The 72,089-nt window shown below is 27.2% G+C and overlaps 4 protein-coding genes across 4 annotated transcripts; 3 read left to right on the top strand and 1 right to left on the bottom strand.

The window, feature by feature from the left end:
• The first annotated feature begins 14,157 nt into the window (after nt 1–14,157).
• Nucleotides 14,158–46,878, top strand: LOC142645312 (putative polypeptide N-acetylgalactosaminyltransferase 9). Its single transcript, XM_075821266.1, has 11 exons — nt 14,158–14,318; nt 43,032–43,744; nt 43,806–43,910; nt 43,978–44,099; nt 44,178–44,344; nt 44,421–45,001; nt 45,079–45,183; nt 45,250–45,378; nt 45,461–45,574; nt 45,711–45,839; nt 45,907–46,878. Exons 2-11 carry the CDS (start codon nt 43,400–43,402, stop codon nt 46,078–46,080), a joined length of 1,971 nt encoding a protein of 656 aa, XP_075677381.1. The 5' UTR covers nt 14,158–14,318; nt 43,032–43,399; the 3' UTR covers nt 46,081–46,878.
• On the top strand, nt 31,714–33,095 carry LOC113793785 (uncharacterized). Its single transcript, XM_027343857.2, has one exon. It carries the CDS (start codon nt 31,836–31,838, stop codon nt 33,093–33,095), a length of 1,260 nt encoding a protein of 419 aa, XP_027199658.2. The 5' UTR covers nt 31,714–31,835.
• A 166-nt stretch (nt 46,879–47,044) lies between the features above and the next one.
• LOC113792601 (fatty acyl-CoA hydrolase precursor, medium chain-like) lies at nt 47,045–47,511 on the top strand. The gene has a single exon (XM_075821274.1). The coding sequence runs from the start codon at nt 47,045–47,047 to the stop codon at nt 47,435–47,437; it is 393 nt and encodes a 130-aa protein (XP_075677389.1). The 3' UTR covers nt 47,438–47,511.
• Nucleotides 47,512–48,150: 639 nt separating this feature from the next.
• On the bottom strand, nt 48,151–68,940 carry LOC113792600 (uncharacterized). The gene is made up of 8 exons (XM_075821264.1): nt 67,825–68,940; nt 67,178–67,565; nt 60,286–60,972; nt 55,788–56,003; nt 53,886–55,593; nt 52,666–53,006; nt 48,680–49,464; nt 48,151–48,601 (listed from the first exon to the last, which is right to left on the bottom strand). The coding sequence occupies exons 2-8, from the start codon at nt 67,535–67,537 to the stop codon at nt 48,418–48,420; spliced, it is 4,281 nt and encodes a 1,426-aa protein (XP_075677379.1). The 5' UTR covers nt 67,538–67,565; nt 67,825–68,940; the 3' UTR covers nt 48,151–48,417.
• Between the last annotated feature and the right edge of the window lie 3,149 nt (nt 68,941–72,089).

Here is a 72,089-nt window from a genome sequence, read left to right as displayed (position 1 = left end):
AGGAAGATATTCGACAATTGTTATTGAATTGAATTAAATAAATGAATGGATTGTTTTTTTGTCGTTGTCGTTGTTGTTGGAACGACATGTTGCGCTTGTGTTTCATGACCTCCATAAGAATGAAAACAAAAAAAAATGATGACAAGTTTTGCTGAATTTATCGTGATTGGAACAAAATCCAAAACAGTAAAAAAATAACGATGATGCCGATCATGGAAACAAATGATGATGGTGAAAAAGAAAATCATCATCATCATTTTTTTTATATTAAAAAATATAAATGTTTCACATCTGTCACCATATATGTTATGCATATATATGATTTCAATTTCAAATTTTGTTGTTGTTGTTGTTTCATTTACGGCCATCACGAATTTCTTTTTTTTCACAGAAATAACAAATGCACACCATCCAATCAACAATCACAAATCATATGGAAATCCTAAACAACAAACGAAATAAATATAAAAAAAAAGGTGAAAATTCATTTCTATTATGGCCATTTTTGTTTCCAATGTTGATAGCTAATATTATAACACACAAAACTATAAATGTGATCGTGTCGAATCTTCAATAACAATGAATAGCTTTTTCTCTAGCCTTTCTATCCAGATATTTTTTTGTTCAATTCATGAATGAATTTTTCGTTTAATGTTTTTTAATTTTAAAAATATGGTTCCGTTTTGTCATCATCAATTCAATTCACCCAATAATAATCATTAGCATGGAAATAAACAAACAAACAAGCCGTTAGAACAGGATATGCCATTGCCGTTTTTTTGTTTTGTTTTGAACGAAATAATTGAATTCTAATGACAATCATAATTGACGGTTTTAAACAAACAAACAAACAAACAAACATCATCATTTCATCAAATAAATAACATTTTAATGATGATGATGATGATGATGATGATAATGAGAATGAATATAAATCATTAGTGAAAAGCTATTTAATGTTGTTGTTGCTGTGTGATTTTAGATTTTTTTCCTGCTAGAAATTCATCAAATTTATCTGGAATCCAAGTCATTGACATTTTGATTTAGTAGTTTTTTTAAAGAAAATCTAATGCAAATGTTTAATAAATTAAAATGCTAAACGGAAATTAATTACAAACTCTTTTTTTAAAAATTTAAATTAATTTTTTTTTAATGAAAGACTTTTAAACATTACCGTGATAATCATCATCATCATCATATTGATTATGATCATCATCATTGATATGGTTATTCAGATTGCAGATTGAAAATGTCGATCAAAAGGGCATAATGATCCGAAACTGTAAAGATCTGATATTAAAGATATGAAATTAACAAAAAATTATGTGATTTATCTTCCTTGACCATTTCTTACATAAACGGTAATCGTTTGATGGTTTAAAACAACATTTTGTATATAAAAAAAAAAATTATTGGAATACATTGACGATCCTTCCGATTTCATTATTTTTTTTTCTCCCGTTGTTTTTGAACAAAAAACACACAATATTTTTTCATCACTATTCATTAACCAAACATCAGAGGAAAAAAATCCCGATGTATTTTCTCACATTAATTTTTCCCATGATTGTAAAAAAAACAAAAACAAAATTTAATGATCATAGTCATTTGCTGATGAATTTTTTTTTTCGTTGCTTGATTGCATGCATGCATATGACAGTGTTTGTTCACAGAAGAAAAGAAAAAACAACAACAGAATTTGCTTTGTTAATTTTTAGGAAATACAAACAAGCAAAAAAACAACGGAAAATCTATGGAAATGAAATTTTCATTTCTTGAACATTGGTTGAATGACATTCTTCCCTATAGCAAATTGAATTGTCTTTTTTTTTCTCATATATTTTCTATGAATTATTTTTTCAGTTAAAGCTTTTTCTTTTCTGTTGGACATTTTCTTTTCAACGTTTGCATTAAGGATTTAATTCCAGATAAGAAGAAACAACAACAACAAACAAACAAACAAACAATTAATTAGATAGTTGATGTACAGTATTTTTCGTTGTTGTTGTTGATGATGATGATTGTAAGCCGATCATCGAATGATATGGATCTTTTTTGTTTTTTTTTCTGGTTTTGATTAGAATTTAATATCTCAAATCAAATAGGTTTTAGTTGTTTTTTTTAAGAATTCTGATTCTGGTTCGTTATTCGTTCTTTTTGTTTTTTCTCGAAAGAATCATAAAATCCCCCATTCTTTCAGTTTGGATTTGTTTGTTTTGCTTTGTTTTTTTTATTTCATTAATCAAAATGGAATAATGAAAGAGAAAAAAATTTATGATTTTTTTTCGAATGAATTTCATTGCCAATCAATCCATATCCATTATTATGATTGTTTTTTTTTCTGGTTGTTGTTGTTGTTATTGTCGTAATCCATTCGATCATCATTTAAAGACATTTTCAATAAAATTCAACTGAAATGTTCGGAACAACAACGGATTTTTTTTCGGTTGTTTTTTCGTTCGTGATGTCAATATTTTATCAGACCAAAATCGAAATAAAAAAAACCACTATCGCTCAAATTAAGGAAAGAAAATAGCCATTCGTAGCGGAAAATAAAATAAATGGAATTTTTTTTTTTTTTTTGTTCATTGCCAATATTTTATCAGATTGATTTTTGGTTTATTTGTTTGTTAGCTATAGTTATTAGTCATTATCATTATTATTATCATCATCATTATTACACAATTCATTTAACAAGCAATGAATTGCCAAACGAGAAAAAAAACAGAAAAAAAAACAAAATGAATTTTGTTGATTGATTTTTGGTTCTGGTTCTGTTTTTTCTTCTCTTCCTGATTCAATTTGGATCAATTCGGTGTGTTTGTGTATGTGCAGGGATATATGGAAACGATCATTTCAAATTAGTTTGTTATTACATTCATTACCGGAAAATTTTTATTATTGTTATTATTGCCCCTATTAGTAATATGATTATGATGATGATTATTTTTTTTCCTTTTTTCCACATTAATATTTATTATTCTGATTCTGATGATTGGAAAATAATGGCCATTTTTTTTTACTTTTTTTTCAATATTATTTATTTTTCTTTCACAATATTGATCCATTCATTCCTCTTTTCCTTTCATCTTTCATCAACATTGCTAATGGTAGTTGATTCATGTTAACCTTTTTATGTCGATGATGATGATGATGATAAAATAGAATGTTCGGGATTCGTTTAGAATGTATTTTAGTATTAAAATTTTGAAAACTTTTTCGAATCAAAAGCTTTCAACCAACACAAACAATATTTCGGCATAAAAACATTAATATAAAACCGATCATTTTTCATTTTAAAATTCATTTAAAATTCTTTGGAATATCAAGAAATTCAGAATTGTTTACCTCATTTCTTCATTGTTTTGTAATGGATGAATAATCTGATAATGTTAAATATAAATTTTTCTTTACCATTTCTGACATAGACATTCATTCAAATGTTTAGGAATTTTTTCAAATTCCCAATAATCTTTGTTCATCATTTCATAATTTTTTTTTACCTTTTTGATGAAACCAAAATATATCGTTAAAAAACGATCATCGCCTATCGAAACTTTCATCGTCAACCCAAAAGTTGTATTTTATTCAAGAATTATGGCATACAAAAAAAATTACAATTGAAAAAAAAACAGTTCTTCGTACGTTGTTGTTGCTTAGCTTGCTGTCAGCTCATCATTTTTTTTCACTGATGATGTTGATGCTCTTGCTACACTGTTTGATGATTTTATTATCATGGTTATTATTATTATATAATCGAATATGTGCCAAATGTTGGCATTTTTATGTTGGCACGCTTGAATCTCATCGATGATGGCCAATCATTCGCGATTCATTGGCATTTTGTCAAATGACATCTTTTCCCTTTTCAATATTTATTACTTGAAAATGCTTTGCCTAGGCTAATAATAATAATAATGATAATGATTGGTGATGATGATGATGATGGTGAAGTGATCGTGATGATCATAATTCTTTTTTTTCAATATTAAGTTTTTTTACTTTGCCATCTTCCTTTGTGCACATGTCATGAATATTAAAAAAAATGATGATGATGATAAAATGTTACAAAAAAAACAACAGTGTTACAAAAAAAAGTTGTCAAAAGGCCAAACGATGTGTGTAGCCATGAATGAATTGATAATGGAACATTCATGGAAAAAAATGAAACATTTCAATTATCAAACCAATCAATGACTCAAAATGAAGAATTTGAAATAACAAAAATATTATTATAATACTTGTCATTCAACATTTATTGTAAATAAAATGATCTGTTCAGGTTTACTTGAATCGTTTGTTTTGGCCAAAATAATCCAATCATGTGAAATTCTAACTTAACATCATCTGGTGCGCAAAAATTAATTCCCATTTTTTTTTGTTGATGATCTTTTATCATGAAAAATGATTCAACATTTATTTATTTATTTATCATCATTCGGATAATAATTCTAATTAATCACCGGAAAAATAAAAATAAAATTCACACATATTATTTGTCGAATGTTCAAACTTTCGATCGTTCCAAAGTGATCATTCATTCATTCATTCATTTTTCGTCTCTTTATTAATACGATTTGATATATCATTTGTAATGATGAATGAATGAATGAAAGAAACAACTTTTGCACAAAAACAAACACTGTTATAATTGCAAATGATCATCATGATCTTTATTCGAAACATTCAGCAGCTTTCCAGTGTTTTTTTTTTTTTTTGCTTATATTGAAAGAATTTTCATTCGATTTGCTTTTGTTTTTCATTTTTTTTTCTGCTGATTATTTCAATGTTTCTAAACATTTATTATTATTATTTTGTTTTGTTTCGGTTTCATCAGCATTTTCATCTCTTTCTCATTCAATTCTCTATTCATTTTGGTTAAAATCAATAATAAAAAAAATTTCTGTCATCATTGTTTTTATCAATCGAAATAATATATTAAGGATTTAGATGGTCAGCTTATACAGTATATTTTCAGTGTTTAAGAATCTCTCTTTATATATATTGAAATTGATATGATACGTCATCACGTCTATCGTGTGGTCATCATCATCGTGATGATCGAATAGAATCGATCATTTTTGGATCATTTTTTCTTTTTCATTCAATGAAAATGAAACAAAAACCGATGAGATAAGAATTCTAATGAACAATATTTATTTCTTTAGATTCATGAAAAGATACAGCAACAACAAACAAAAAGTTCATACTAACTACGGAAATATTTTCACATTTTCCGATCAAACAAAGTAAATTCGGTTACTTATCATTTTGCCTGTTGTTGATTTTATTTCATGCGTGTTTGTACAGTTTGGTTATTGCCATCATTCTTGTCATGCGGTCATTGTTTGTCATCATTCTCATCATCATCATCATCGTGTTGGAATTTATCATTTCTTATCACATAATTCTTATTTTGTTCTATATGATGATGAAAATTTTTTATTAGATTGAAGAAGAAGAAAATTTTTTATTAGATTGAAGAAGAAGAAAATTTATATTTGATTGAAAAAAAGAAAGAAAATGTTTCAAATTTTCCAAAAAGTTTTATTATTGGTGAAGCTATTTGATGATGATGAAGATTGTGTAAACACAAAATCAATAAACAGTTTTTTTTTGGGGTTTCTCGATTCTGATTCACTTGACGACAATCTTATTATTATTGATTTTCACATTTTTTTTTCTTTTTCTTATCATCATCATCACTGATGTGATTGTGTGGTCATGGCACTTTTGATTTTGATTTTATTTTCGCCTACTTACTTTCTCTTTCGCTCTATTTGATCAGTTACACTGGTTATTTTTGGATCACTTTTTTTTGTTGAAAAGTGGTGAATTCAATGTTGACAATGATGATGATGGTTATTGTTGTTTGACATTTATAAAATGAGAATGAAAAAAGAATAAGTTTTTATTGTATTTTTTTCAAACAATTTAATTTATTTAACGGAATTTATATTAGACAAATGTCAAAAGTTGTTTTTTTGGATCAAATCATTTTATTGAAATTTTTTCTATTAAATTAATGAAAATTTTGGTTTTAAATCGTTAATTGATAGAAATATTTTTCACGTTTTTCATATTGATTATCCGTAATCAATGCGAATAAGAATAGGAAATTTGTTGGAAGATTCTTTAAATGAAAAAAAACACACCGATGTTTTTCATGAATGAAAAATGTTTATTTATTTTTTTCAGTGAAATTTTGATTGTATAGTATCGAATCTTCAGTGATGGCAATCTATTTTTTTCCACCGAAACGATATCAATATTTATTATTATTATTATTGTTGTTGTTTATTAAGAATTGATGATGTTCACAATTGTGCTAAGTAGTAGTGTAAAATGTAGAGAATATTTTTTCAGAAATTCAAGTTTATTTTCTCGCTAAAAATCTCAATATCTTATATCGATTACGTGTGAATGTGAAAATTGAAATTTTTTTTCATTTGATCGACAGTTTGTGTTAATGTGTTGTGTATCATTTCTGTTCTGTATCATTCATTTAACACAAACACACACACACACCCATCCATCCATCCATCAACCAAACTAATGTAATGATTTTATAATTTAAAATTCAATACTATTTCGTCCCTTTCCATTTGGCTAATAATAATAATAATTGTAAATATACAATGAAGAAAAATTCTTTACAATTTTTTTTTGTTATTCTTCATTTATGAATTATTGATTAGAATAAACACCCACACACACATACGTTATGGAAAAAATTGAAAATTTTATCTTGATATTGAACAACAGTAGTCAATCAAAAAATGAAACTATTCGAATAAATTTTATTATCAAGAATCTATATTTCTGTTATTATTTTGTTGGTTGCTGCTCAAATAAAAATTCAAGTTGATTATATACATTGTGTTTATATTGGTTTTTCTCGAAATGGAAACATTTTTCAGATCATCTTCAAATGTATACACGAAAGTTTGTTTTTTCTTTTCTTTTTTTTTTTTGGTTGCGCAAATTCTAACACAGATGATGAGAATATAATATGATAATAGGCTGTTGTTGAATATTGGTGGATATTTGATGATGATGATTGAATGAAAAGTATATATCAATATTTGGTGAAGAGTTTTTTCCTTTTTTTTCCATGATATGATGATGAATGATGATGATGATGATTGAATAAATAAGAATGGAATCGATGTTGAAGAATAGATATTTGAATAAGAAAGAAAAAAAAACCAAATAAATAAAAACTAGCAATATAAACCTTTTTGAATAGTTCCACTTGATTCATTCACTTGAATTTTGAAGAATTCTCTTTTTTTTATTATTTCAATTGTTATGCATACGATTTATGAATGTTGAATATTGAAAATAATTCATTTTGATTGTTGAAATAAAATGTACGTTGAATGATTTTTTTTTGCTTTTATCCATATCTGGTTTCATAAAATGAAACAAAAAAATAACCGTTTCATGTGATTGTCGACAACTGATATTTTATTGTGAATATTTTTTTCTTATATTTGAAGATGTTCATGGGTTTTAAAAAAAAGTGTAGGTTTGTTTTTTTATCGATTTTTTTCCCTAAAAAAAATCTTTTGTCGATGATTTATAATACAAAATCGATGTTTAGAATTGATATTGAAGATGATAGAGTCAGAGAGAGAGAGAAAAAAAAATATAAACGATTTTCCAAAGAATTGTGTAATAAGTTGAAGAATATTTGTGTGATGCACATGAAATTTACAAGCGGTAAATTTTAAAAAACGATTTCGTTCCATTTGAAAGAAAAAAAAACACAACAGAAGGTTCTCAACAAAAAAAAAAATTGTACGAAAAACATTCGTTTATGTGTGTGTGTTACCAAAAAAATCGACACTTAATTTTTTTTTCGATTTTATCGATTTTCATTTCACAATAAATTCAGAAAAAAAAATTTCAAAACTTGAATTCCCTTTTCTGGTTTTTGGTTTTGTGATGATGTGAACAGTGAAAACAAAAAATATCCTCGTGGATTTTCAACAACAATATATAATTGGCACATTGTTCATTTCACTATGCTCTGTCACTACGTTATTTATTTATTTCTATTCTTGTTTCTGGAATTTTAGTTTCACTACATGACAAGAATACATTTTCACTGATTCTACATTGTCAACTATGTGTATGTAATCCTTTTTTGTTTCTCTGATTTTGACCACATTCATTGAAAAAAATTTTATGCAAATATATGTAGTCAATGACAATACACTTCAGTTGCATTGTTTTCATATGAAAATTTTCAAATTTTTTTTTCCATGAATTATTCGTCAACAACAACAAAAATTCCATTTTTTTCACTGTCATCTATATTCGCTATTCTTATTCTACATGCTCATTGACCTTTTATGATAGGAAAAAATTTCCAAGCATTCCAAATGATGATTCTACATTTCAACAGAAAATGAAATGAATCATTAAAACTTATGGAATAAATGAATGAATAATGAATTCGGCAATCTAGATGTTTTGATGATGGCAATTTTAACTATATTTTTACGAATGAAATGTTTTTTTTTTCAAATATATTCCTCAAGAGTATTGAAAAGTATTTATAATTATGTAATATGTTGACTTTTAATTTTTGTAAACATCCTTGTTAGATTATTGATGGTCATATCTTGTCCTACTTTTATCATTGTAAATGTTTGATGATGTGTGTGTGCTATAAATGATATAAACGATATGGGTTTTAATGACATATCGTTTTTTTTCAAGAAAATCTAATTTTCAAATAAAAAGATTCTTCTCATTCATAATTCATATTTGAATTTAAAGTGGAATTAAAAACTAAAACGTTCGGGAAAAAAACTGGGATAAAAAGTTATCAATGAAAACTATGAGGGAGATTTTCTATTCGCAATGAATGATAATTAGACTTAATTTTCATTCTTGGAAGCAAAAACTTGAAAATTTTTTCTTAATATTACATCTGCTCAATCGGTACTGTAGTTATGATAATGATAATTTTTTCCAAAGAATTACAATTAAATTAATTTAAGGAGAATATTATCATTTTTATAAAATCTTTGCACCAAACCAAAATAAAAACTTTACTAATTTCATTCATTATGATGATCGAAACTTTTTTTAAATTTAAATTATATTAATAGATACACATTTTTCTGGTTGAACACAGTTAGGTTTTTCCATAAAAAAAGAAAAGTTCTGTATTGCTTAATACAAATTTTCATCACGGAATTTTCGATGTTTTCAAAATCATCTGCAAATTTACCATTCTTTAATGTAAATGTTAAAAAATGTTGACACTTTTCTGTCAAATTCAGTCTTTCACATGACAATTTTTGTTTTTCTTGTTTTACTTATGTCATTGTCAATTTCAATGAATTCCATCATTGATTTTATTGTTTATTTGTTTCAATTACAATCATTTGACATGATCATCATTCATTATATTGATGACATTATATGATCTTGTTTTCTTGTTTTGTTTGCCTTTTCCTTTCCATTATCATATAAAGGTGTATATGATCATCCATAGTGAAAAAAACAAAACAAATTAAAATATATACATTGTTTTTTTTATTGCTTGTTTTCAATCAATTCTGATAATGATTGTACATTTGCATATGGTTGAATGAATGCATGAATATTGCATTATTGATTGATATGTCAATGTGTGTGTGTAATATGAGAAAATCCTCAATGTTTGATATACAATGTAACAAAAAAGAAACAACATATCGACAAAATTGTAACATGATCAATTTATATATTGTTTGTTCATCTGTTTATGCAAAGAAAAACAACAACATCTTTTTTTTGTGAATATTTTATGCATATAGATCAATTTTGATTAATATTGGTCAAAAATTAATAATAATAATGAACTAATTGAATGCATGTATAGTTTTCCATTTTTATTTTATTTTATTATCTATCTTCATCCGATCACTCAATCCATTGTTGATGTGGATATTACATTTGCATTTGCATTAAAACATTATTATTAACATCTTTTGTATTGAATTCAAATCTATCTAGTGGATATCAATAATTGATGATGATGATGATGCGTCACGGATGTAATATATGATTCTTTCGAAATCAATATAATCAATCACTATTTTTTTGCTGTTGCTCCCCTCTCGTTTATTTATTATTAGTATCTTATCCTACACATCAATAATTTGATGATACAAAATAAGCTTGTTCGTGAAAGCAAACGAAAATCATGCCAACATTATAACCATCATTAAAAGCAACCAAAGCAACAACAACAACAACAACATTTTCAATTAATGAATTTGGATTTTCGGATTTGTATTTGGTTTTTGGAAATTTTTTTTCTCTCCATCATACATGTTGATGATAATGATGATGGCATGCTGATTAGCTCATTGCTTGTATAGTTGTTTTTTTTCTCCAATTTCCAATCTCTCTCAATGTTATCAATAGAAAATATTTCAAATGATTATTATAACCTTGTTTAATACTACTTAATTATGATGAGAATTTGAACAGACGTTATTCCCGATAGAAGATTCAACATAAAAGATTAATAATGCCAAACATCTTGGAACCAAAATCAAAATATTTATTAATTATTTTTTTCTTGTTGCTGCGAACAAATTTTCTCCCTCAATTTTTTTCAGGTATTTTCTTATTACAAAAAAAAAATTCAATCAATACAGCATTAAGGTGTATTATTCATTTGCCTGGGCAACAAAAAACAAATAATAGATATTAATAATAATAATAAATAATAAATAATAATTATTAATATCCAATTGTTTATCATTTATTATTAGTTTTTTTTCCTGTTACCCAGTTATCGATAACATTTTTTCCCTTTGTTTTCTGTTTGTTTCGGTCTTAATTGGTTCATATATATGATCATCATAATGAAAGAACATGAAGAAAAAAATTTACAATACATTGCTTCTATGAGAATTTTTTTTCATCTATTCAATACTTATTTTCTAAGTTTTTGTTTTATTATTGTACCTTATCATCATCATCATCATTCATCATTATCATTTTCTTAATCAACAAGAATCATCGATAGTATTCGACAGTAGTATTTGTATTTAATCTTATTCTATTCTTGTTTTGTTTTGTTGATTTTGTTTTCTTGTTTTCCGTATCAGACCAATAACAACAGCAAAAACATTGACATGGAATTCGATTAATACCGATTCTGTTTTTTTTGTTGTTGTTGTTGGCCATTGTTGTTTCCGTAGTTGATTGCATATACACAGCATGTACTTTGACAATTTTGTATTGCTTTCTTTTTCTTCAATCTATTCTCGGATATCATTTATATTACTGTAAATATCAACAAACCGTAAACATTTATTCAACAACAACAACAACTTTCGAATAAAGATTGATGATGTTTATTTTTTTTCACCGTTTCTGATTTTTTTGGTTACAAATTTTGTTTTTTTTCTGCTCTTTCTCATCATCATCATCATTATCATCATCATAAATATCGAAAAACATTGGTCAGTTTCAATTCTGACTTTTAGGATTTATCACACATCTGAATTTTGTTGTTGTTATCAATGAAAAATTTTCACCAGAAAAAATATTTGTAAATTGCCATAGAATCTAATAACTACTAGCATCATTATCATCATTCTAACTTTGAACTTTTAATGCTTTTTTAGTTTGTCTGATGTAATCAAATGCAATCATTCAAGTTATTTTTATTTATTTTTTCATTAGAAACATTTTTAAAACATAAACAAACAAACAAACACATGTATATAGACAAGAATTGAAAATGTTACTGTCAAATAATTTACTTTCGTGTTCCGTTTTCACCACTATAGTAGGGATGACCATAGGACCAAAGAAAATTCTTTGTCCACGATGCGTGTACAGTTTCGATATTAAATAGTTTCAAGTTTTATTTTGAAAAGAATTCATTCGGATTTCTTTGAGTGTTTCTTTCTTTCTGTATTCGTTCATGTCTATTTGATACAGTTTTTACGCTCGATATCCTAGTTGATCCTATTATCAATTTTTTTTATCTTAGTATTTCGTTTTTGCTCTTTTCTCTATCTTTATCTTTAAGCCATTATCATCATCATCATCATCATCATTGCAATTGTTGTTAATGTTTATGTTGTTGTTGTCGTATTTGTTCTGTTTTTATATAGATATTCGAACATAAAAACTAAATTTTTGATGTCAGAATGTGCAAAAAGAATTGAAAGAATAGAAAAATAATCTAGTTTGTTTGAAGATCATACATATAGAATTCATACAATAAGTTCCACTTATGAATCCAGACTTTTTTTTATCATCATTTAAAACTCTCACTGTTTTTTTTCTCTCTTCACTCAATGATGATTATGATGATGGTAATCAAAATCATTATTGGCTTGCCATTATTATTATCATCATTTTCATCAACAACTACCGCAATATAAACAACAACAACAACAGGGATATATCTAGATCCGTTTATATTGTACATTACTGGTTACCATTATTGTTGTCTTCATTTTTTACTTTAACTTTGCTGTGTTAATGTCTATTTTATTTACTTTTATTTTGAAAAATATCAAAATAAAAAATGAAAATAAATTCTGTTCTTGTTGAGAAACTAAATTATTATTGAAAAATAAGTCAATATAAGATTATTATTATCAACACCAGTAAGAAAAAAAAATTTCATTAATGTCAGCTTTGTTTTTTCAGCATTGTTGGTGATAATGATGATGATTTTCATTTTTTTGAAGTACATAGGGATTCATTTATTTAATTTTTTTTCGAAAAATGATTTAATTTTCAATTTACTTTTGATTGTGAACAAAAAAAAAATTTAATTTTCAAATACCTTAGTTGGATAGATTTTTTTTCACAATTGAAAAAGCCTCTTTTTTTTGTTTCCGAATTTATTGATCCGAATTTTTAATAGGAATTTCAACTTTTATGGAAAAAAAAGCCAAAAGCCATCATGTATGTATGATATTGTCACCAAATCTATAGAATATCGTTTCTTCAATTCAGTGCCCCTAAACAGTTGGTCTCACTGCATTACATTTTTTTTCACATTCGCTTCGTTTTTTTTGCCTTCATTGATTACGATGATCAATCATTTTTTGAAAATTTCAGTCATTTGATTCACTTTGTGTAGTGAGAAACAAAAAAAAATGATATTCAATCAATTAACATTATTATTATATTGAAAGCTACTAAAAATATTCTCTTATTTATCGAACGTTCGTTTGTTCAGACAATGATATTGAAACCTGATGGAAAAAATGCAAATGTTCACATTTTGTGTTGTTTCACATTGACTTCCTTTGTCAAAAAAAAAAATTTGTTTTCCCAGTTCCACATTAAACTTTATTATTCATTTAATGTCTTAGAATCGAAAATTAAATTTTCTCTGCTTTTTTTCTTCTTCATGAACCCATGAATGATGAACCCAAAAACACAAAAATTCATTGTCTTCCTTTTTTCACACATTTCCTAACATACAAAATAGTTCAATGTTAGCTAGAGGCGGTATTTCATTTATATATGACATATACGGGTAGTAATCATTCATTTTTTTCTTGTCTGTGGGTTGACAACCGTAGTTTTCATTTCTTTTCTTTGATCATTTTTTTCAAATATTCTTTTTTGTTAACTAGACAAAACCATCAATCTATTCCAAACCGGAGGAAAAAATGATGATTGTCAAATCACAAAATGAACAATGATTATCCATTGTATCACATTGTGTTAATTGACATTGTCATTGTGTAATTATAAAGTTTTTCTTTTCATAACAATTCCTTAATCATTAATCATAAATAAAAATTTGAAAAAACAACAATTTAATTAGCTACATCTTTTAACAAAATGTATTTTTTGTTTTTGTTTCTTCCAACAGATTCTTGGCTTTTTATTTCTGTGATCAAAATTTATCCATGATTCCATTCATTGAAAAAAATATCAAAATTTGCTGATGAAATCATCAAATCTTTTCGGTCTTCACTGTATTGATCTCGTCTCAAAAAATCATCTCCGATTATCATTTTTTTCATCCATCATTATTAGCAATCATTATATAAGCATTCTTTGTTCTTCTCACTTCAAGAATTGATTAAGAACCAAAAAAAAAAATCAACCATTAAAAAAAATTTGAATTTAAAAATATAAAAGAATAATGATAAATTGAAAAAAAATTCTTACTTAGCAAAATTCGAATGTCATATGAATGATTATTATTATTATTATATCATCATTATTATCATCATCAAACATTACAGCAACAACAACAACATTACTATCATTATCACGATCATCATCATCATTATTATTATTATTATAAGACACCACAAGTAAGCGGTTTTTTTTATCTGTTTCTTTTTTTTGACTTTTATTTCGACTGATGATTGTTTTGTCAGTTGTTTTTTATTCTCTATTTCAGTGAAATTCAAACACTATTTTCTTTCATTCTGTCTTTTTTTATCGATGTTTTCGGCCCTTTTTTTAAAAAACTGTAACTCATACGAATGTCGATCAAGTAGTTGTAGTCAAATGGCAAAGAGATGACAATCCATTGCCGCCCTCGCACATACAATTCCAATTTGATCTTTTGATTTCCGTTGTTATTGTTGTTGTTGTTGCTTTATCGATTTTGATGATGGCCATAAATCATCAATTGCAAATAAATACTTAATTTTATTTTGAGATTAGATTGAGCATTCTCTTCTCTTGTAATCGGTTTTTATTTTTGCAAAACCAAATTGAATTTTTTGTATAATAATTATTTCCGTTCATTGGCTTTTTTCTTTTATCAACATGATTACGATTCGAATGAATTGAATCATTTTTTTTGAAATATAAAAAAAAAGTTCTAGTAAAATATTCTAATCGCAAAGTCTATCATTGACATTGATACAAGGTTATTTTATAATTTCCGTTTTTTTCATGATGTAGTTCATCTTAGTTTTATCATATTCAGACGATTTTCATATCGTATGGTAGAATTCATAGAACGGATTCTTTGAAAATTTCTGCATAAGCAGATTGAATCGATGAAATGAAGAAAAAAATTCTTCGTATAGATAAATAATTATATCTAGACATTGTAATTTATTAGCTTAACATATGTGAAATATTGTTTGAAATAAATGTTCATTATTAAATAGAATAAAATTTGCTTCAGGTTTTTTTCTTCTTCATATATTTGCTGCTTTGAATATAATTAACTGCATCGTTTTTTTTTCTCATTACCCATCTATCCATTCAGCCAGCCAGCCAGCCATTTATTCCATAAATTAGATTTCTACTTTCTTTTTATGTCAAGAATCTTCATTGCTTAATAGCCAACAGTAACATTAAGCTTATTGAAAGTCAAAGTTATAGCCCCTAGAGATGTGAACCAAAAAAAGAAAAACTTGTTAATTGACCAATATTTGTGATGGCCTATTCATATCAGAAAGTTTATTTGAACTACATATAAAAAGCTTCAATAAACACATTCAATTTGATTCTAGTATTCTGCTTTGTTTTGTTTTTTTTGGGAAGTTTATTTTTCCCAAATACAAAAATCATTTATTTCACTTTAAAAAAAGTTTATTGAAAAAAATATTCCGTTCTATTTTGGCCTTGTTTTTAGTTAAATTTTATCTCTATTTCATCATTGTATTTCGTATTGTTATTTTCGTAATTATTCAGCCATCCTTTTTTTCAAAAATATTTTTCAAATTTCATTTTCAATTACGTGTTAAACATTCTCAATAAGTTTGAATATTGCATGATGATATGCTATGCTAATAATTATATGTTTCATCAACATGTTTTTTTAATTGTTTTTTCCATTCACATTTTGGATTCTATTGGAATTCAGAGCAAAAAATTCTCATATTTAAACTTGGATATTTTCGTATAATGAAAGCGAAAAAAGAAGAAAAAACTTGATATGAAACAAAGAAAAACCTGTTCCCCAATTGTTCATTAACCAACTTTCAATATCTAAATTTCTATAAATATACTTTCATTTTTTTTCTTTCTACTATTTATTAATATCATGCCATTAATGATTTTGTTTGATAGTGATCACGTATTTTATCCATATTTTCTCTTTCCGAATAACTATAACAGAATTTATGATTGGTGAATCGTTTCTTCTATTTCTTTCTTTCTTGCAAAAGAAAAAACAGAACAGAATAGCTGCTGAATAATAATAATAATAAAAATGAATTTCCTTGTTTCACTGTTTTAGCTACTTTTTTTCATATCACAAACAATGTTTATTATTATTCTGCTATATGCATTCTGTCAATTTCATTTCGGTTCGTTTACTAATTATTATAATTGGAAACCGAATATTAGAATCAAAATTGGAAGAAAAAAAGAAAAGAAAATAAATTCTGTAATATCTCAAATAGGGTATAGCATTTCGTTGTTTTTTCATGATTGTTCTATATATTTTTGTTTTGTGGATTTTGGATATGTGTGTGTTTTGATTTCAAATAAATTTGGTTCATATAAATTTTATCGAAACAAAAATTCTATCTGTTTTTTTTCTTCTCTTGTCTGTCTTCTTTTTGGATCTCTTCCAGGTGTGTCCTCATTGATGATGGTAATATCATTGGAATAATGATGATTATTTTAGGTAATTTGTTTGGTTGGTAATTTGAAATATACCACAAATATAAAAATTATAAAACAAAAAAAAAATACTTATAGATTAATTTATTTTCACCAATTATGTTTTGTCTTTATACAAATCACAAAGTCATATCATTTTCTGATCGTTGGATTTCAATTCAATTGAATATAAATGTTCTAGCCAGCCAGTCACGTTTATACTTTTTGGGTAATATATGACTTTTCTTTGCCCGATTCTCACATTCGATGGATTTTCCTGCTCATTTATTTTTATTTTTTACGGATCTTTTTTTTTATATGTTAACCGCGTTCCATTATCATTGAATGTGGTTCGGTTTGTTGTTACATTGATAGGTATTAGGTCCATAATGGTGGAACAAATTTTCATGTTTTTTTTCTCTCACAGTGAATATGGTGTTTGGAATGATATTGAACTGGAAAAATGTGTGTGTGTTTGTGTGTGTAAATTGTCCATGATGTTGTTTGAATTTTTTCTTTTTTTGAAAAGTATTAGAAATCCTGATATTCTTGTTATCGTATGTCATAAAAAAAAGTGAATTTTTGAAAGTAAATTATTCTCTTCCATTAACTCTCAATTTATATTTCAACATGACCAAACGACAAAAAATACGATAGTCAAGAGAGAATTCAAATCTAAAATTCTACTCTGATTTCATTGTTCAATGTGTACAGTCATTTAGCTGAATTATATAACTAATTATAATGCATGACTTTACATACACATTAATTTTCGCAAAAACAAAATGATCACAATGTTTGGACAAAACAGGAACTATTTGTTGTTGTTGTTGTTAAATTATAAATTTCATTCAAATCAACAACCGGGAAAAAAAATATGATACATCTTCAAATATTAATTTATAATTGATTTAAATTTTAAGTTTTTTTTTCAAAAAAAACATTTCCTTATTATTGAAATGATGATTATGTAATGAGTTATTCAATAGAGATCTTTTTGTATGTGTTCCAGTTGTATTTTTCATAAACATTTGGATGTAATTTTTGTTTTGGATTTCACTCACACCCAAACTTGCCCACAATTTTTTTTCTTGCAGTAAATGTCTTTGAAATTTATTAGTATTCCATTTTCAAAAAAGTTTTATACTCACGCACGCACGAATGAATCTTTGTTGTTGTTGTTGTTGTTGTAGACATATAGTAATATTCCAATCTAAGATTGGCGTGTCTCAATCTTTAAATTGTAATAATTAGATTTCTATGTTTGTATGTGTGTGTATAAAAAACTAATTGGATAGATGGATTATGGTCTTTCTTTCTTTCTCCCTTTTATCCATTCATTCATTCATTCATTTCTACTTGTTTTCGCCTTCGTTTCATTTATCATTTTTTTCTGGTTTTGTTTTTTTTTCATTTAAATCTCTTTGTATGTTTGTCAACACGACGATGAAAATAAAATCCTTAAATTTTAATTTTTTTCCCTTGATGAAAATCAGTTATTTTTATAGCTTTTGATAATCATCATCTTGATTACAATTATCATCGTAAACTTTTTTTTTTGAAAAAAAGATGCAATAAAGATTTTGAAACAGAATATTTTTCCTTTCATTTTTTACTTGTGATTGATTTATATGTGAGAAATATCATTTCTTTATTCATTTGATGAAATTTTTCGATTACAATTTTTCTACTTCTTCTTCTTCTTCAATCAATATTTGGATGATTGAACGATAAAATAATGACAATTTTTTTTCTCATTTATAATTAAATTTAACGGACCAGTAAATGGATGGACGAATAAATGAATGAATGATGAATCCTTTGGTTTTTTCCATTTCTTTTTTGTTTCTTTCATCACCAATTTCTTCTCTATTCATCATTCGATAATTTTCATTTCATCTTTTGAATTTCTTCATTTCATATTCTGATCTAACGATTTCAATCGATTGTTTTCTTTTTTATCTTGTTCATCATCATCATTATTATTATGGATTTTTTTTCCTGATTTTGTTCATTCAAGTATCCAACAGTGAAAACAATGATAATAAAAATTAATAGAATTTTTGAAACGACAATTTTTTTTTTTTGTTTCACTTATTGAAAGCTATTGAATATCTCCAACTGTGAGAATCAAAACGATCGATTTTCATATAAATATTGACTAAAAAACTAAATAGGAAAAAAACTATTACGATTCACAGTAGTTGATTTTTGGTTGTTGTACGAGAATAGCTAAGAATCTAAAATCAATAAATGAAATATCATGTTTTTTTCCATGATTATCTTGTATTTTTTTTCTTGTTTTGTTGTTATATCATTTATCCAAAAACATACGATGATGACCAACATATGTTTCTACAATCACCAAATATTATAAATTTTATCAACATAAAATAAAAGTTGATTAACTGACTTGGCAAGAATTTCCAAATATTTTTTTTTCTGATTTTATAAGAAATGAATCTTGTAATCGTTTGTTGACATTTTCCACAGAATATTCTCTTTTTTTCATAAACAACATGTATTCAATAATGATGATTGTTTCTTGTTTAATGGATAAATTCTTTAAATGAAATCGGTATATATACATTTACAGTTGACAAGACATGTAAAAGTTAATCGTAATTTCATCTCACGAACAACCCATTTTTGTTTTTGTTGTTGCTAGATTCTTGTTTGTTTGTTGATTTGGTTATTTAGTTGGTCAGTTTGGTTTGTTATAAATTTGCTCAAAATACAATTGAATAAACTGATCGATACGGATCTAAATGAACGAATAACCTACTAAAAGTAAGATCAAAAACAAAAGATTTTTGTTTTTGTCCCTTTTACATTGATGACTTATTGATCCAAACCAAAATGTAATAATCAACTAAGGAAAATTGATTTAAATTATCATTTGCTCTGTTCATGCATTAAATAAAACATTTCAAAAAAACATTAGTTTGGTTGAAATTCAAATAAACATTCACATTCTTGTTTCGGTTATTTTCATTATAATCGAGGATATCGTAAATCTTTCGCAGTAAAGTTGTTTTCTGTTTTTGTTGTTGTTGCATGATTAATGTTTTTTCAATGATTTTATTCATTGAATTTTTGTTTCTGATAATAAAAAAATACCAATAATTTTTTTCAGATTATGTATAGTGTTTTTGTTAATGTTCTATGTATGTACCCTATGTTTTTTTTTAATTATTTTGATGATGATAATCATTCATGGATGAACAAAAAGAAAAATATATACTTGACTTGACTTTTTTTCAATGTTTTTTTCCCCATAGTTTGTTTGTTTCCATGTTTGGAATCTTTCTTTTAATATTTTTGTTGTTGTTGTTGTTGTTATTATTGCCCTTATTGTTTCTTTTTGCCATTCTTTCCAACTTTTATTTTTTTCTCTCTCTCTCATTTTCTCGGTCGGGATGCTTATATTTTTTTTTCTTGTATGTTGTGTGTGTATATTGTTTGTGTTAATTGAATTGCTTCTCGGTTGAAAAAATTCTTCTAAATAAAAATAAAGCAAATAATATATAAAACATACAAAAAAAAAATACAAATATAGCCACTCTTGTCAAGTATGACCGAATGATGAATTCTTTGGTCCAAACTAAATACAGAAAACAATACCCAATTCTTTTCAAAGTTTGTCTTTTCTCTCTCTCTCTCTCTCTCTCTCTCTCTTTCATTGACTTCTATGTTTGGTCATGGTTGTCGCCAAATACAGAATTATTATTTCGCATTTCATTCACTGTTTATTTTTTTCGATTTTGATTTTTTTTTTAGATCAAAGCAAATCTCATCATGTTCACTATTTGGAATAAAGTCCTACTGAGCGATAGAGTGTAAAGGAAGAAAAGAATTGGTCATTGGGATTGGTGATTTTTTCCTTTTCATTTTGTATATCCGAATACTTTTTTCCCCACTTTTCACTATACACACAGAAAAATGAAACGTAAAATAGTTCGATTTTTTGCCAAAAAACCATAACATTTTTGGGTTTTAACGTCATCCACAAAATGTTATGGTTTTTTTCCTCAATATTTTATGGAAAACTGAAATCGTGAAATATTAGGATTTTTTTCCAGAATATTTCATGATTTTTGGCCAATCTTATACTCAGCCCAAACATTTCATGGGTTTTTTGTTTTGCCCAAACATTTCATGGATTTTTTGTTTTGTCCCAATATTTCATGATTTTTTTTGCTAGCCTCAATATTTCATGGATTTTTTTGTTAGCCTCAATATTTCATGAAAAATTTCTGGACTTAGAAAATTTTTTTTCATTTTTTGGATTAATCAAAATTTCATAATAAAATATGTACAATTTGACACTCGGCCAAACATATCGCGTTTGCAATGAATTTGCGAAGTTGGATCTACAAAAAAATGATTGATTTGAAACCACGTTTCAATGAGAATGGAATCCTATCCTATCCTATCTTCCGGACAGAATAATCATACAGACAAAATGGATGTTTCCTAAGCAAATTTTTTTCAATAGGGCTAAAGAAGAAGGTATTGGATTGGATCTTCCTTCATTTGTCTAAGATGAGTTCCTAATATCTAATTTGGTTAAAAAATATGAAGGGGTCAGATGTGGCAATTTGATCATGAAGCCAAAACTAGTGGCTGTTGTCCACGCTGGCTTCGTAAACAACTTATAACCTAAAATTGCTTTTGAATATCAGATTGGATTCATGATCGATTCATGAAAAGATTTGGTAAATCGATGTTTGTTCGATTGAGCCATAACAATTGAACTTGAAATTTGAAACAATTCGCTAACATTCGAAACATTGTTAATAATTCAATTAAACAATTGAAATAATTCGAATCCAGCATTTTTGTTTTTAAACGAAGTTTTTGTTTTTCGTTTGCCATTTGACTATTTTTCGAATCAGAAAATATTATTTTGTGTAACGGCTCAAAGCATGGAAAAAACAATAGAAAGCGTTGTGGCTGGATAAGGAAATCTCCAACGGTCGAACGAGAAATCGGAAGCGATATGGAACTCAAGCAAGCATCAGTGGTGAACTGAGGGCAACCAAGGAAGATTCATCCATTCATGATAAATTATTAGAAATCACATAGCCATGATTTGAGCGATAATCTGGAAAATAAAGCAAACAAATCGGAGAATTTCAATCTATCCTTGGCCAATAATCTTAATTTTTTATAATTTTATTCACTGATTAACTTGTTTACTTTTTGTTTATGAATTTAAAAAATGATCTTTATGCCACCTTAGTCGGCTAAATTTATCTTTCTTTTCTCTTTTATTTCGCATTTTTTTTGTAAATAAAAATATTTTTAACCAGAATATTTCATGATTTTTTGCCCAAAAATATTCAGTCTTTTTCCAGAATATTTCATGGATTTTTCCAAGAAATATTAGGTCTTTTCCAGAATATTTCATGATTTTTTGGCCACAAATATTTGAGTTTTTTGCCTCAATATTTCATGGATTTTGCCCAGAAATACAAAAAAAGAAAGAAAAACCATAACATTTTGTGGATGACGTTAAAACCCAAAAATGTTATGAATTTTGCCGTATATTTTACGACTTTATTTTTCTGTGTGTAGTATAGTCGCCAATGATCTATTTGAATCGTTTTTCATTTTCATTTTCTTTCTATAATGGGTACACAGAATTATTGGTGGAAAACTTTTCATATTTTTGTTGTTGCTTCGTCACTCCATTGGTACACAAACACACTTCAATTTTTATCGAAGTACAATTTTTTGATTTTTTTGTTTTGTTTTGAATACTTTTTTTTGAAAAAAACAACAGTAAATATAAGTGGATTTGATTTTTTTACTGTTTTTTTGTTTTTTCCTGGTTTCTGATAATGAAAATGGCAAAAACTCTAAAATAAAACTACTCACTTTTGATTGTATAAATGTGTTAGGAAACAAAAAGTACCGATGACAGGAATATTGGACATTCATTGAACAAATATTGCATCCAGCAAACATCGAACCAGGAGGAAAAACAAAACAAAGAAAAAAATGATCTATCTTTTCAAGAGTTTTTTTCTTTTCAATGGATTAATTTAATTTGTCCGGAATAAATAAATCATTTTGACAGATTTTTTTATATCTTTAGTTTTGGTTTTTCTAGTTTGTGTTTTTCATGTGTATTTTCAACAGAAAATGTTTGTTTCTATGATCAAATTTATTATTTTTTATTCCATTCGTCGTTGTCATTCATTCATTCATTCATTCACTATAGTTAGTTGGCCTTTATGTTTTTTCTTTTCTTGATTTTTGGTCGAGCTTTTCAATTCACGAATCATTCATTCATCCGTTTCATAGACAAGACAAAGAAAAGGGATAGAATATACCATGAAAAAAAAGATAAACTGATGACAACGACTGAAAGATGTCCACTGATGATGATGATGATGATTTTTTTCTGTTTCCATTCTTACTTTTTCACGATGATGAATGTCATCGAGAGAAAAAAAATACGAGATTGTCACAGAATTCTTAGTTTAGTATTTGATAAATACATTTTATTTGCTTCAATGTTTCCTTTATGTTTATCATCACAATCATCATTTTTCGTAATTCATATTTTGTTTGATGTTTTCACTTTCTCTTTTTTTAATCAAGAAATGTTGTCACAGTTATTTTCTGCAATGACATTTCAATCAACCATAATATATGATAGATAGATACTATTTTAATCTCTGTTTCTTTAATCTTTACATTTTCTTTAGTGTTTAACATGGAAGATTTCAAAATAAAAATCCCTTTTTTACAGGAAAATATATCCAATATCCGATATTTATCATTTTATTAAACTTAAATTTGCAATAACATAGATCAAAAGACAAACAAAAAAAGCTTTGCAAAAACTTTATCACTAAATTTTTCAAGGATCATTGTTATTGTCAAATTTATTTTTAATGTTTTATTCAAACTCTTTGAATGGATCATCATTATCATCAAAGAAAAAGAAAAAGAAAATCGAAAGTTAACTTTTCAATGGATGCCATCAACAAGAAAAACCTTCAACAACAACAACAACAACAACAAAAACAACTAAAAATCCCATTTTATTTTAATTTTGTCATTGTCCACGACAATGGATTTTTCATTTTGTTTTGTTTTGTTATTCTCATTCTTACAATTCTTGTGTATATCATCAATATTAATGCGATTAATAATTATTATTAGTCATCATTGTATTTATTGATATTATTAGCTTATTATTATATACGATGACCATTTTTTTTTGTTGTTGAAAATGATATATGAAATAATACTGCTACTACTATTGATCTGATTTGATTGAATTTTTGTTGTTGTTGTTGTTGTTGAATAAATTAACATCAAATGATTATCATAAGAATGATTGTGATTAAATTCTCTATTGAATGGATGAAGAAAATCTTATCAATTCTTTTATTTTTTTGCTTTTTTTCAAAAAAATAAAACATTTCATATCGAGGATAGTTGTTTGAGACAAATACAACAATTGAACAAATATAGAGCAAATATAATTAACGAATTGACGCCAAGGGAATGACTGGGAAACTGAAAAAACAGAAAATCCAAATTTATATTCTGGGCCAAAAAAAAAGAAAATGCATTTTGCTAATCATCATCATGGTGACCATGTTTTTTCAAACATATAGGGTGAAAAGGGGGAAAAATTAGTTAACAAATGAGCGAAAGAGGAAAAAACAAAAATAACACGCCGCACCCAAAATAAAACATTTTCATATTTTATTTTTATCGCATATTCTTTTTCTGGTATTTTTTTTTCTTTTCTTTGATCACTCGTTTTACATTGAATTCGTAAATATATATTTTTTATATTCACACATTTTTTTATTCTGTTTGTCCATTCCCTCGTTATTATTCACACTTGTTTATATGTGTATATCGTTGTCATTTTTGTTGTTTGAAAATTGAAATTCTGTTGATGATGATGATGATGATGGGGATGATTATGATGACATTTTGTTGCCGGGATCATCATCATTATCATCATTGTAGTTGCTGTCATCATAACAATGCACATACAAGTTTGTCACTATTTTTTTTTCACTCATTCATATTTTTTTCCGCTTCTTATTCAATTTCATTCTTTTTTTCATTCATTCATTCATTTATATTATTCATTCTTCGGGTATTCGGTCATTTGTCATCCGTGCCTTTCTTCGGGTATTTCTATTTTCTTCTGATTTTTTTTCTTTTTCGTTCGTGATATTTTCATATAAACAGATTTATGTATTCTTCGTATACATAGAAGAATTTTTCCATATTCTCTATATATATCAGTATTTTTTGGCTATATGAAAACGACAAATTGATGAATTCTATTTTCAACATCATTATCGGCTGCTTAAAATCATTTATTTTTTTTTGTTGTATGTTGTGCCTATTGTGTCTATGTGTGTGTGTGTGTAACAAATGGTGTAGACCACACTTGAAGTTTTTTCGTTGTTGTTGTTGTTATATGAACTTTGCAACATTAAATTTTTTTTTCTTCTTATACATATAATATGCATCAAAATAGTTCCAAGTTAGTCCAACAACAACAGCTAGAAAAAAAGTGTTTCATTTTCACTTTGCTTTTGTTATTTCATTCATTCATTTTTCGTTGTTGTTGTTCCTAATTCTCTATTCATTTTTATCGTTAAGATATTTTCTTTTCATAGTAATAATATTATTCATTATGTCATACTGGATTTTCTTTTTATTTTTTCTTCAAAATTTTTTTTTATTTCATCCAGTTCCCTTGCGTTACGATTATTCTCATTTACATTGTTTTTCTGTTTTTCTCTTACAAAGAATGAATGAATGAACTGTTGTTATGAATTATGGAAAAGATGAACAAAAATTCATCATATTCATCTATTCACAATAGAAAAATGTGTGAAGAATTGAAAAAAATAAAGAATTTTTTTTCTTCATTGGATTAAAATTCAAAACATTTCTGAAATGGTTTTTCAGTTTTTGTTTTCCATTAACTGATATTTCACCTGGTCTTTTTTTTCTTGTAAAAATTCTGAATTCTGTATTCACTTGATCAAATGGGAAATTTTTCTAGAAAAGTCGTTGACTTGTTTTTTTGATTTACTAATGGATATTGATCATTAATCAAAATTATCAATTTCGCGTTGAAAATATGAGGAAAATTAATCAATCAATCGATCATTAAATTAATCCAACGAATTTCATAACCAAATGTCTCATTAGCCTGATTTGTATTTGGATTGAAAAATTTGTTTCGTTCCAATTTCCAATCAATTCAACTGTTCATTTTAGTTATCAAGTTTTATCTAATATTTGTCAGATTAGTTTGTTTTTTTTTTTGTTGTTCACGTGTGATTCATCCTGTGACAACACCTTCTCCATTATTTAGTAATGGCCGATTTTTTTATTATTTGCGTGTTAATATTGATGATTTTATGGCACGAAATATTTTTGTTATCTTGATCGTTGTTTATAACCATGATCTAGATAGATGTTTGGACAAGATATGCGATATCTGTTTTTTTTATTCTGTGTTTTTTCAATCATAAATAAAAATTATTACTTTTTTTTTGAAAAAATCTAATTGACAACAACAACAACAACAATGAAGATGATTAAACAATTCTTGTTTCACATTATAATTTCACACATTGTTTGTTTGTTTGCGTTTTTTTCTAAATAACAAGAATGGTTATTCTGACGATAAATTTCTAGGAATTTTAACGTCAATAAACTCATTGTTCTCTTTCTTTCCTTTCTTCTTTCTTCTTTTATCTTCTGATTCTGTTCCCCTATAGCAAAATATTAGAAAAAAAATGTCATCCAAAATGAAATGTATTTTTTCTACTTATAGATTGCAAATCTATTTTCCGTTTCACTCTATTATTACCAAAAATGTTTATCTTTATTGTTCATTCTATTTCTAGTTATTTGATAATGTCAGTAATAGAGAGAGAGATTAAATATACATGAATTGTTTCAATTATATAAAAAACATTAAGTAAATGTTTAACTAAAAAAAACACATCATCATTCCAGCAAAAATATGAATGAATTATAATATTCTATACTTAACGTTATATATAACATGTTAGATTATATAAAACAATTTTCATCTAATTATTTTATCATCATCATAAAGAATTCATATAACATGAACATAAGAATATTTTTCTAGAATAAATTGTTGAATGAATAAATAAAAAGTTTATTCATTATCAAAAAGCAAATGACTTGGAATAAAATCGGTCATTGTTTTATTATATATATTCTCTTGATCAAATAGATCTTTCCAATGAACTTTATTATCAGTGGTTATAATCCAGTATTTGTTGTAAATAATGTCAATGTATTTAGGTTAACCTAAACTGTACCAATATGAACAATATCATACTCAAACCCACATTTATCAACGCAAGTACATTGCTTACGGGCTTAACGCAATTTCTAATTCTGCGGTATTTGTTGTTCCAGGCAACTGTCGTTTGATAGTAAAAAAAACTAGAAAAAATTAGTTGGAAAAAAATATTTCCCGTTAAAGAATGATGAACGATTTTTTTAAAATATTTACTCTACAATTCAGTTTGTTTGTACTGAAAAAAACGTCAAACAAAAAAAAAATATCAATGATTTTGTTCAACAGAAACAAACAAGCAAACAAACAAAAAAATTGCATGGGCGTTATGAAATTGAAAGATGTCATTTTGATATTTTAGAAAATTCGGTTTTTTTTCTATTGAAAAATGAACAAGAATCTAGTTTTTACTGAAGAAAAAAAACATTTGATAAATGAATGATAGTTTATCTTAGTATTATTTTGTTCCATGTCATTTCACTACAGCTATCAAATGTTTTTTTCCTCGCTTTTATATTTTAATTTCTGATTTTTATATATAGGTAATGATCAAATAATTTGAATGATAAAATATGATAATTTTGATTCATAAAGAAGAAAAATTCATCATTTTTGTTAACACAAACTTAGGACAATCATTTCTTGAGGCTTTTGAATCAAACATGTCCGGAAATGTGTACAATAAATTATCGAATTCTGCTTTTTTTGTAAAAAAAAACTAATCAAAATTTTTTTGTTACTGTTTCTGAAACCAAAATTCATTCAAAATAGATAATTTAGTTTTTTTTTGTCAAAAGAATTTCATTTCATACAGAATTTCATTCATTCAGACACACACACACACTATGTGAATTAGACATATTATGATTCTTGTCAATTGTATTTTGTATTTATAATTTAACAACTTTTTTTCTTTTTCTTTTCTTCATCAATTGTTAATATGGTGAATAGAGAAACTCAACGGGAAAATTGTCGCCATTTTTTTCTTTCTCTACATCGAGATTTTCCTTTGTCTTTAATTTTACTCGTAAAAAATCATGGGCAAAATTACGAAGAAAACAAAAATTTTGAAACCAAAAAAAATATCCCCAATTGATTATCATTGTTCATCACGTCTATTGTTGTAAAGTACTTCCATATAATTGAATGACATTTGATAAATTCAAAAGAATTCAACCAACTACAGAACAATCGAACCGCGACGAAATATAAAACTCAATTCATTTCTGTATAAAATAACCGAACAACACATCATCATAAACGAACATTGATTGACATTCTCAATACAATGTCTGTGTGTGGTTATATGATTTTTCAAATGATTCTCTAAATCATTCATTTTATGTGTGTGTGTTTTGTTGGCCAACAAAATTTTCGATGATGATAATCATTGATTCTTGAATAGCATTGATCCATATCATCATTTTATTCTTTTGAAAATTAAATCAATTTAGACTGAACAAAATTCTATAGAATTTCGACTATTGTCCAATTATTGTTCAACATAATTTTTTTCACGATTTTTTTTTTTTGTATATGAAAAAAAATAATTGCACTGAACAAATGATAGATTTAACGGTGTGTGTTTTTTTTTTTTTTTTTTTGGTTATCGATAAAATAATGAAAAATATTTCAATTTCATCGAACCGTAAAATCTTATAACGATCAATATTATTGTTCTATGGCTATGATGATGATGATGATGAATAATGATGCCCATACGATTACCAATTAACTATTATATTAAAATGTGCGAAAAAAAAATCTTTCGTTTCCGTTTTTTTTATATTCGAATGTGCAAAATGAAAATTTTTTTATAATACCCGATTCTAATCATTCGTGGCAGATTATTTGATTTTCATTTAAAAAAAAATTTCACCATTCAACTATTTAATGATTTGTGAAAAGCTTTCAATTTGAAAAGTTCAACACTAAATACTGTTGTCATTTTTTTCACAAAATTATTCCGTTTGATTTCTTGGTTGGTTTTTTCCCCTAAATTCTTATTGAAATGACAAAAAATAATAAGCCTAAACAATGACCCAAATACATTCAGGATATTATTCGTTTTCATGATAAAAGAGAGAATAATGATCATCATTATCATTTCATTTTCATCTATCTAATGGATCAATGAATCAATCAATTATTTAGGAATATTTAGTGGGAAAAAATCGAAAATCATAGCATGATGATGATAATGATGATAATATGGCCTAGGAAAATAACATTATTAAATCAAGATTAAACAATAAATTATATTGAAAAAAAAACTTTTTTTTTAATATATGATAGTTTTATCGAAGATGAGATTCCAATGCAATTGGGAGAAAATTCTCGATTCTTTGATTTTTTTGTTTGGTGGATATTTTCATTGAAAGCAATGATAAGTAGCTCAGTTTTTTTTCGGTTCCAATCGATTATTTTTTTTTCTCTCTCTCGCATCCCTATTGCTTATAGATTATGTGTCAGGGATTTTATTTTTTTCCTATCCATTTTTTTCTGTTTCGTTTCGCTGATTTTGATCGATTTTTTTCTGTTATTGTTGGTTGCCTCTTATCATCGAGAGCAATATTATTGTCTGTATCGAAAGTTGTTTTTTTTGTCCGGAAAAAATATTCCTATTTTTTTGTTCTCAAAAAGCTTTAACGATTGTTGAACTTTGATTACTTTCATTGTTTCAAATTTTTTGTTGTTGTGCTAAATACTTGTTCGTAAACAAAAATTCAATTCATTATTGAGTAACGGATACTAAATATCAATGTAATTAGTTGATGATATTAATTAAGCTTGATTGAGTTGATGATCTAATGGAAAATCACCGATCACGATAATGATGATGATGATGATGAAACTGGTATTTTTTTATGTAAATTATCAACAATTTTAAAAAAAAATTTGAATTTTCCATTTTAGCTTTTAGCTGGTTTGTTTTGTTTTGTTTTTTTCCCCTGTTAAAATGACATTAAATTATCATTTCACAAAAAAATATCTTTTATGATTCTTTTCTGGAATGAAAATTGCAAGAAAAAATTTTTCCCGTTCATTTGTTTCATTCATTCATTCATTGATGATGAGATGCTATGAATAATGATGTTATTTTTTTTTTCTTTATTCTGTTTCTGGTTGCCACTCTTTTTTTCTTGTTTGTTTGTTTGTTTCGATTATTTCAATCTATGCAATGATCGATTTTAATCGACCGTCATAGTTTTTATTCATTATTCAGAAAATGTGATCATAAACAAATCTGCTGGGATTTTCAAATGAAAAAAATATACATATCATCATCAGCATCATTGAATTGCTTTCTTTTTTTTTTTTTTGTTCACACTGCATTGTCGTGTTTAGAATTTTAAAATTTTTTTTTACAAATTCTATTCAAAAATACATAAGATTTCAAGTGAATTTCTATTGTTTATTTTACCATGGTTCTATTGATTTTATTTTTTTTTCAAACAATCATGGTTCGTTGATCATTGGCAAATTTTATTTTATTTGTCTGTTTTTTCAATCCTATCAACAACCAGAATACAATATCGATGAATATTTTACCCCAGTTTTTTTCTGTTCTAATTTTCATTCAATTTGTAATGATTATTAGCGAAAAAAAACTAATACTGTTAATTATCTCAGTTTGAGTTATTATCTATATTGAATTCATTGAATAATAATAATAATAATCATGATGATAGAATTTCAAGGATTCCAGACGTTTAATTATAATGATTTTACCTTTCTTTTTTTTCAAATATTCATGTTTGCAAAATAAAAAAAATGATAATAATATTCTTGGTTTATTTCAATTTCATATCACTAACAAATTGGGCCAAGGTATTTTATTCAATAAATAAATGAATGATATATACCACTATTTTTTTTTTGTTCGTAATTTATTTTGGAATGTTATTGAAATTCTATTTGCATTCTATACGTTTTTTTCTGCTTCTTTGGCAATTTTTTGATAGCCTTGTTTTCAATATTTTTTTGTGGGGTTAATATTTTGCAGTCTATCTTATCATCTTATTTTCACGTATTATCCATGTACAAGTTTTTTTTTCTGTTGGATTTTACTTTTTGTTCCATAATTTTTTTGTACTGGTTGTTATTACATTTACATTTTTTTTTTGTGTTGAAGATTAAAATTCATAATAGTCAAATAAATTGATTTTTTTTCTACTTCTTCTTCGCTGATACGTTCGTTCAAGACATCTGTATACAAAAGGATTTATGAATGAATAAATGTTCATTTTTATTATTTCTGTTATTTTGACTGGTATTTCAATTTTTTTTTCTTTCATTCACTCTATCTTTTGGTCTGAAAATTGAAAAATATGTAAATTCTATTCGTTTCTAATGGAATTTTATTTTTGATAGATAAAGCTTGAAGAATAAAAATTGATCTACAATATTGGATTTATACAACCAGCCAGACAGCAGAAAAAAGTAAAATTTTTGAAAATCTTCTGATTTTTTTCTTCTTCTTTTTTTGTTAAAATGAAAATCATTACATATGAAAAATTGATGTTTCAATTCTGTAAGATCATTGAAACTTTCAATATTTCAATTGTTCAATCAATATCGTAGAGAATTAATTATCATTATTCAATGAAATTAATTTCATTCTAAAACGACAACAACAAGTGATGACAAAAAAAAGTGACTAGAATATTCAACGATTGATTAAATATTTGTTGAAGTGAATTTTCGTTCCATTCAAATACTCCCACACACACACACACACACACACAAACATTGTAAAATACACACAAGCTTTTGTTTTTGTTTTTGTTTTCGTTTTTGCTTGGGTGTTTTTTTTTTCTCTGTCTCTCCTAATATCCAAAAATCCAACTACCTCATCGAAACACAACAATCCGTCCTTGGCAAAATCATCAACGAGGCAGCCTGAAAGTCAGCCAAAATGGCGACCAATTCAGTAAACTCGCCAAATGTCAACAATCGTTCGTCGCACAATACTGATACCAATGATGGCGAAATAATAACCACATTGACCAAAATGCAAACTACCTTAGACAACGCAGTAAAAGTTTCGAAAAATATGCGTGTTGATGTTAAAAAATCCATAGACGATCAAATAGAGCTTCTAAAATCCAACATAATACCGCAAGTAAAAATCCTAATATCGAACGTGATCCAGGCTCAAAACAAAGAATCAGCATATCGTAAACGAATAACTGAACTAGAATTATCACTGCAACTAAAGAATCAAGCAGAATCAGACAAGCTGGAAAACATTGAAAAAATGATTCTAGAAAACAAAGAAGCCCTAACCAAAATAAGTAATCAAGGCAGTGATATCAACAAAAAAACATATGCAAAAGCAGCAACAATAAATATCGGTCGTCAAAAAGCAGCACCAAAAAACAGCTATGCATCTATATTATATCTCAAAGATGACGAAGAAAAAACCAAAACCTCAACCGACGCTCTACAGGTCGCCAGAAAATTAGTCTGCTCAAAACCAGCTGGTACTGCAATAATAGCAAACAAATTACTATCAAATGGTAAAATCATGATCTTCTCTAAAGATGAAAATTCAAAAGTGAATCTAGACAACCTAATCAATGCTTCTGATGAAATGATATCAGAGGAACCGAAACGCCAAAACCCGGTTATCCTGCTAAAAGGAGTGCCTAAAGAAATCGATCGTGATGATGTACCAAAAATCATCAAAGACTGCAATCAAGATATTGCCAATGCCTGTGAAAATGAAGATTCCATCACCGTAGTCTATCTAAAAACCAACAGAAAAGAGCATCTAGTCAATGTAGCTATCAAAGTCACCCCAACAATCCGCAGAATAATCCTAGAAACACTAGATCGTAATGTATCGTTTGGCTTCAATCTGGTTTACGCAGAAGATGCATCTCCAGTCCGTCAATGCTTCCACTGCCTTAGCTTTGGACATACACAAACGAAATGTCCCGTAAAAGAAAAAAATAAAGAAGAATTACCGCAATGTATGCATTGTCCAGGCAAACACTTAAAAGCCAACTGTCCTGAAAAAAACAAAAAAGTGATATGCTGCAACTGTGCCAAACAACCCGGAACGTCTAACAAACAACCAGAAAACATTAACCATTCGCCAATTAGCGAAAAATGTCCAATATACAAAGCGGTACTGTCTAAAGCAATAAGTAAAATAGACTATGGATACTAGTACAGCAACCACAAATAACCACAGATCTACATCATCATTGAAGTGCCTACAGATAAACTGTAGAAGAGCTTATGCACCTGCAAAAGAACTAATAAACTACATATTGAGCAACAACATCGACATCGCCTTTGTATCAGAACCATATTTAATAAACGACAACACACCAGCTAGTCTATATCCCATCAACTGCTTTCATCATAAAACACCAGACAAAAGAATCTTGGCGGCAATATATGTAAATAACAACAACATTCAACCAATCCTAATCCAACAGCATAGCGACAGCTGCTTTTGCGTCATAGACATCCCGACCAACGGAAAAACCACAAGATTAATAAGTATCTATCGACCACCAAATGATGCAAATAGTACCGAAGAACTAATCGACAAAATGGAACGATCATTACCAGCATCATTAAATTATAACGTGCTAATAGCAGGTGACTTCAACGCGCACCACAAAGAATGGGGGTGTCCTTCAAGCGACGAAAATGGAGAAACATTGTACGATTTCTTCCAAGTAAACGACCTCAACATCTGTAACGAAGGAACAATTCCTACTTATGTTCACCTATCGAATAATGCATCATCAATAATCGATTTAACAACAGCATCACCAGAATTAGAAATCGAGCAATGGAAAGTAAACCCAGATGCAATACTGGGAAGTGATCATCATGCTATTGAATTCATCATCAAAGAAACAAATATACAGTCGACACCGCACAACAACAGACAATCAACTTACCGATATAGAACCGACAACGTAAATTGGGATTATATCTCATATGAATTCAAAATAGCAATGGAAATAAGTGATATTAACGAACAAAAGATAAATAAAATGCTAAAACCAGACGAAATCGACGATGTAGTAGATCAGATAACAAAGCTAATTGTTAAAGTGTGCGACAAAAATCTTAAGAAAAGAAAACGATCCACAGTTAAAAAATGTCCATGGTGGGACGATGAACTAGAACAACTCAAAAAATCGACAATTAAATCCAAACATGTATTTCAAAACGCAAAAAACAACAACAATCCACCGCTAGTGATATCACAAAAACTACAAAACCATATCGATTGCAAGCGAGAATACGCCAAAAAAATCCGACAGAAAAGCAACGACAGCTTTACTAAATATCTAAATTCGCTAAAAGGAATGCCTGACATCAAAAGGGTGAGCAAACTAATGGCTGACACAACAACAACCAGATTTCCAACAACCTTGATCGTAAACGGGATACCAACTACTGACCATGAATCAAATGTAGCAGCTATGATGGATCGCTTCTTTCCAATACATCCTGCTCCAAATCTATCGCAACCAAATTATATGTCTCTCTTCGGTGATGATGATATACCAATAACAAAAAACGAAATATTGATGGCCAGCAAGAGCATGAACCCGAATAAAGCACCTGGTATGGACGGATTAACTGCCGACATAATATATCAATTTATCGCGTCAAATTTAGAAACCACAACCGCTCTCTTCAACAAATGTTTATCAACTGGTCATTTCCCAAGTCCATGGAAAGTGGCGACAATCAAATTCCTACCAAAGCCGGGGAAACCAAACTACAAAGTCATTGATAATTATCGACCGATTGGGCTACTGTCAGTGTTCGGTAAAATACTGGAAAAAATAATCGTCGACCGCATTCTATATGATCTCCGCCAAAGAGGACAATTATCAGACCAGCAATATGGCTTTACGCCACAGCGATCAACCATAAATGCCGTAGCCGACGCAATCGATTGGATCACCAAGTACAAGAAAAGCAAACAACATGTAACCGCCGTCTTTATGGACATTAAAAATGCTTTCCCATCAGCCGACTATGGCATAATGACCAAAACACTGAGGACAAAACAAATCAGAACAAATCTTCATTCAATAATTGCTGACTTTCTAACGGGACGCTTAGTTAAATATGACAAATTCGTGAGACCAAACAACATCGGATGCATTCAAGGATCAGTTTCGGGTCCAACATTATGGAATATACTAATGGACTCATTATTTCAAATTGAACTTCCTCAGGGATGCAAAGTCATCGCATTCGCTGACGATCTTCTATTGTTGGCCCACGGAGACGAACCAAGTCAACTTACCAACCGAACACAACAAGCAATCGATAGTATAATAAATTGGGGTAATGAACAACGACTTATGTTTTCACCAGAGAAAACATACATAATGGGCTTCTCAAAAATGGCAAGAACAATCAATGTCAAAATCGGTGATCGTAATCTGGAAATGAAAGACCAGGTAAAATACCTGGGCATCGTTTTAGATCAACAATTGAATTTTAAAGGCCACGCCGATCACGTTATTAAAAAACTCACCAATCTGTTCAACATGTTTTCACGATTAGTGCGACCAAGCTGGGGACTAAACCCAGATATAGCTGGCCTGATATATAGAATGGTAGCCGAACCAATGATACTATATGGTGCATCGATATGGCATAAAGCATTCGAGGTGAAAAAGATAGCACAGCGAATCCTAAGTGTCCAAAGAAAAATCTTAATAAAAGTATGCAAAGGTCACAGAACAATGTCATACACGTCTACCTTTCTTATTAACAATGTGATGCCCATCGATATTAAAATAAAGGAAAGAGCAGCTGTGGAAAGGGTGAAATTGCTGGGTAAAGAACAAGATGAAAATATTAATATTGATCTGGAAAAAACAGTTCCCGTCACAAGTCTTCCACATCCAGGAAAAAGAATCATAAAAGAATATTTGAAAATTGTCGATCACAATGAAATCAACACGCGTATAGCAAACGAAAAAATCTCGATCTTTACTGATGGTAGTAAGCTGAACAATCACACTGGTGCAGCATGTATCGTTACCAAAAATCAACAACTAATCGATCAAAAAAAGTGGAAACTGGCTGATCACTGTTCTGTCTTCCAAGCAGAACTGCTAGCTATCAAAATGTCTTTATTGCAGTTCCAACCCGAAAGAAATGTCACCGTTCAAATATTTTCTGACTCAAGATCTTCCCTGGAGGCGATTAGAGATTGCAATAACTGCCATCCATTAGTAATCGACATCAACAACAGAATTGGCGAACTAAAAGAAATAGGCACGAACGTCTATCTATATTGGATCAAGGCGCACACAAATTACGTCTGGAACGAAATGGCAGATCAACTGGCAAAAGCGGCAACGATGGAGAGCTTCGCCGTTGAGGAATACAACAAAATGCCAGTGTCCACATTTAAACATGAATATCGACAAAAAGCTAATGCCGAATGGACTGCACGAAACACAGAAGCTTCAACCGGCAGATGGACGGTTCGTCTTATCCCGAGTTTGGCAACTGCGGAAAGAGTGCAGTCCAAGCTCGGTATGAGCAAATTATTGACACAAGTACTGTCTGGCCATGGCGCCACCAGACATTACCTCTGTAGATTCAAAATAATCGAGGACGGTACTTGTCTATGCAGCAGCAACAAACAGCAGACAACAGAACATCTTATGCTGGAATGTCCCATTTGGGAAAACTCCCGTCACTGCATAACAATAAAACATGGTATATCCGCAGACGATCTGGCCAACCTGGACATAATCCTTGGGAACAACGACTTGGCACAGGATTGGATCAGCTTCGTGACGACCATTTATGACGGATTGCCATTCATCAATAATCGCCGTTAATAAACCGTTAATACATTCCTTACCAGCCTCTCATTAACATCCATACCGTGAACATTGATCTGTATCTGCATAATCTAATAATCTCCGCATTGACCATATATTCTCGTTTCCTTCTTTTAAATTAATCGTCAATTCATATCTATATCCATTGTTTACACACACACAGAATTTTTTTTTTTTCTTTCAAATTAATCGTCAATTCATATTTATATCCATTGTTTACACACACACAGAATTTCTTTTCTTTTAAATTAATCGTCAATTCATATTTATATCCATTGCTTACACACACACAGAATTTCTTTTCTTTTAAATTAATCGTCAATTCATATTTATATCCATTGTTTACACACACACAGAATTTCTTTTCTTTTAAATCAATCGTCAATTCATATTTATATCCATTGCTTACACACACACAGAATTTCTTTTCTTTTAAATTAATTGATAATTCATATTTGTACCCATTGTAATTTTATGTCATTTTTTTTTTTTTTTTATTTTTATTTTTTATTTTAACTTAATTTGTCTTCTTACATTGTACACCGTACTTACACACACCATAATTCCTGTATACATACATAAGACACAGTTTGCTGACTACATGCCCTCCCGCCTTAGTGTTTCCCTTGCATTGGCGGGCAGTGGCAACTTCTCCTTAGGACACACACAAACATATTGAATTTCATTTCCTTCTGTTTGTTTGCTTGCTTGTTTTCTTCGTTCAAACCATCGAAATCATCAACAACATCATTCTTCATTTGCGACAATAGTCATAATAATCATCATCATCACAAATATATTACCCAAAATATTATATTCTCATTTCATTTCATTTCATTTCAATTGTTTATTTGTGTAACCTTTTTCTATCCTGATTGAACTGTTTATATTTTCTCATTTTGTATGGTTTCTGAATTGAATGATTGGAATAATATTTGTTCTGTTCTGTTCTGTTTTTTGTTGAAGTTTTTATTCTTCCTGGTTGCTTTTTTTTCCCAATATACTTCACTTGACTTGAGTTGATTGCTTTGAAACGTTTTTTTTTTGTATTGGCATTGAATGTCAAACAAGTTATATGTGTGTACTGAGTAAATTTGAAAATTCTTTTACTTTTCAATTATTCTTATTCTATTTTTTTTTTTTTTCGTTTTTTCTTAGAATACCATACGAAAATAGTGTACAATTTTCAAATCAAGCAAATAAACAAACTGAATAAAAATAAGAAATTGATGTTTTGAACGAAATCATCTGCACACACACACACACACATTCATTTCTAATGTTTATGGTTAGCATCCTTGATAAAAGAATTTTGGTAAATTTGGAATCAATTTTTATTCAAAAAAAAACATTTATACAATTCAACCAGAAAATTTTCTGTTTTTCTCTTCATATATTTGGTTTATGCTATGTTGCGTTTGCCTTGTTGTTATCGTTCACAATAATGACAACATTTAACAAAAACATCGATCAAACGAATGTTTGAACCAATTTTCAAAAAGAAAAACGAAGTTACCGTTAAGTTTTCATTTCAACTGAATAAACATTGAAGTTTAGTTATTATTGTAGTTATTGCTGGTTATATTATGAAATAAATTGGAAATTTTTTGTTGCAAATTTGAGAAATACCTAAGAAATTGCATCTTGGCCATTCAGGATTTAAAATTTATTAGTTTTTTCTCTTTATTTGAATTTGCCTTTCCCTGTTCTTCACTTTTAACTTTTTATCTTGACGTTTCTGTTATTTGACGTTTCTGTTATTTGACTAACAGAATATAAGAATTTTTTAATATTGTTTGAAGTGATTTGTTTGAATTTAAACGATCAAATCAAAACTATTTATCAATAACAATGGTTATCAAATTGAATATTCAATGAAAAAAACATTCTTTGAATATTATTATTCTTATTGAATAAAATTGTGTTTACAAGTTTTAAATTATCATAATATCGATCATTTTTTGTTGTTGTTGTTGTCGAAAGTTTATCGGCCGATTTTGTTTGCCATTTACCATGTTTATCAATCGGTTATTATTGTTGTTGTTATTGTTATTGTTGTCAAATTTACTTGATCTTTGTTTTGTTTTGTTTTTTTAATTTCAACAATATTTTTGAATGATTGAATGAAGAAAATATTTTTCGAATTAAAAATATAACTAAGCTGGAAGTATAAAATAGAAGAAAAAAGCAAAAATGAAAGGGATAAATCCCTTGATGTCGATGTATGAAATGAATGAATGAATGAAACAAAACGAAAACTTTTTAGAAATTTCATCTGCACAAAATCAAAAGTAATGATCGAATATGTTTCATTTTTTGTTCTGTATTTGAAATTATTATTATTATTATTAAATAATGATAATAATTCTTTCGACAAAAACAAAATATCTAATCAATCATGATGAACCAAACCGAACCGAACAACAAAAAAAAAGAAAGAAATTACTCGACATTTGAATGAAATTTAAATATACATTATGATTGAAAGAAACGAGAAAAAATGAAAAACCAATCAATCAAATCTATTTATTATCTTTCTACTTGAATTTGGATGTATTCTAAATTTAGACATTTCGTGTTCAACATATATCTTTGATTGAACCATTTGGCTGACGAATCGTTTTTCGGGTTTTTTTTCCTTCCTTTAGAAGGAAATGGTTTTTTATTTTGGTTCCATAAGCCTTTTTTTTAATATTTGAAATCGCTTAAAGAGTTAAATATCCTGTTTCATCTTTATCGACCAAAAACGAAAAAATTCAATCCTTTTTTTAACCAAAAAAAAGGAAGGAAATTTGTTTCAAGATTAACTATGAAAGATTGTGTTGAACGATGAAGACAAGCAATAACAACAACAACAACAAAAAAAAAAACGGTAACACACCGACACATTAAATGTGATGAGATTTTCTTTTCTACACACCAGGAAAAGAGAACAAAACAAAACCAAAAAAAACTTTGACTACAGAATCTAATTTCCTTTGATTTCTTTTCTTTTGACCCATATTTCATTCAAATAATTTCATCACATTTAAAAAAATTTCCGATTTTTCCCCATCTATTTGATAAGAAGAATATTTTTTTAAAAAATAAAAGATTTCAACATTTGTAAATTCAACGACAGTCATATTAGTTTTTCAAATGTTTTATTGCCTCTCTCTCTCTCTCTCTCTCTCTCATCGTTTAACATGATTGTTCATGATTTTAATGTATTCAATGTATGTTGTTATGTCATGTCGTTGGTTTTAGGAATTGAATTCTTCTTTTTTTTATTTGGAAATTCTGTGCCTTGAATTTCGGCCATATTTTTTTTCGTCTTGTCTTATTAACTAAAAAGCATTTCTTGATTTGAAACTTTAAAATTTTATTTTTATTCTTATTCATTTATAAGAATTTTCATCAAGTTTGAATGTAATCCTATACTTTTTTTTTCTAGTCAATTTTTTTGTTTGTCATGAAAATATTTTCATTTAAAATAGAAATAATTAATCACCGAAAAGTCTATGAAATAAGATAATTCAATAATTATGAAATGTTTTTAAATTAAAAATAAAATATTTAATTTCTCAAAAATACAGATAAGATATGAAAATCTTTTCATTTCCGAATAAACATAAATGAAAATTGTCAAGTTTATGTGGAAATGTTCATCGGAACACCATCATCGTCATTATTATTATGTTATATCGTCTTTCATGTTGGATTAGTGCGGGAGATTTCATTTTCATCATGTCGAATTGGATTCTTCTTCGTTTCTTTTCTGACATTGTTGTTGACCGAATAACTTAATTTTTTTCTGTCATTATCACATCAAGAATGTTCTCGAATAAGCATCTCGAACACACAAAAAAAAAATGATGAAAACTTTATTAAACAAAGTTTTAAGCCAACAATCTAATTTTTTTTCATTAGAACTAAATAACTGTGTTTGCTAAAAAAAATATATCAAAAAGTTCATTCAATCTATAAAAAAATAATTAAATGTGTAAAAACTAAACATGGAAAACTGTTTATAATTATTCTTGAAGGAAAATTTGATTAAATAATAATAAATCAATTTTTTCCCTCTCACTTTCTTCCATTTGTTTTCAAAAAAAATAAATATCGAACATTTTTTGTTTTCATTGTTTGCCATTAGGCTATTTTTGTTTTGTTTGTTTGATTTTTTTTATGTTTCGGCAAAGAAATCACATTTAACGTGTATTTTTTTCATCTCTATTATTTTATGTTTGAAAAAAACTATTATTGCCATTCGGCAGAAAAAAAAAGGTAATGTGTTTATGTGTCGATCATCATCATCACCTGTTTTCACAACTGCTTAATGTTCAATGTTTCTAATTGAATTTTTCATTTTTGCTTCTAGTGATAAAAGCATTGAATTCAATTTCTCATCATTTTATTAGTGCATTTTGTTTTGTTTTATCATTTTGATTCATTCATTTTCAAAATCAGAAGACCATATCAATTGTTTTTGTCATTTAATCTTGAAACTGTTTTTTGTTTTTACATTTATACATAGAAAACAAATAGAAAATGTTTTTTTCTTTTAATCTACCATAACAAAAAGTAAAAGTAAAAAAGATTGTAACTTGGTTACTAAAGATACTCTGGCTATCGATATTATTATTATTATTTTTTTCTTTTTGATTGAATTATAATCATTGTATACAATTCATGAGTGTATTTGTGTGTTGGTGTCATTGTTAATCTTTATTGATTTCTATAGATTGATTGCCGACAATAGTTTTCTGTCTAAATTGTTTGTTTGTTTGTTAGCCAATTCTTTGTTTCAATCTTTTTTTTCTTCTAATCATTAATTGAATCTATAACAACAACAACGAAAAAAACCGTACAATTTATCAATTGATGATGAAGAAGAAAATAATCAGAAAACTTTTTTTTCAGATCATTGTTACAAGTTGTTACAAACATAGAATTTCTACTTATTATGTCATTTTTTTGCGAAACAAACAAACGAAAAAAGCATTAACAACAACAACAAAAATAACATGATGATGATGATCAAAACGAAAAAAAAAACATTTGATTCAAATTAAATGTCTAAAGCATCTGCTATTTAGCAAATTTAAATCCTATCCAATTGATTTCTGCAATTGATTTGATTTTTTTTCTAAATATCATTGTTGTTGATGATCTATGATAAACTTTTTTTTCTATAAAATAATAATGATTATTAAAAAAAAAGTGAAAAAGAAGTTAAAAATATACACCATTATCAACGATGACATCAAATCAAATATCTTCGTGTTTGTGTGTTTGTGTGTGTGTGATTACATCTATAGCAAAAACTGTATAAATTATTCATGTAATAACATTGAAAAAAACAAAACAATGTTATTATTATCATGATATCCCATTTCGATTGTTGCAAAAAATAAAACGATTGATACATATAGTAATAGTAGTTTATCTTCAAATAGATTGAATGATAGATTGAAATTGAATATATATCGATAATAATATTAATTTCATTTGTGGTTCAAATGATTATTTTCATTCATTCATTCTTTTATTTGAAAAATATGATCAATTGTCTTTTTTTTGTTTCATTCTGGTTACCTTATCATTATCATCATTGACAATCAATTGTGATGGGATGCTGGTATATCCATTAATATTATTCAATTGCGTGGATGGTTTAAATCCTCAATCAACCATTTAAATTAAAAATATGATACCATCATCATCATCATCATCATTGAAATTATCTGATATAGCCTGATTTTTTTTTTTCTTTCTCTCTCTCTCTTTTTGTATTTCCAATTTATTTTTCCCCTATTGCAATAATGATTATTTGGTATTTTATGTTGACAACAATCATACTGGTAGTATTTGTACGACTTTTTTTTTTTGTTGGTTATGCATCCAACAGCAACAACAAAAATTAAATGCACACGTGTATTTAGTCAGTTTGACTAGAGTGGAGAAAATAAAAGATAGGAAAGATTCCTTTATTTTTTGCTCTCTCTCTATTTTCGACATTTATTACACAGAATCTAAATCAATCGATCCAATATATCAATGTGTGAGTGCAAAAAAAAATTAGTCATAAATCTTTATTTGACAAAATTAAAACAACATGGGCTAATGAATTGATTAGAATAAGAAAATTTGCTGCCAAAAAAAAAACGATTTATATTCTCTTTCTCTTTTTTGTTTGAATATGAATGAAGCTAATCAATATAATTTTTCTGATGTCAATTTTTTTTACTAATTTGGTTTTTTTCTCTACTTTTCAGATTGTTTCCCGTCAACGACGATAACTACTCACTAGGATTTATTATTATCATCGACATTATATAACATCGAATATTTAAAAATTTTTAATTATCTACAACTATTGATGCTACTTTTTTCTTTGCATCAAAACACAAAGAAACAAATATTGGCCATTATTATTGTATCACTTACGTGTTAAGAAATTCTAATTTTTTCTTCTTCTTCTTTGAGAAAATCGGTCGATATATAAAAAAACAACGGGAAATAACACCTTTTCACAACAATTGTGTGTTAGTGTGTGTGTATGTGAGTGTTAGCGTGCCTACAAAGATTTTGTTTTTATTTATTTTCGAAAGAAAAAAAAATCAAATAACCAAAACAAAAAAAAATGACGATTTTTCGTCGATTTTGGCTTCGCAGAAGCTTAACACGTTTATTAATATTTCTTTGCATCACCTGGGTATTATTTGTATTAATGTATTCATATCATGGACATACAAATTCACAAACATACGGCAATTCATATGAAGATATATCATCATCAAATATAAATAATATACAACAACAACAAGATGTTGCATCAGCTATTGCAAATAGATTAAGATCATCTAGGCAACAAGATGATGAAGATTCATCGGATGATGATACGAATCGAATTGATTCACATAATCATATAATCGAAATTAAAGATAATCCAATTAAAAATATTGGTAAACATAAATATCATAAAAAGGTAAAAAGTTCATTTGTCATTCAAATTCAATTAATTGAAATAAAAATAAATTTATTTTTAGCCAAATAAAAATGATGATGTGCCAAACTTAGAAGCTGTGATACCACTTCCTTTTAATAGTAGTTCCAATGGTTTTGGCGAAAATGGCCGTCCAATTATAATACCAGTATGTATTTTGAAAAAAAATTTTGAATTTTTTCTCATATCAATGATAATAATTTTTTTTTGTTTAGAAAAATGTTAGTAGAGAAATTCAAAAATTGATTGATATTGGCTGGAAAGATAATGCATTCAATCAATATGCCAGTGATCTCATGTCGTTACATCGTTCACTGCCAGATGTTCGTGATCCAAGGTAAGTAATGATGAACATTTTTTGATTATCAACAATCAATATATTTTAATCATCATTGTTTTTTTCAAAAATAAAAAGATGCAAATCGGTTGGATATGAAAAAAAATTGCCTCCGACAAGTGTCATAATTTGTTTTCACAATGAAGCCTGGTCAGTATTACTTCGAACTGTTTATTCCGTATTGGATAGATCTCCTCCTGAACTAATCAAAGAAATTATTTTGGTCGATGACTTTTCCGACAAAGGTTTGGTTTTTGTTTAGAAAATCAAAATCGGTTAACCTTTGATGTTGAATTTTTTTTTTTAATATTAATTTTATAGAATTTCTTGGCAAAAAACTTGATGATTATGTTCAAAAGTTGAAAAAAGTTAAAGTAGTAAGAGCTAGAAAACGAGAAGGATTGATTAGAGCAAGATTGCTTGGAGCAGCTGCCGCTACGGCACCGGTTTTAACATATCTTGATTCACATTGTGAATGTGCTGAAGGATGGCTTGAACCATTACTTGATCGTATTGCAAAAAGTTCTACTGCCGTTGTTTGTCCAGTTATTGATGTAATTAATGATTCTACATTTGAATATCATTATAATCCTGATGCAAGTGCTTTAAATGTCGGTGGATTCGATTGGAATTTACAATTTAATTGGCATGCCGTGCCCTCACGTGAACGTAAACGTCATAAAAGTCCTGTCGAACCAGTTTATTCACCAACAATGGCTGGTGGTCTTTTTTCAATTGATAAAAATTTTTTCGAAAAGCTTGGCACTTATGATAATGGTTTTGATATATGGGGTGGTGAAAATCTAGAAATATCATTCAAAACTTGGATGTGTGGCGGTACATTGGAAATTGTTCCATGTTCACATGTTGGCCATGTTTTTCGTTCCCGTTCACCATATAAAGTTTGTTTTAGCTAAAATATGCCTCATTTGTCTTGTTTATTTATTTATTCAATCATCTTTTTATTTTTTACTAATAGTGGAGATCTGGAGTGAATGTTTTGAAAAGAAATTCGATTCGATTGGCTGAAGTTTGGATGGATGATTACAAAAAATACTATTACGATCGAATCGGTAATGATTTGGTAAGATCATGTTTGGAAATGGAAAAAAATTGTTTCATATATTTAAACATTATCTACATTTTGTAGGGAGATTATGGCGATGTATCATCAAGAAAGGCTTTACGAGAAAAACTTCATTGCAAAAGTTTTGATTGGTATATCAAGAATATCTATCCAGAGCTTTTTGTGCCTGGCGATGCTATCGCTTCAGGAGAAGTAATTTTTTTTTCATTTGATTGGTTACTGATAAGGCGATAACTGAATTATATGTTTTTTACTACTTTTTTTTTGTGTACAGATTCGTAATCACGGCAATTCTGAATACCAGATGTGTATCGATAGTGCTGCAAAACGATCCGATTTACACAAACCATTGGGCCTTTATCCATGTCATAAACAAGGAGGCAATCAAGTAAATGAATTGAATCTTTTTTTTTTTTGACCCATTTTGTTCCATCACCCGAAACTATTTTCTTTTTCTTTTTTGACAATTCTAATTTATTATTTTTTTTTCACCCCATTTGTTCAATTTCTCTGTTATATAATAGTATTGGCTTTATAGTAAAATTGGTGAAATTCGTCGTGATGAAGCGTGTATGGATTATGCCGGACGTGATGTCATTTTATATCCTTGTCATGGTTCCAAAGGAAATCAGTATTGGTCTTATAATCATGAGGTTTGAAATCTATAGTTTTTTTTTTTGTTTTTCACATTTGTTAATTTCATTTTTTTTTCTATTTTAGCTAAAACAAATAAAACACGTTATTACTAGCAGATGTTTAGAAATGACAGCAACAAAAGATCGTCTTATTGTACAATATTGTGATCCAACAAATAAATTTCAACAATGGACATTTTCTGATTATAATTCTTCAAAAATGGAAAATATGCAGGATGCTGATGATGTTGAAGAATAATAAATAAATTTAATAATGATTTAAACAAATCAACCGTCACTATAAACAACAACAACAACAACGATGATCAGACCTATACACTGATCATGATAATAACAATAATTAAATGTTTTTTTTTTCTAATTTCTTGAATATCTGTTTTGATTGTATCTCTCCCTCTCTTTTTTTGGATAAACATGTATCATTTTATCATCAAATTTTTGATTTTGTTTATGATATTTTTTCTCTTCTTCCCCTGCACAAAGAAAATGTGATTTATCAAATGTGCTCTGATCTTTTTTTTCTTCTTCTTCTTCACGCTTTACTTCATTATCTATCTTGATCTATTTCATTTTTTTTCTTGTATTATAAGTGATTGAATATTTTTCTATAAATTTTAGCCATACTTAAACATTTTTTTTCCAAATTTATATTTAAAAAAAAGAAAAAGAAATTTATTGTATGTTATGAATGATAAACGACAAAACAAACATAAATGTCAAACAAACAAAAATCTTTTCCTTAGTTTTTTTTTTCACTTTTTCACCGGTGCAATATTCGGGAATATGTGTGTGTGTGTATACGCAATGGAACGAATTATTATCAATATGGAAACGATAATCTACTATAGGAAGACACAAACATGAATAAAAAAAAACAACTGTAAATATAACAGATATACAAACACATAAATGAAAACAGAGAATTTTTATTTATTTTTCTATGGACATAACATACAAACATACATACATACAACATTCAAACGGTGAATGATTATGAATGATGGAAAAAAAATATTAAAAGAATTAAGTTAAATTCGTTTTTTGTTGTCTACCTTTATTATACGGTGTGAAATGATTGGATGGATTAAAAATGGCAAAATTAAATTCATGAATTTGTTGATGTCCTTGATTTGATTTGCGGTTTGACAATAGAAGAAGCACAATCTGATAACATTAGAGTGTATTTTATCTATCAATTGGCAATGTTATTTGGCCAAAGAATGGCTCGTGATTATGGAACATCAAACAAATTCTATTCCTATCGTTTGGATAAACGATCAGCTGCTGCTGGTAAATTTGGATGTATATTCGAATGGATGGGTGTATGTCATGGACAAGATGTAGCATACGTATTCGATAATCCAGCCATAAAAAGCTCTCCTGAAGATTTGAAATTAAGTCATGAAATGATGAAAGCATGGACTAATTTTGCTAAAACCGGCAAACCAGATAAAGTCGGATCAATTGAATGGCAACAAGTATACGAAAATGGACATAAAGACTTGGCATCAGTCATGTTGTTAAATGTTGAAAATAGAATGGACAAAGGAACTTTTAAAGAATTATGTGGATTCTGGGAAAATATATATTCCTAAAATATTTGATTATTTTTTCCCAAGATGGCAGTTCAAAATTTGAAAATAAAAATTATCTGCATTTGAAATTCTAAGATGGCAGCACAAATGCAATTTAAAAAAAAAATCAATTTTGAGCTAATCGAATAATTTAAAATCGTTTTTTTTTACACAAGAAACATTTTACAGAATAAAACAGAATTTTTAAGCCAATTTTTTTCATTGTTTTCCATAAATGATAACTTTAATTGAAAATGAAGAAAAAAAACGAAAAAGAAAAAAAAACAGAAAATATCACATCGATAAAATCATAGATCGTTAAAACAGGAAAAAGAAAATTCGCTAAAAAACAAAAACAAAAATCAAAAAAAAGTTACGTATAATTTTTCAATCAAGCGTTCCTTTCATATTATCGACAACAATCTGATCATGTTATAATAATTCCTAGTTTTGTTTTAAAATCATTCATTTTGTGTGTGTGTGTGTTAATGTTTTAGTTGTTTTGTTTTGTTTTTTTTAATTAATGAAAAGAAACGCTAATATCACTATTTTTTAAGGAAATTGTTTTTTTTGTTTTGTTTTGTTTTGTGTTGATTTAATACCGATAATAATAATAATATGCATTCACAAGAAAATGATGGAAAAGAAAAGAAAGAAAGAAAGAAATCGGGTATAAACCCAAAAGAATGAAGAAAATCGATCAATCAATAATTTTTTCTCTTTTTTTTTATTCGTGTGTGTGTGTGTGTTTGCATTGGATGTTTGATGTAGATGTCTGGTAAAATGTGCATGACAGTCTTTCATTCTGTGTGTGTGTGTTTTATGTAAGTTTGGTGGAAAATAGATGATAGCCAAGAAGAATTTTGTTATTTTATTTTTGTTTCATATATCTAAATGATCAAACATGGAGAACCGGAAAGTTTTTTTTTTCAATTTAACGTAAAGCCCTGATTCATAAACGTATGGTAATTGTTGTTGTTGTAGAATAGCAGAAAAATTCATCAATTTGAAGTTTGCATTCTTCGTCGATTAGTGGTTACAAATGAAGCAGTTGTAGCCGAAACTGGTAAAAAAGCCGATTGAAAACTTGGTTTCAATTTGAATTGTTTTTGATTAGAATCATGATAATGTTGTGAATGTTGTTGTCTAAGTTCAATAAATAAATTGTCGGCAATTGTCGAACACCTTTTTTTCAAATAAATAAAAAGAAGAAAACAAAAATAATTAGTTTAATGAAAGAAAATAATTAAGAATGAAACAAACCATTCATCCGATTGTGTTGGCTGATATAATTTTGGCTTATTTTTCGTTCGTGGTTCTTTCATTTCGAATATATTATCATCGACAATATCCGATGAGATCATTTTAGGACTGGGCAACATTTGTGATGAAAAATTCTGTTTGTTGTTTGTAACAAGTTTTGCACATTTACTATTGGCAATGATATTATGCTGTTGTTGTTGTGCTTCATTCGGAAAATCGACGAATTCAATTGATGAATCGGCTTTTTTATTGTTGTTTTTATTATTAAAATTCGAATGAACATTGTTCATGATTGTAGTTATCGATGATTCTTGATCGGAAAGCCATTGATCAATATCAGTCTCATCAAGGACTCGTTTATTTGAAGATATGAATCGATCCGGTAGTATTGTCAATGAATGATCAATGGACAATGATTCAGTATCATTATTACTATTATTATTATTTTTGCTGTTATTTTTGGTCATCACCAATGATGGTGATGTTGGCTCATCATCTACGTCATCACATAGAAAAGGCATACAAGATTGATCAATCGACCATTCTTGCCAGCAATCAATTTGGGCTATAGTTGATAAACTTCCGTTTGGACTAGATACAAAATCACCAGGATATGATGATGATGATGTTGATGAATCAACGGCAGCGGCAGCTATTAATAATTCAGTAACTGGTGCACGTCTACCCCCATTTGTTACTATTGTAGACATTGGTTGATGAATTTTATCATTACCATTATTTTCTTCACACTCAATTTGATTCTTTTCCATTAATTCAGCAATTTCCTATAATAATAAAAATAAATGAAAGAAAGAAAAACAAAAATTAAAAAGAGTTATCAGCCATTATTATAACTTAGGATGACTATTATCATTATAAATTTTTTTTTATCATAGAAAAACAAACAAGACAAAGTAATAAAGAGTTACAAAGAATCTAATGGAAGAAAATAAAACTTTTGAAAAAAAATCATGTTCATCGTTTCAATCATTAACTATACGAATAGAACAAATTAAATCATCAACAAATAATTCAACAGAATTGAACCAAACCAAACCAAAAAAATAAAAATAAAAATAAAAATAAAACCAACTTTAACCGAATCAATAGATTGTTCAATGAACTCTCATTGATAATGATGATGATAATAATAACATTCGATTAATCAATAAATGAATGAATGAATGAATGAATGAATGAATGAAAGAAAAGTTAATTTATGAATGAAAATTATTATTATCATCATTATTTGATTACAAAGATAGATAAAATCAGTGATAAATGTGTGTGTGTGTGTGTGTTGGTGCAATACAGTCGAATAACTCACAATAATTTACACTGGCAGAAATTCAATTCAATTCATAGTTGACCGATTTTTTATTTTGGAGTAATGAAACGAGATAAAGAAAATTATTATAGATTACAACAGCAACAGAAATACAATATGTTAGCAATAAATTTTCATTGATAAATATGATTCTACTATTTCTGGTTTAATTGCCATATATACATTCTAGATTTGAATGATTTCAATAAAACCCAAAAATGAAATGAAATGATTGCAAACTGAAGAAGATTCTCTAAGCAGAATAATAATAATAAAAAAATTTTGGTCTTATTTAATAACGAAAATTATAATAGATGATTATTGTCAGAACAGCCCAAACAACACAATCCATTTAACCAATATGGATAAAGATGATGATGATGATAAGAAAGAAAAACAAAACAATCTAATCACAATTTTTCCATATGATTAATTGATTCATCAAAAAAAAAACTAACAAACAAATTTGTTCATTTTTCATTCTTTTGTCATTTGTTTCATTTTTTTTGTTGTTGGTTTGTTTGTTTCATTGTATTTACTTTTGTATACCATAACAATGATTTTGAGTTATCAAGATCAGATTCAATATTGAATTGAAGAATTTAAAAGAGAAAAACAAAACAAAGGTAAAATAAAACTTCTATACAATATAACAACCATTACAGCTATTGAACGAATGAATCCAAAAATAAAATGATGGATGGATGAATGTCGTTGTTATTTTGACAACATTTTCGATGATGATGATGATGATGATGATGACGGGAAAAAAACTAAGACCAAAATTAACAACAAATGGATAAATAATGATATTAAAGTCTTAATGTTTTTGTTTTTTTCTTTGGTTCCATTTATCTGTTTTTGTTAATATGGATGGATAGATATTGAAATGGATCGTCGTCGTCGTTCTTTTTTTTTTTTTTTTTTGGAGGACAACATTCAAACAACAAACAAAATAATAGTAATCGATTATTCAGTAAACTATCAATTTTCAGAATGAATATAAAAAAATGGCAATAACTTTTTTTTCTCTCTTTGATATTCAAGGAAAAAAAACGAAGCCATCCAAGCCATCCATACACCCCCTGCACACCAAAAACATTATGAAAGAATATTTGTTTGAATAGCTAAAATAACCCGAGAATGAAAATCTTATTTCGGGTAGGAAAAAAAACAATTGTTTGTTCAGTGTTAGTGCTTTTATATTCTTGTTCATAAATTTCCGAAAATAAAGATGAAAAACAAGAAGATTATGTTTATAAAAAAAAATAATAATAACCATACATAATTACAAAATTATTTTAACCATAAGAAAAAAAATATTAATTTTATCGAGAATATAGAGTATATAGAATGACAACAACATTGATTTGTAATTGTTTTTTGTTTGTTGCAGTCAATTCAATCATGATGCAAATGTTCTTGATAATATCTATAATAAAAATTTATCATTATTTTGTTGTTTGCTATTCAGGAGAAAAGAAAAAACAATTCTTTTAATCAAGTAATACAAATAAAGAATTTGATCGACAATGTCCAGACAGTGTATAATAGAAAATAGTGATACAACGATAATGATGTAAAAAAAAGAAAGAATTGAAAGACAGAACAACAACAACAACAACAAAAACGAACGATTCAAACCAATAAATAAACGAAAATGTACGGAAAAAAAACAAACCAAACAAATAAATAAACGATACTGGTAAGAAAACAACAATAACAACAACAAAAAAAAAACAAATCTCCAAAGTAATTAAGTTAATTAATATTAATGAAAATCTTCAATCGTAAATGTAATGTGAATAATAACAATTGCAATGAAACTATAGTAGTGAAAACAAAAACAAAAAAACAAAAAAAATATTCGTAGTTTTTTTTTATTCTATTTTTTATTCTAGCAAAACCAATAATAATAATAATAATAATGACAAAACCGCGACCAGTGGCCACCACCAATGATTATTCTTGTTGTTGTTGTTCGCATTACAAATTCAATGTATAAATGTGATTGTGTGTGAGAGAGAGAGATGTGCAAAGTATCATTTTCTTTTTTTAGTTTTATTTTTCTTTATTCCATCTAATTCTTCAAGTGTTCAAAAAAAAGGAAATAGAATGAAAATTATCTATAGTGTCATAATAAATCATTTGTCTTCTTTATTTGTGTTTGTGTGTCTATGAGAATTTAGACACACACACATCCACAAAAAAATTGTGATTGTTAATTCTCATTCGAATTCCATCGTTAGTTTTTTTTTCAATGATTCTTGAAAGTAGTCAAAAATAGTTTTGGTCAAAAAGTTACGAATATAAAAATTGACAGAATCTTTTTTTTCTTTGTCGGCAACTTAGTTAGTTACTAACATTCTTTCAAATAATTTTGGACGGATGGTTTTACTGCCAACAAAACAAAAAGAAAAAAGAAAAATGCCAAAAGAAACATAGAATTAATACTGAACAAAAGCAATCAAAATAAACATCATTCAAATAGAATTAGAAACTCAAGAACTGATTTGACCAGTGAATAAATCACTGAAAATCACAAAGCTTTTAATACAAAAACCCAAAACAAAAAAAGATTGATTATAATTGAAAAAATAATCACTATTAACAGATAGAATAATTAAATGAATGAATAAATGAATTTAAAAAAACCAACCTGATTAAATTCTTCAACAGAATTTGATGATATAAACATATTATTTGTATTTATTGGTTTATTTTGCTGTGATAATTGCTGCTGCTGTTGTGAATGATGATGATTATTTTGACGATCATGTGAATGAAATAGATGATAATGGTGATGATGATGATGATCTAAATCTATTGGCTGTTGTTGTTGATGATAAGCGCCAAAAAATCCAAATAATTGTTGATTTGATTTTTGTACTGGTTTTGGTATTGAAATTGGTAACGATTTTGGTAACATAATTGTATTATCATTATTATCATCATTATCATCATATTTAACAGTATGTTTATCCACCAATGATTTTGATTCTGTTAACAAATTTAAAAAAAAAAATCAAAATTGGAAATTTTTATTTTGTTTTGAATTTATTTTCACTGAACACATTATTAGAACAACAAACAATGTGAACCAAACATGATTATGTATTTAGACTGTTGATCTGATCATTAATTTGTTTTCTATAAAGAAGAGAAAGAAACAAAACAAAACAAAACAAAAAAAAAGGATCCAACCGAAACAAACAGGAAAGAATTAATAGGGTTTCATGTAAAAAAGCTATTAGTATTTGGTATTGTTCTTCTTTCTTTTTTTTTTTTTTTTTTGTTGGGCTATAGAGGCTATTAATATTAGCCATTATGTATTACAAATTTTGTTTTTTTTGTTTTTTCGTTGTTTTGTGTGATTGTTATATAACTCAACATGATACTTTAACATGCTGTTTATATATATGTAACAATGTGTAATATGAACATAAAAACCAATAATGCTTTTGGGATGGAATATAGGAAAAAAAATAAAAATAAAAATACATACATTTTACATGATAAAAAAAACATGCTTACACAAATTTGACAATGTCTGATAAAGAACATTGTTCTTGTTTTCGATTTCTTTTTTTTTTTTTTTTTTTTGGTTCTGTTCATTTTTTATTTCTATTTTGTCGGTTGGACCAATTAATATTATGGTGTCTATTATTTTTGTTATTCTTAATAATATAATATATGAGAGAGATCAAAGATTTTTGTTGTTTCTTATCCCTTCTTTAATCACTCTTTTTTTTTGTTCTAATCGAATCGAATAATAATAATAAAAATCGACAAATTTGTTTGGAAAACATAAGAGCAGATCTGATAACGATATATTGAAAACAAAAAGAAAAAACAAAACAAAAATCCTTTTCTACATACCTTGTTCAGAACAAGAATTAATTGAATTATCAATTTGTTCAAAATGTTTATCATCGCCATTTTTCCATTCATACATTATTATGTTTGATGAATTATTTTTTTGATCCAAATTTTCATCATTTATGTTTTGTTGTTGTTGTTGTTGCTGTTTCCATGCAGTATTAGGTATGTTTAATGTCGATCTATCATCAGTATGTGTTACGCTTGACTTATTTGCCAATGTTTTTGTTGTTGTTGTTGTTGAAGGCGATGATGATGATGATGATGATGATAATAGAACCGTATTCATTGATGCATTGGTTATTTCATCACTATTTATTGAATTGTTTAAGATATTGAAACGATTGCCATTATCATTTAGGTTTGGTGAATGTAATGTTAATAATTTTTTGCGAATCATTGATGATGATGCATCATTGTTCATCGAATCATTATTATTATTATTATTATTATTATTGTTTTGCATAGCTTTCAATGATGAAACATTTGTAGACATCATCATCATCATAAATTCTGTACCACATTTTCTAGTTGTATCAGCAATATTATTATCGGATGAATAATTCAATATTTGATTCGGATCATCACTGTTGTTGTTTAATTTCATTGTAATCAACTTTGGCCTTAGTTGATCGATTTTTTGTAAATTGAATAAATTTAAATTATTTTCTTGATTGTCAACATCAACATTATTATTATTATTATTATTATTATCATTAACAATATTGGTTGTATGGCTAGTAGATAATACAAAACATTCATTTTCATCACTCATAGTATTGCAGTCAAATCTATCACGTTGATTATCATCAGAATGATGAATATCAGCAATTTTTGTAACTTTTTGCTTATGTTGATCAGTGATCGGAATCATCAAATTACTATTGACACGTGATTCGTCATTTTGATCAATATGATCATCATCATGATAATCATTGTCGTCACGATTATAACTCATTTCATTGGATTCAAAAACAGCAGTACCAGCAGCAGCAGCATTATTATTATTATGTTCATCATCATTTTTGTTTGAATTTTGTTTTTGTTCATGATAATTCTTCTTTTTCTCATTTTCATGACTAGCTATAATATTATCATTGTTATTGGTCATTGTTATTTTACCAAAATTTAATCTTGATAAATTAGTTTTGTTCGATGGTAATTTAGCATTAGTGAAAAATTGTTGTTGTTGTTGTTGTTGTTGTTGCTGACTATTATTAAAATGTTTCCAATGACTTTGTGTAGAAGCTTCATTGATTGTCAGTGCTTTTTGTTGTTGTTGTTGATATCGAACCAAATCGGTTTTTCCATTACTATCATCATCATCATCATCATTATTATCAGAAGCTTTAGCTGATTGATGCTCATTATGATTAAATGTACGATCAATGTATTCGACGGACGGTTGTTGTTGTTGTTGTCGACCACAATACTGTTGTTGTTGTTGTTGTCGGTGACGATTATTCGATTTGCAAACATCACTATAAATTCTATGGATCGCATTACAGTTATAATCATCATCATTATCATCAACATCAGAAAAAACATGACTATCATCGTCGTCCATTAAACCATTTCCATCAACATTTTCATTACTATAAACGAGGCAATCTTGAAGATTCAATTTTATATTCAATTCTGGTTGAAAATTGGAAATCTCATCGTTCATGGTGTCGATCATTGCTTTACGGCAATGATGATTTTGATTCTTTACATTATTATCGTTTGTTATAATAGAAATAGAATTTGTAGAAAAAAAATAATATAATGACAATACATTCATGATGATATATATTTGGGTATTGATGAAAACAGGAAAAAAAACAGAAAAGAAAAACAGGACATTAGTTAGTCAAATATAACAGAAAATACAATGAAAAAAAATCGAAATCGAAAACAAACCAATTTAGCATTTGTCGCAATCATCATTGTGGTATCATCACTAACATCGGGCATTTGCTTGTCATTTTGCTCATCATCATCATCATCATTTTCACAATGTTCCATTTCATTCACATTGATTACATGGTTGTCTATATTGGTATTATTCACATTATTATTGATGTTGATAATGGAATCATCATAGTTAGTATTGACCAAAAGTTGTTTCGATGAATCCTGTGTAACAAAATATCAAATCAAACAATAAATACAATGATAAAATGGTAAATGTAATGTATAAGAATTCATGATAATAATAACTTTGAAAAAAAAATACAAAATAGGCAATGGGCAAAAAAAATAATCATGTTTGAATCACATAAATTTTGTTGTTTTTAATCAGATGGATAACAAAGTTTGAGATTTTTTTTTGTTGTTGTTCTACTAAAGGTTTGCCTCTTTTTTATATTCAGAGCTTTTTATCATTTGATTAATATGCTATATATAAAAATAACGGTATTTTTCCATTTAGAAATGTAAAAGAAAATGAAAAGAGAATTACATTGCTATAGCAAAAACCAAGCCAAAAAAAAGACAAGATTTCTAATCATCATTAACGACCGAGTATCAAACAAATAATAAAATTAGGATCAACTCTTTCGCTTTTTTTCTTTTTCATTTTCCTATTCCAGATTTCAAAAAAAAATTTCAGTATAGACAAGACACATTCCCACTTTTAACAGAAAATGGTCGAAGATAAACCAACCAAACAAAATAAGAAAATAAACCAAAGTAACGACGACATTATAAAAGATTGTAAAAAAGCAATGAAAAATTTTCTTATCTTTTGTGTTGACGAAATTTTGTTTTCCAAAAAAAAAAAGAAGAAAAATTAATTGAGGATATAGACGAGTTCTTTTGAGGGGAGAGAGAGAGAGAGTGCGAATGTGTTTATCTCTAGAATAATGTGTGAATTACTGTCTGTGTGTGTGTAGAAAAGATTCCTACATAATTCTTTTTTTAAAGGCTAAAATGGATTGAGAATGTATTTATTTATTGCTAAATTTAAAAATAATAGCTTTCATATCAGCAACATACAGCAGCAGCACTGTTATTCTTGATTTTTTCAGAGGAAAGAAAGATTTACAATTTTGAAAATTTTATTTATTGAAAAAAAAGACATTACAGATATATATAATTTAATCGTTGATGACCAATTATAGATGAATGGTATATAATAGAATTATCGATTCTTGTTTTTCTTTTTCAATGATTTGTTTTTTCTTTTTTCTCTCTCTCTCACACACATACAAACAAAATGAAGCCCAAAGTAAATCATTTTTTGTGTGTGTGCATACAAACATAATAGTTTTATTTTTGTTATAAAAAATGCCATAAAAATCAAAATCCAATGAATTGAATTATTCTGCAATAATCGATAGTGACAACAGAGAAAAAAACACACAGATATACTAAACATAGAATATTTATCTTTATAGTGAAAAAGATCACGTGAAAATAAAGCATTGTTTCTTGCAAGAATGAATGAATTTGATAAACTTTTTTTTTGTTCATTGAATAGAAGAAAATGGCTTTATTCCGGAAGAATTTTTTTTTAAACAGAATCAACTGAGAAACTGTAGACACATACAAACGGACATTTTATTCAGATATTATTAATACACTAATAATTCTATACAATTGGATATCTCTATATGGTTGAATCGAGTGAGAACAATCAACGTCACGTTCGCAACAAAAAAAAATTCTTTACGTTTTTCGTCATCATCATCATAATCAATTGATATATAACTATCGTTATCGATAACAAAAACAACAACAACAACAACAAAACTTGACCAACAAAAAAAAGCCAATGCATTGATTAAATTATTATTATTATTATTCCAGAAAATAAAGTTACTAATACACACATTCACAGAATATAAAAAAGATAAAAAGTTATAATATAACCAAAATAATGTTATAACAAAAATAATAACTACTATCTCTCTCCAATATCGATCTATGATTCTTGATTATCATATATCGAATCAAGCAAAAAAAATATCTTGGAAATATGAATTAGATTCAATCAAATTTTCATTTTGAATCCATTTTTTAAGAACAAACAAAAAATTTTCCAAATTATTATGAATATTGTCTGTCAAAACCCTACATATTAAAAAAATGATTAATAAATTGAAAGTATTGAAAAAAAGAACCCCGAATATATATGATGATCAATGATAATTCAATCAAATATCAATCAATATTACAGAAAAATGTTTGGCACTTTTTTTTTTGTTTCTTGGGAAAAATCATTTTTGTTTGATTATGTATTGATCATTGTTGTTGTTTGGTATTTTTAGCCGCTGGTGAAACATGTTGTTGTTGTTGTTGTTGTTGTATTTCTTTGAGTATAGAACCAAAAAAAAAAAGAAATCAAGTAATTTGACAGTCCAATCAAGTGAAAACGGTATATGTTTAATAATATTGTTTAATATGAAAAAAATAATAATAACAAGAATTCTACCAATTTTCTAGATCGAAAACAATGAAAAAGTAAATGATAACAAATATATATTTGCTGTCGTTAGCAAATTGCAACATCAGAATAATAAAATAAAAATTGTAAAATAAATCGAAATGATACAGAAAATTCTCGAAATTCTTATTCTGATTGAATTCAATCTAAAGTGAAAAGTTTGTTGAATGTTAATTTCTGTTTTCTGTTGTTGTTGTTGTTGTTGTAAGTCTGTAAAAATAAATGGGCCTTTGATGAAAGGAAATTTTAACCCTTTAAGCTTATTTATGAATGAAAATTGTAAATTTGAAAAAAAATAATTTTGATTTTCTATTTTGTGTGTACCACATCATTCAATGAACCCGTATATAAACGAATTTTTTCCTTCTTCTTCTTCATTATTATTTTATTTTAGTTGATTTTGCAAGACAGATTGACATCACAAAGCTTCTATGTTAATATCTTTTTTTTGACATTTTCTACAGAATTTCTGTTGTTGTTGTTGTTGTTGCTCATTTCTGTTTGCATCAACAATAACAATGATGACTACACAAGAATATATAAGCAATATCAGTAATTTTTTTTTCTAGCTGACAACAATAAGAATGATCACCAAATGATCATTGGTGAATGAATTCATACCCTATTTTCATGTTAGCAATACTTTTGCGTGTTATAAGTTGATACAAGAAAAAAAAGATAATACTTCGATGCATCATTATTCTATAGAATAGGTGAATGACAAAGAATTTGAGCATGAAAATAAGGTAATTAAAATTATACGAATACAAAAATGACAAAACATTATCATGTTTAACAATAACAACAACGTCAACAAAATATAACTGTATCGCCATAGCAAACAAACGAAAAAAAAAAATCACAAATAATTCCTCACTTTCCTGATATTGTTTACGCAAATCGAAACACATTGTTGCTCAGAATAAAAAAAAAAATGAATGATATGCCTTGAGCAATGATTTCGTAAATTAAAAAGTTGAAGCTTTTTTGGATAAGGAAAACAAAAATGGTTAGTTAAAATATAGGAAAAGGTTTTATTATTCGTTTTAATTCAAACTTGTCCAAACATGATTCATCATAACATTTATGTTTAAAATAGAAAGAGAGAGAGAAAGCGAAAAAAAGCAAAGACCCGAAAGCAATAATTCATTCGTGGAAGCAACAACAACAACAAAAGCAAAATAATAACAAAAATGATTATGGAACAATTTTGGAACGCCGCTGGTATATTTTATGAACATTATATATTGGACAATGTGACAACAACAACAGCAAAAAAAATGGTTATATTATTTCTATTTGTCTGTATGTGTTTATGTATGAAAAAAATATCATCATCAGTTTTTTTTTAATTGCATACGCTCTATATATAATTTTCGAGATTTTTTTTTGTTCAATAGTTTCATCCTTGTATATCTGCAAAGATAGATGAACCAATGCAGATATATAAAAAAAATTTACTTCTCCCCTTACAGCAGTAGAAAATAAAAAACAAGAATTTAATGGTCAAAACATAAATAATAATAATAATAATAATAATAGACCAAACACAGAAGAATAAAACTAGAAAATAAAAATTTTCATTTTCATTTCTTTTGATCATCAAAGGCCCGTTCAAACAACAACAACAACAACAACAACAAAATGTTTGAATCGACCAATTTGGTGACATTCCAAACAATTTTGGAATTTGTTTATTTTTAGATTGATGGTTTTTCTCTCATTCTTGATCGTTTCAATTTTTTTTTCTCGTTTTTTTCTTCTTTTGTTCCGCATCATTCTATTTTTTTTTCGATTCAAAGTTTATTATTATTTCTGGTATCTAGGGCTTCAAGAATCCAAAACAAACAATTATACCGTAGTTCTTTTTTCATATGTCAAACATAGTGAAAAAAAAGTTTAAAATAAAATTTGGAGAAAAAAAAACTTGAAATAGATTTTTTTTTTCTCTACAAAATCGATAGATCCTACCTGCTGTTTGATGATGTTTGTTGTGGTGGTGGTAGTAGTGGTGGCGGCGGCAGTAATAGTTCCAATGATTGGATCATTATTAAAATTGTTGTTATTGTTGTTGACCAAAAATGATTTATCATTATTTTCATTTTTTGTCGCCATTTTTTTGTTATTATTTTTATCATATTTTTCATCAAAATCATTGTCATTGAAGTTTTGTTGTTGTTGTTGTTGTTGTTGAAATGACGACATATGACAATGGTCATGATTATGATGATGATGATGATGTTGATGATGAGTGTTGTTGTTGTTACGTAAATGATTGTTAACAATAGGCAACTGCTGCTGCTGCTTCTTTTCTGTGGTTATTTTTGTTGTTGTTGTTGTTGATGCATCTAATCGATGACAATGTTCATCGTTACCATCATCAACATCATCATTATTATTATCATTGTTATTTTCATTGACCAGAAATACATCCAGATGATGATCAACATCATGGCTATCAACAGCTAAGTATGCATCATTATTATTGCAACAAAATTGTTGTCGTTGTTGTTGATAATCGTTGTTATGATGATCATCATCATCATTGTGGTTATTATTTGGATGATGATGATGATGATGATGATGATGGTGATGATGATGATGATGATGTACCACTGAAGCAATTATTGAACAATTTGTTCTCCAATCTTCTGGTGTCTATTTAAAAGAAACGAAAAATTGATTTTTTTTTTTTTGAAAAATAATTTTTAACTTTTCTTTTTCTCCATTCAGAACAAATATTAGATCATTAGATTTGAATATATTTTTTCCGGAAAAATATTTAGGGAAAGAAAAAACTGTCATATCAGAAAAAAATTAATTTTTGGCTTTGCCAAAATTATTGTTGTGGATTGCGTTTTCCTTTTCGATGTCATTCAATTTAATAAGTCAAAAAGAAAAGAAAAGAAAAAATCAATTCTTTTTGACATATATAAAATAATCATACAGATTTTTACAGATGTAAATCTGTCTTTCCAAAAAAAAAGAAAATATAAAGTTTTCAATTCGCCCTATACACCCACACACATACCGAGGGTTGATGTTGAATTTCATTTCATTTCATTTCATTTTTCTGTTCTGTTCTATATTTTTCTTTATTCAATCGCGAACCAATTTTTTTCATTTTTTTTTTGTCTCAATCATTTGTATAGTTTTCCATTTTTCATCCACGATAGATTGGGAAAAACGAAGAGAAAAAAAACATACACCAACAAAAAAAAAGAAAAAAGAAAAAATACATTTACATCGATATTGAACATGGACATGCTACTTATGGATAATCTGATTGAGTGGAATTCATTTTTCATTCATTCATTCATTTTCTTTATACGTTCTTTACATTTCACAAACATACACACACATAATATGTTGTTTACTTCCTCAATTCAAGTCAAGATTTTTTCTTTTTTTTCGTTTTGCAGCCGATACATAAATAAATAAGAAAAATATAAAGAATATAAGAATAAAAAAAAGGTCGAACACAAGCTTATTGTCAAAAAAGATTCGCCAAAAAAATGAAAAGAGCAAACAAACAAGAACAGAAGAAGCAAAGCAAAGAAAAAAAATCATATATCGTAAATCCTAACAACGGTTTTTCTTTCAATTTTTTTTTTGTTTTTTTATATTTTCATTTTCTGGAATATACAGAAATGGAACGAGATGTAAAAAATGTGAATGAAAAAAAATAAAATAATAAATTTTATTTCATTTCTCTCTCTCTCTCTCTCTCTCTCTCTCTCTCTCTCTCTTGCTTTACTCTCAACATCAAATGACGTGAATGGAAAAAATGTATGGAGAGAGAGAGACTTGAATACACCATCATATCATTCAAAATATTATTATTGCGATAATAATAATATTTTTGTTTTTATTCTTCAAATCAAATGAATGGATTAAGTTTTTTTAAAAATGATTATACACAAACACAAACACACAAACATTTCATTTCCATTGCAAACCAAAAAAAAAGAACAAAAAATCAATCACTAATGGAATCTCATCAATATATACAGTATTTATAGCTATTTGATCGTTAATTTTTCATTTTTATTTCTATTTCTGGGAAAAGACCAAAGATTTTTGTTGTTGTTGTTGTTGTTGTTATTTTTGATTTATTCTCATTTTCATTTGAAAACCACATCAAGAAACCAAAAAGAAATAACATTACATACGTGAACATGGTTGACATTTTTTTTTATATTCAATATTCATAATAATAATCATTTAGAAAAGAAAGAAAGAGGGAAAAAAATCAATCAAGAAAAGATGGAAAAGTAAAAAAATGGAAGATTCATTTTTTGTTTTGACGGAAATGAAAAATCAATCGATAATGATGATGACATTGATTTTTATTTGATTTTTTCATTTCTTTTCATTTTTGTCCACATTTAGAATTCGATTCATATATATTCACATCATCATGCGAATAATGATCACCAAACAAGTTAGAAATCAAAACGAAAAAATAAAAATTACCACCAAGAACAATAATAATAATAAAAAAAATGTCACATACAAACCAAACGAAAGAATATAAATAAAAAATTTAGAATATATAAACAACAACAACAACAACGAAAAAAAAATGATGACAATTTTTTTTTTCGTCGATCTGCGTGAATGAAAACAATTTGAATTTGTATATATTTGAAAAATCCAAATATAAAACGAGAATTTGACAATAACAATGACAATGACAACAGAAAAAAAATATAATGATGTAAAAAAAAAATACAAGGTAATTCAATTGATTCAATAATAAAGTGAATAGCATTTTTGAATTGTTTGTTTGTTTGTTTGTTTGTCATCATGCACATTCCGTTGTTGTCATTGTTGTTGTTGTTGTTGTCATCATCATCATCATCATAATCATTATCAGCGTTGTTGTCATCCATTCTTTTTCTTTTTTTTTTTGCTCATTTATTTTCAATATGATATACCGGTTTTTTTTATCAACAAAAAAAAATCGGTTTGTTCCAACATTCTGTATAACCTGAATTCCAATATATTCTTGTTATTTTTTTGTCTGATTTTTATTTTTTTCTCTTTTTTGACTATCATCATTTAGTTCGATCGTTTACTGTTGTTTGTATATATTTATCGTTTTTTTTTTTGTTCAATGATATTCAATGTTTACATACATTTTATGCATTCTTTTCTTCTTTTCTTTGTTGGCTATATATATTTTTATTACTGGATCAATGAAGAAGAAGAAGAAGAAAAAAAAATAATCTCAGATCACGTAATCATTGATTGATCAAGAATTGATTCATTTATTCAAGCCAAAATACATACAATGAATGTGGGTCCAAGAAAAGAAAAAACAAATTTCGATTGAATCATTGCATGATATAACTACATTTTCATTTTCGATTGACCTATCTATTTATATTTATCTTTTCTCTCTCTCTCTCTCTCACTGTTTTGTTTTGCTATGATCAAGATTATTATATATTAATAAAGTCATCCACATTATAGTCATTGTGATTGAAATTATGATGATGATAATGATAATAATAATGGGAAAAAATGATCACTAAAAACAACAAAAAAATGTTCAACGACAGAATAATAATCATCAAATATACATTGATTTGAATGATGAAAAAATAACAGATCTAAACGATCGAAAAGTTTTAGATGAACGATACTCACGAACATAAACAAACAATAAATATATTGGCTAAAACATTAACGATCAATGTGATTTGAAACGTAACGAAAGGATTGTAAATGATTATTATTAAAATATTCTATAATAGACAGTTTAGTGGGTGGATTATATATCCAAATTGATCATTTTGAAAACAAAAACAAAAATTATAATTCTTATTATTATCAACATCATTATCGAATCGATCGATTAGAATCTAATCATTAGATCATTGATCTATTGAAAATACATTGATGAATCTGAGTTTTTTTTTAATATTAATGGTAAAAAGTTCAAAACAAATGCATAGTACACATGACAATTCTCTTCAATAATAGTAATAGTAATTTCAGAAAAAAAAGTAAAAAAATTCCTCGTTCAATGTTTGTTTTTGTTTGTATTCTATTTGTCACGAAAATACTTTACATGACAAATAGGATTCAAATTCTAACAAAAATCGTTCGATATGAAATGTGTCCATCAAAAACAAAAATCAATGGAATAACATTATCATCATTATAATAATAGATGAAACAAACAAAACAGAATCAATTGTTTGAGACATTTAACAAATTCAATATATTTTGACAAAAAATAAAAATAAAAAATAAAATTGTTCAAAATTCACACTCGTCACACTTGTGAATATAATAAGAATAGAACAGAACAGAACAGAACAGAAAATGCTAAACTTTATCTTTATTGAAAAACAAAACAAAACAAAATAAAAATAGTGATTGTTTTCGTTACATGTTTCTGGAATAACAAAACACAACAAAACAATTGCAGTGACGATGATGAAGACGGATATACATGAACTTTTTCCTCATTCACATCGAATGGAATTTATTCACAGTCATTTTATTTTATTTTTCAAATTTACTTGTGCACACACACACAAAAAAAAGAGAAAAGGAAAGAAAAAATCTGACTTTGTTCAAACATCATTGAATTCAATGGGCAAAATGTGTAAAGAAACCAGATAGAAATATTTTGCCAATAAATAAAAAAAAGGATCCTAAAATGGTGACAATTGCTTGCAAACAAAGATTGTGTGACACACACATTATTACTAGCAAGTAGCTAGCAAGTAACAGTAAAAAAAACTATTCAAGGATTTTTTTTGTTTATTGTTGGATTGCTTGGTTGATGATGATCGACTTGCCTGAATGAATTTGAATATTTTGCAAGCTCTCAAAATATACTCACACAAACAAACAAACAAACACTAGACCTAGAGCTTTGACTTCAGTTTTATGATCAAATGAAAAAATAGCAATGAAAAATTCAATGATAAAAACAAATAATAATTTAATAAGGAGAATGGCAATTTTTTTCAGAAAACAGAATGATAATCTTAAGTGGAACGATTGTCATTTTTTTTTTTTGATTGTTCCAACATAATAAAAATGTACGTGTACGAAAAATGTTTGTTTTGTGTGAAAAAAAAATCTTTGATTATTTTATAACTTTTTTTTTTCAGCCATGAACAAGGTCGAGCAAAAACTCTCGATAATATTGTGAAATGTTTGTTAAAAAAAAAAATTCTTAATTTTATGGCAATTATTTCTGATAAATTCTATATTTTTTTTTATAACGAAGGGAACAAAAAGAAGATAAATTGACTTTGGCAAAATTAGTTATTTTCATTGTTGCTATTGTTGATAAATTATTACCATACTATTTAGTAACTTATGAATTTTTTTTTTGTTTTTGTTAATTTACAATATTCTTTTATGATAATCAAACTTCAAATTGGTACATTTATTATGAAATGAAATATATTTTTCTCCTTTTTCTGTTGCAAAGACAAAAAAAACAAACGAGAAATGTAGATAGATCACAGAATAGAAAATGAGATCAAGTGAATCATTGTATGTTGTGTGTGTCTGTGTATTATAAATTCAAAAATAAAATAATGTATATTTGAAAATTAATGAGCCGCAGTGAATGCATATCATCGAACACACACACACACACAAACACAAACATTCAAACAGAATCCATATAAATATATCTATCTATCACTATGTTTTTTTTTCTTTCGTTTCGTTTCATTTCTCGTATGGTACGTGTAAATATTTTTGAATATAATCATCATGTGCATGTTTTTTTCTACATTTTTTCGCATACATTTATGCATAACTTTACCAAAAAAAAAAAAAAAAAAAAACCAAAAATTGTTATTACACACATTATATATTTATATCATTTTGAAACATTTACCGTAATTTTTTTCTCATATAATCTCTCTCTCTCTCTCTCTCACACATACAATAAAGTAGAATAGATTCTTATTGTCCAACAACATATATGGGTTGTTACGAAACCAAAAAAAAAAAAACAAAAACAAAAATTCATTCATTTTTATTCGTAATCGGCGGCAATTGTATTCATATTTTACATTTAATTCAAAGCAGGTAAAAAAAAAAATGTTTAGGAATTTTTGTTGTTGTTGTTGTTGTTGGTGTTATTCCTAGTTCATTCACATTTCAATGTTTGATAGAAATGGAATGGTTTCTGGTGTATGTTTGATGAGAAAGCGACATGGTTGGTTATATAATATATATTTGGCAATAATCTAAATTATTGTTTGTTGAATATGCAGAAAAAATGAAAGATTTAACCTATTAATTTTCTGTTTCGGATTAAATAAAAATTAGATGAAAATTCACTGTTCTAACATTATTCACTTTTAGAATGGGAAAAAAACACTGATATACAACGCAAACAAAATATGTATTGTATTTATTCAAGATGAAAAACATGATGGAAATACTGCTTTTTTTTAAAAAAAAAGTAACCGGTCAAAAACTAGGCAAACAAATTTCCGACAATTGCAAACACACCCGAATCGAATAATATCGATTCAATTAATCTTCTAAAACATTCATCAACAAGAAGAAGAGGACTATATTTCATATATACACTCATATATACCAACAAAATAATCGTTTTACAGATATATCTATGGCCCTTTTTTTTCCATTTCAAATCATCCGAAAAAAAACTAGATCGATATACATGTGTGTGTGTGTGCGGTTAATGCTGAATTTAATCGAACCAAAACGAAGGAATAAATAAATAGATGAAAGGAAAATGTTCAACAAAAAAAAACAATATTGACGTTCAATGATTATAATAATAATGATCATATTAAAAATTATGGGGAAATTTTTTTTTTGTTTTGTTTTGTTTTGTTCTATTTACCTGTGTTGTTTGATCGATCATCGATCGTCCACAATATGTTTTGTAATAATTAAAGCCATTGTTATTATTATTATTATTTTCATTATTGCCATCGGTCATTATCATTTTCATCATTGGTGTTGTTGTTATGTTTGAATCATTTTTATTATCAACATTAGACAGGTTTGTTGTTGTTGTTGTTGTTGATGATTGATGTTGTTCATCATTTGAATTATGGATCGATGATGATGATATTGGTGTTCGTAATGTTGATCTTGTTGTCGATGATGATGATGATGATGATGATGACAATGATGATGATGATGATAACATTGAAACATTTAATAATGAATCAAAACTTGATGATCGTCGAAGTTTCATCGTTTTAATACCAAATAAATTCAAATATCTAAATTAAAAATATTTAATGTTATTAGAGATTTGGACTGTATGAATAAATAATAATGATAACTATAACGACAACAACAACAACGAAAAAAAAGAGTTAATTATGTGACAAACAAATATGTACCCAAATATGAGTGAAAAAGGAAAGAAAAGAATTATCATTCATTTATTCATTTCTAAATCGGGTTATTCAACCAAATTATACTACCTATTCTAACTTAGTAAATAGAGAAAAAAAAAGTAAACGAACCAGAACTTACCGGTTATATCACCAAAGAACATCAAAAACAATAACAACAACAACAGTGAAAATAGGCGATGATAATGAAATGGTATTTGTTTGTGTGAGAGTGTAAACAACAAGAAAAAATAATAATATAAAACAAACGCACACAAACAGATAGTATTTTTTCAAATTTTATGTTTAATGATGATAATAATTTAGAAAATTTTGATGTCAACAAATGTTTTGTCAAAAAAAAGGATAGAATTTTCTTTGTTCTGGATTGAATTCACAAAAAAAATCATAACATAAACGTTTATTTATTATTTGAATGAATAATGATAATTTTGGAAAAAGAAAACAACATAGAGGTATATTGACATATATGTTAACATCACAGTGGATTTGATTGTGATTTGAAAATCCCTATTTTCATGGATGATAATTTTTTTTTTTGTTTGAGGTAAGTTCTATTTCAATCAGTTAAATAAAATCACTATGATTTCTGGATTCTGTATTGGTGTGGATTCAGTTATAAATTCACAAACATTTTTTTTCATAGAATTCTTCAAAGTTTTTCTTTCTATCAAAAATATTAATTCTGGATGTAATTTGTATTCGTGTTCATCGGTGTTATATGTTTTATCGATGTATATGTGTGATCATCGGCGATCTATGGTCGATGATATAGTATTTTATTTTATTTTTGTCGCTCTTTTATAATAAGATATGGATGAAAGAGATGATGGTTGTCGTATGGATGGTTGGTGATGATGTTGATAAAATAAAAAAAATACAGTAGAATCATCAAAAGACATTGTTTGTTTCCAAATTGTAGATGATGTTTATGATGATGTTGATGATGAAGAATGAAAAAAACTGTAAAGATATACATGTACACATACACAAAGAGAGAGAGAGAGAAATAATATCAGAAATAAAAATCAAACGATACACATATACACAATATTACATCAGAACAAAAATAAAATAAAAAAACGAGAAACAGGCCAAATGAATAGTTATACAAAGAGAGAGATAGATAGAGAGGTGACGAGAATATTATTATTATTATTATTATAAAAAAATAAAATAAAAAATAAAAAATAATGTGCATGCGTTTATTTTTTGTATACATGTGCGTAAGTATTGATGCCGATTGAATGAATGGCGGCCAATGTAAATGTATACAATGTATATTATCCATTTACAGAAAGACAGACAAACACATATATCGAGTATGCGGCATGGAGTTTCAGGAACAGACATCCAAAATTCCAAATTCACATTTATATTGTCACAGTGTTCAAATTTTCAGCAAAAAAAAAGCGGTTTTGTACACATGTGCGTCAATGGTTTCAAGAACAGAAGAGAAAATGAATGAATGAATGAATCTAAATTCTATGATCAATAGTAATACTTTTTTTTTGGGAACCTTTTATTTTTTTTTTCGTTCACATATCGTTTCCCAAAATTCTGTATGTGTGTTCTGTTGGATTTGTGCTTTTCCCACTAGATATTTTACGGATATTTTTTTTTTTTGGGTATTATTACTGTATTATTAAATGAGATGGTCGTAGCTCATTGATTTGGGTAGTGGTACCATCCAAAAAAAATATTAATACAAAGAATCTAATATATTGAACAACAACAACAACAACAAAAACTAAATTCTAGCTACATATTTGTATTTGAAAAAAAAATCATATAAAGGCATAATCACAAGTGGTATGTACCATAATCATCATCATCATCATCATCCACATATACATGGAATGTTCGAACCGGGTTCGGTTTGGGTTAGTGAAGAGCTAGAGAAAAAAAAGAAGTAAATGTATAGTCAAAATAAAAATGAAACCATTGCTCCGGATATCAAATCGAATCGAACCAAAAAAAAAAAATGTGAACCAAAGCTAACCCGATACCGATACCGAATCAGAAGAAGAAGAAGAAGAAGAAAAGCAAAATAAAAACAGTATGGGTGTGTATGTCGTCATCGTTATTTTTTTCAGATTCTTTGTCTTTATCTTCTTTTTTTTCTCATTCATTCATTCATTTTCTTTTCTTTTTTTTCACATTGTGTTTAGCATTTTTATCTAAATAAAAGAATGTGATAGGATATATGTGGATGATGATGATGATGATAAAAATGTTCGCCTGTTCTTATTGCCTTTGGGTCGTCTATTTTTTCCTCTGTGTTTTTAGAGAATATACAGGGGTTTTTGGTTTGAGTCTGGTTCATCGATTCGAATAAGTGTGTTTATCAACGTTATCACCACCATCATTATCATAGCGGATGTGTGTCATTAATAGAACACACACACATATAAAAAAAAGCAAAGTATAAAAAATTTTGAACATTGAAAATAAAATATCAAAAAAAAAGGAAAAAAGAAAAAAAGAAAAAAATTGTTAGAGATCTACAAAATAATACAATGTGATAAGAATCTAGTTATATCAGAAAGAAAACCTCATACATTTTCTTGAAAAAAAGTAATCTTTTTTTTTGGAATTCTTGAATGGATGAAACAAAAAGTTAGCCTAAGATGAATTTTTTTCCTAAACAGTGTGTGTGTAAAAGACAAGAAAAGAAAAGAAAATCATTAGAATTTTTCAGGATGTTATTATGGTTTATATATGAAGGTAAGTGATATATGAGTAAGCTAACAAAAAAAAAAGTGAAATTAATGTTAAAGAATCGATTCTTAAAACAATGATAAGACTATGAAGAAACCAAAAAAAAACGAGTATAAATGAACATCATATACAAAGGCAACAATTTTTGAATGTCGGAATGTGTGGAAAGAAAGAAAACAAAAACAAAAATATCACATTATGAAACAATATTGTTTTTATTATTGTTGTTTTCTTTTTCATATATGACAAAAAAAAAGTTGAATATTATAGCGGGAAAAAAAAGAGTGAAACAAAAAAAAAAAAACAAAGAAAAGAAAGAATTTTTTTGAATCCAGAATCACTGACTGTGACTGAAACAAAACAACAACAAAAATGTTGATGCCTGTTTTTTATTCACTGTTTTTTTTTCATATGCACCAAGAATATAGTCAAACAATAACCCTAAAAAATCTGGTCAAAGTAGGATGCCAACACATACGGTATTTATGCTTATGTTCTGTTTTGTTGTTGTTATTGTTTTTGTTTTGTTTTTACTTTGTTTCTTTTACACATTCTGGCTTTTTTTATCTTTTGATTGTCGCGTTCATGAGGTAGTATTCTAAGCAAGAATTAAATTTTTCTTTTTTCAAATTTTCATACATTTTTTATATTCAATAACAACAACGACCCAAATAAAAAACTATTGAAAAAATTTTTCTATTCTTTTTCGTTTCGTTTCGTTGACATTTGCCTGAAATTTTTTTGTTTTTGTTTTGTTTTTTGTTTTGTCCCTTTTTCACTTCCTTCTGTTCTATTTTGGTTTTTGTTGTTGTTGTTGTTTTTTTGGTCGATTCGTTTATTATTTTTATAATAACGGAAGAAAGAATAATTTCAATTTCACTTGTTTTGGGTTTTTCTATTGAAAAGTAGAAAATTTTTTCCAATCTTTATTTAATATATAAGCTGCAATGGAATCATGATTTTTAAAATTGAAAATTCTTTTTTTATATTGAAGTTTTTTTCCTTTTCATTTTTGGGTCATTATATTTGATGATGATGGCAACAATCAACAACATTGTGATACAAATATATGACGATATTATGATGGTTTACATTATAGACACCAATCAACAATGACAAGCCATTATTTTTTTTTTATTTCATAAGAAAAAATATGAAAATCAAAAATCAAAAAAAAAGAAAAAAGAAAAATCAAATGATGTGTGATGACAATTTTTCTTCTTTTATTTAAACAATGAAAAAAGAAAAGGAAATTCAAGAGAATAAAATAATGAAAAAAAAACAAAATGCTTTTGTAGTTGTTGTTGTGTAGAAAACCTGTGATCAAAATTATTAAAAGAATGGTTGAATTTTTTGTTCCTGGAAAAGCCAATTCATAACATCTTTCGGTGTTATCAGTATAAAGTTTTGTTGTTGTTGTTGTTGTTGTTTTATCTCCTTATTCTTATTATTTTCATAACAGAAATAATCTAGTCATTTGCACGCACATTGAATGAAAAAAAAACAATGTTTATGAGTTTTATTCTTATTCTGTTTTTATTTTTCTCATCATCATTACCATCATAATCATCAACATAGCATAGATTGTTCCATTTTTTTTTCATTTTATTTTTTATTTTATTTCAAGTTGACATATAAATGTAAGAAGAAATTTATCCACACACA

The sequence above is a fragment of the Dermatophagoides pteronyssinus genome, unplaced genomic scaffold (assembly GCF_027571235.1).
Source record: "Dermatophagoides pteronyssinus isolate colony J.1.1.1.1 unplaced genomic scaffold, Derpt_VIB-CSIC_2022.12 sq0009, whole genome shotgun sequence".
NCBI lineage: Eukaryota > Metazoa > Arthropoda > Arachnida > Sarcoptiformes > Pyroglyphidae > Dermatophagoides > Dermatophagoides pteronyssinus.
The sequence above is the reverse complement of the archived record's forward strand: the minus strand, read 5'-3'. Positions and strand labels throughout refer to the sequence as shown.

What these genes read in the sequence shown, in the direction of transcription:
- LOC113793785 (XM_027343857.2), top strand. Translation starts at nt 31,836, where the DNA reads ATGGCGACCAATTCAGTAAACTCGCCAAATGTCAACAATCGTTCGTCG.
- LOC142645312 (XM_075821266.1), top strand. Translation starts at nt 43,400, where the DNA reads ATGACGATTTTTCGTCGATTTTGGCTTCGCAGAAGCTTAACACGTTTA. An exon ending in GTTCCCGTTCACCATATAAA is followed by an intron (nt 45,002 to 45,078) that starts GTTTGTTTTAGC and finishes TTTTACTAATAG; the next exon opens with TGGAGATCTGGAGTGAATGT. An exon ending in ATTGGTCTTATAATCATGAG is followed by an intron (nt 45,840 to 45,906) that starts GTTTGAAATCTA and finishes TTTCTATTTTAG; the next exon opens with CTAAAACAAATAAAACACGT.
- LOC113792601 (XM_075821274.1), top strand. Translation starts at nt 47,045, where the DNA reads ATGTTATTTGGCCAAAGAATGGCTCGTGATTATGGAACATCAAACAAA.
- LOC113792600 (XM_075821264.1), bottom strand. Translation starts at nt 67,537, where the DNA reads ATGAAACTTCGACGATCATCAAGTTTTGATTCATTATTAAATGTTTCA. An exon ending in TGATCGATCAAACAACACAG is followed by an intron (nt 60,973 to 67,177) that starts GTAAATAGAACA and finishes TCTTTTAAATAG; the next exon opens with ACACCAGAAGATTGGAGAAC. An exon ending in CAAACATCATCAAACAGCAG is followed by an intron (nt 56,004 to 60,285) that starts GTAGGATCTATC and finishes TTTGTTACACAG; the next exon opens with GATTCATCGAAACAACTTTT.